The 72,089-nt window shown below is 46.0% G+C and overlaps 1 protein-coding gene and 1 long non-coding RNA gene across 2 annotated transcripts; both read left to right on the top strand.

Annotated features, from left to right (window-relative positions):
* The first annotated feature begins 37,572 nt into the window (after positions 1–37,572).
* LOC140066163 (uncharacterized) lies at positions 37,573–38,466 on the top strand. Its single transcript, XR_011848138.1, has 4 exons — positions 37,573–37,776; positions 37,901–37,948; positions 38,171–38,221; positions 38,415–38,466. It is a non-coding gene; the product is annotated as an uncharacterized lncRNA (long non-coding RNA).
* A 25,645-nt stretch (positions 38,467–64,111) lies between these two features.
* On the top strand, positions 64,112–65,794 carry LOC140066162 (uncharacterized). The gene is made up of 4 exons (XM_072113699.1): positions 64,112–64,845; positions 64,958–65,005; positions 65,221–65,271; positions 65,465–65,794. The coding sequence occupies exons 1-4, from the start codon at positions 64,139–64,141 to the stop codon at positions 65,511–65,513; spliced, it is 855 nt and encodes a 284-aa protein (XP_071969800.1). The 5' UTR covers positions 64,112–64,138; the 3' UTR covers positions 65,514–65,794.
* The last annotated feature ends 6,295 nt before the right edge of the window (positions 65,795–72,089 follow it).

The raw sequence follows: 72,089 nt of genomic DNA, 5'->3' as shown, positions 1-72,089 counted from the left end.
ACCTGTCCCCAGTCTCGGCAGAGTAGGGCTGATCTTTACAGAAAGATGGTGAGGGAGTACGTAGCTGACCATACCATCGTCCTAAATGATCACACAGCTCCCTACAACTACTGGGTTTCAAAGCTGGACATGTGGCACGAACTGGCGCTGTACGCCTTGGAGGTTCTTGCCTGCCCTGCCGCTAGCGTCTTGTCCGAGCGGGTTTTCAGTGCAGCTGGTGGCATCATCACCGATAAGCGTACACGCCTGTCGACTGACAGCGCTGACAGGCTGACGCTTATTAAGATGAATAAAGCCTGGATTTCTCATAATTTCCAATCTCCACCAGGTGAAGGAAGCTCAACCTGAATAATTTATCCACTCCTCCTCCTCCTCATTTTCCTCCTTCTCCTCCTCTTTGTACAGTAAAGCAGAGGAAACTGGCTATTTTTTGACAGGGCCCACTGGCTCTAGCTATAGTACTTTATGCATTTAATTTTTCTGGAGGGCCACCGACCCGGTCCTCTGTTTTAAACAATTTTTGGGAGTGCCACATACAGGCACTCAATCTATTAAATTTTTCTGGAGGGCCACCTACCTGCTCCTCTGGTTTGAAAACTTTTTTGGACTGCCACATACAGGCACTCAATCTATTCCATTTTTCTGGAGGGCCACCTACCTGCTCCTCTGGTTTGAAAACTTTTTTGGACTGCCACATACAGGCACTCAATCTATTTCATTTTTCTGGAGGGCCACCTACCTGCTCCTCTGGTTTGAAAACTTTTTTGGACTGCCACATACAGGCACTATCCAAATTAAATTGTCTCCATAGCAGCCTCCACACGTTGTCTCCATTGCTACCTCCAAAAGTCGTCCATATAGCTGCCTCCATACATCGTCCCTTTATCAAACGAGGTGTGTCAGGCAGAAATTTGGGTTGTTTTCATGGATTCCACATCAAAGTTGTTAACTTTGTCGCCACCCAGCTGTGTTATCCACAAAATATACTGGCAAACTTTTATCATTTACCAATATTATTTCAGCGCTTCTTGCGCTTCTGTTTACATTCCCCTCACCCGCCATATCCTAAACTTATAAGAACGCTACTACACTTGATCTTATACAAAAGGTTCTTAGAAGTGCTGTTTGGGGAGTAGCCTAGAGACAGGGGCTTGGATTGGCGAAAGATCGCCTGGCAGCGGAGCGCCAGCTCCATGCGCATCTTGCGCTTCTTGCGCATCTGTTTACATTCCCCTCACCCGCCATATCCCAAACTTATAAGAACGCTACTACACTTGATCTTATACAAAAGGTTCTTAGAAGTGCTGTTTGGGGAGTAGCCTAGAGACAGGGGCTTGGATTGGCGAAAGCTCGCCTGGCAGCGGAGCGCCAGCTCCATGCCAAGATCCAACTAACATAGTTTTAACTGCAGCACCTTTAATCTACTACTAGTTCACTGCCTCCATACATGGTCCCCTTATCAAACGAGCTGTGTCAGGCAGAATTTTGGGTTGTTTTCATGGCTTCCATGTTAACTTTGTCGCCACCCTGCTGTGTAATCCACAAAATATACTGGCAAACTTTTATCATGTACCAATATTATTTGAGCGCTTCTTGCTCACCTCCTTTGGTTCCTCTCTGCCACCCATTGGTTTGAAGCCTGAGTCCATTTAGGGTATGTCGCCATGCCACTCTCTAGCCTGCCGCTGCTGCCGCTGCCTCTGCATGCCGTCCCCTATAGTGTCAGGGTCAATTATTGGATGTTTTAGATGCTATCTAGCTTCATTCTGTCACTCTGTCATGGCCATGCTGTTGCCCATAGTTTTGGCATAATGGTGCGATTAAGCAGCCTCAGAGGCATCCATGCATGCTGCCCCTGCTGTTTCCTGTCCATTTCTGTGGTGTTTCCATCCTTTTCTGAGGTTCCCAGGTGTTTGGCCAAGCTTCCCTGTGCAGAGCCTTGGTCCCCTTGAAAAATGCTCGAGTCTCCCATTGACTTCAATGGGGCTCGTTACTCGAAACGAGCACTCGAGCATCGGGAAAAGTTCGTCTCGAATAACGAGTACCCGAGCATTTTAGTGCTCGCTCATCTCTAGTATGGACATTATGCTTGCACTTTTATGCTTTTTCCTTTCCAGGAAAAGAGACATTTTATCCTGCTACCCTGAGTAGCCTACCTCTGTAACATTTGTAACGTTTAAGATGTGTACCCATTGGGCTCCTAAGCCAATGTGAGTTTACAAAATGTTTGCACGCTGTCAATTTATGCCAGTAGTTTGCATTAACCTTTTATAGGCTTTGCAGATTGTAGTGTGGCTGTGTCGGACCGTCCAATATGTAAACCCTGACCGCTATCTTACGCCTCAAACTGTAGTTTGTAAGTGGGGGTAGTCCGTAAACTGCGGGTCCTTAGGGGACCGGGGGTGTTACAGAGTTAGCACCTGGATGCCACTCATACAAGGGTAAGAATGTCAGTCGGCAGGTACTTATACATTTGTATAATGTCTTATTGTGTCACATATGCCAATGTAATGCATATACACACACTATACATTTGTCGCTAGGGAAGAAGCGTTTATATAACAAATATACAGGCCCTGGTGCAAGGAGTGGATTACAGTACATGACACCACACCTTTCCTACTGTACAGTTTGGTTTAATGGCGTTAGCGACCAACTGTCATACTTCGCATTTACATGTCCTTGTCTTAGTCTGACACCAACCCAGGTGCCTGTCTCCAGGACCATGGGCGGTTTGTTCCTACAGATCATATAGCCTGCACTTCACAGAAGTGCCCTTATCTACCTCTGTGCCCCAATCAGTCTGTAGTCGAGCCGAGGGCGGCTCTTTCAATTGCCCCGGGGGTATGCAACACCCTCGCCGATGCAAGGCAGAGGAGTGGTTGCGAATACGTCCCACCATGTAGCTTGCAGCCTGTGTAGGGTCTAGTCAGCCCCACAGCATGTCACTACATCACACTACATAGTCCTTATAGGACACAGGGGAACATTGCAGTGGTAGATCCTGCCTGGTAAGGCAGGAGTTAAGTGTTTTGTCTGATGTCATATGTGTCAGCCAATCACAGGTGTTATACTTTGTCTCTGTGAGCTGAGATGTAAGCTGAGATGTAATTGGAGGAGTAGCCACCACCTGACCAGTGGGAGTAACAAAACCCCTGGCCAGAAACTTCTAGAGAGTAGTTCCAGTCAGACCAGAGAGTTCTCTCAGAAGAGAGTAGAGAGCAGTCAGACCTAGGAGTCTGGAGAAGCAGACTGGAGTTACTCCAGTACAGACTCTGTACAGCTAGCATACCAGACCAGAGCAGGAAGAGCCTAGCCCCTGCCTGAAGAGTGGAACTAATAGCTAGTTTAGTGAGGAAAGGGGTTTCATCCTACCTTCAAGGGTGATACCTGAAGCAACCCAGGACAAGCTGAAGCATCCTTTTAGGACACAGCTACCTCCCAGCCTGCCCTCTGCATCCAGGCTGGTGCTCTACATCCTGTGGCTCCCTCCAACTACATCTCATCAATCCACTACTCTGTTAAAGGCACGTTGCTGCGGTTCCTGTCGGTTCCAATAAAGAACTGTAAGTTGTTTTTGTTCAACCTCTGCCTCCGTCTGATCCCTGCTACTACGGCTGCCATCATCACAGGCACCCTGTCCACTACACAGAGACTTATACTCTAGACACCAAAGGGTTGCCCCAGGGAGAACCGCTATAGCAGCCTCTCCCTCATCATTTTTTGCCAACACCACCCTGCTGGAGACCTGCCAGGCTGTAGGACAGCCCTCCGGTTCCCATACCAAGCACCGTGACACTAGCGTGCCTAGGCCGCAACCGCCAGCCACTCAGGTACTGCGGGCCCCGGCTGTCTCCAGGCCCCGAGAAAAGGCTAGGCCCCGGTGGGGGATGTTGTACATGTCTCCTCAGGAGTCTGCTCCCAGATATCTTATACCCTGCAGCGATGTTCAATTTGTTCAATTTGGACATGAAAGTGTTACTGAGTGCAGACAGATTGTTATGTCTATGGGAACGTTTTTTCAGTCTTGTGAGTGCTGTATCTACCCCCGGCCACCTCACACACCACATACATGGCTGATATGTGAGCTTATTGCTTGGTACACTGGATATATGGCTGGATATATGGCTGACTCACACTTACCTCACACTCCGGACATGTCCCTGATTGTTCATATCACTGCTTTGTATTAAAGGTAGAGATCTCATTATCACTGATATATGTGCGGAGGTAGTTACCTCATACGCTGTCTTCATACACGCTACATATATTAGGGGTAGTTACCTCACAGACTGTACATATCACTGATATTATCACTGACATATATGAGGGTGTACTTGCCTCATACACTGTACATATCACTGATATATATGAGGGTGTACTTGCCTCATACACTGTACATATCACTGATATATATGAGTAGTTACATAACACACTATCAATCGCTGATATATATGACGGTGTATCTACCTCATACGCTGTACATTCATTGTTTACTTCACACGTGGTATGTGTTGCTGTTTTATGAGGGGTAGTTTCCTCACGCACAGTACACAGCACTGATCTACATGAGGATATTTACCTGACACTGGACATGCCGCTGACGCTGTATATGTCGCTGATATATATGAGGATGTAGTTACCCCATACACTGTACATATCACTGGTATATATGAGGGTGTAGTTACCTCATACACTGTACATCTCACTGATATATATGAGGATGTAGTTACCTCATACACTGTACATATCACTGATATATATGAGGGTGTAGTTACCTCATACACTGTACATATCACTGATATATATGAGGGTGTAGTTACCTCATACGCTGTACATATCACTGATATATATGAGGATGTAGTTGCCTCATACACTGTACATATCACTGATATATATGAGGGTGTAGTTACCTCATACACTGTACATATCACTGATATATATGAGGATGTAGTTACCCCATACACTGTAGATATCACTGGTATATATGAGGATGTAGTTACCTCATACACTGTACATATCACTGATATATATGAGGATGTAGTTACCTCATACACTGTACATATCACTGATATATATGAGGGTGTAGTTACCTCATACACTGTACATATCACTGGTATATATGAGGATGTATTTACCTCATACACTGTACATATCACTGATATATATGAGGGTGTAGTTACCTCATACACTGTACATATCACTGGTATATATGAGGAGGTACTTACCTCATACACTGTACATATCACTGGTATATATGAGGAGGTATTTACCTCACACACTGTACATATCACTGGTGACTGTAGGGACCTGTAGACCAGCACCATCAAAACCGATGCTCTTGACCCGGGGATTTGCCAACCTCCAAAACAAATCTTTATTGAATGACAGGGACCATTAAATTGTTGTGGGTATGTGGGTAGGCCACAGCATTTATTTTTGGAAAAAACCTTAGTTAATAAGTAACAAAACATTTAAAGTGCAAAAAGTTGAAAAAACAAGAAAAAACAATTCTTCGTAGAAAAAACCTTTGCCCGAAATGTCGGCTTCTGGACGGCAGACATCATGTGGGGGCCTTCCTTCTGCCTACGGGCATGTGAAAACTCCGCCACAGGAGCAGCCGCTTTAAAAATTTATTAACGCCGGCTGCGACCCCCCACACATGCCAAAGCCATAGCTTTCTCCGCCAACTCCTGAAGGCCCAACAAAAAAATATCCATACCGATAGCATTCAGATGAACTCCGTCCCCAATTAACAAATGCCGGTTGTCCCCTTCCAAGTCTTTATGCCGAAAAGACACTCCTCCTAGAGAAGCTACATGTTTTGAAATCCTAATATTTAGGATTTTCCTAGCCCTTTCAATTCCTTCGTGATCCCTGGCTCCTCTCCAGTGGCATCGGGGTATAACCTCAGACCATGCCAAAGACATTGACCTAAATAGCGAAGGGAAGCGAGAGAGGTCCTGCTTCATAAGGGAGATCAGTTCCCCTACTTTTACCCGGCCGAGGTCATTACCTCCAGCATGCAAAATGACGACCGCCTGTTCCTGACAGTTTCTACTGATCTCTGCTACCTCAGCCAGGACCTGGGACCACATCATGCCGCGAGTGCCGCGCCAGTGCACCTTTGCGTTAGATAGGCCTAAGTTCCGTCCGCATGGCCGCACCGCATCTCTCCGCTCCGCCCAATGAATATATGAGTGGCCCACTATCCAAACATGCCTGACAGCACCTGAAAAGAGGAAGGCTAATTAAAACAAGGGGTTGAGGTCTGGCCGAATGTAGGATTTAAAGCAATCGGATTTCCAATGGCCGAGTGATTTTATGGCATCGGCACTCATTCCACAGGAGTGGGCGGTAGTCGCCGCACCAATGTGGAATGAGTGGGTTCCGAATTCTTTTGGGTCCAGGCCTAACAGGGTGAGAGTTTTTTTGAAAACCGAATAGAATTGAAAACGCGTAAGAGGGGCACCCGATTCGTGTACTAGGAAATTTTTGGAACCCGCTGGGCGAAGCTGCGCAAAATTCCATACATGGAAGACGGGGCAGGGGTCAGAACCCAAAGGCAAGATGTACCAAGTGCCTCTGCCAAATATGTCTGTTTTGGAGTAGCGAATGCGTATTTTAACGGAGGATGGGGAGGGAATAACGTCCGACTGCAGTAACCCACCCTGTTTAGTGCTGCTAAAGGGGACTAACTCACCGATACGAAGGGCCCCGAAAAAAGACATGGAGAAAGCCGCTTTGAATAAGGAAGCCTCAAAGGCTGAGCTGCAAACCCCATCCAAAGCCCCGATGATCCGATTTATCAGGGGAAGTGATACCAGTCTACGGGAATCTTGTGTTGACCCCATCCGTTTCCATCCTTTTAACAATTGTTTTAACAGGAATGATTTTGTAATATCTGGGCAGTCATGCAAATTTAACATGAACGCTAACCCCGCTAAACTAACTTTTGCCTTGATTTTTTAAAGAGGCTAGCCAATCAAGCGTGTAATTGAGGAGGAGGGATTTCTCCACGGGTATGGTACCGCCAGAGAAGATTAACCACTGGTTCCAAGCTGCTGAATATTTTTGCCACGTTGCTTCCTATAATGACTTCCTCATCAGTTGTACAAGTTGTTCCCGACCAGCTTCCATAAGTGCTGCGGGCAATCCGTCCCTACCTCGTTTGGTGACCCGTGGAGCTCCCTGAATAACTGCAATTGGGAACACGACAGGGCATTAGCCATGTCGTTCGCCGCATCAGAGACATGCCTTGCTCTGAGCCAAATATTCGTTTGTAGGCATCTAAGGACTAAGTGACGGAGCAACGCAAGCACCGGATAAGAGGGTGAGGAAAGGCTGTTAAGGGCCTGTACTACCGCCTTATTACCAGACCACAGACGAATCCGATTGTTTGCCAAGAGAGGGGCCCAAAGATCTAAGGCTACCAATACTGGGAAAAGCTGCAGGAGAGTTAAGTTATTCGTACCTCCTAATTGTAACCATTCTGTGGGCCAAGAACCCCTACACCATTTTTTACCATAGATGGCAGCAAAACCGTGGGAGGGGCAAGAAGAGACAAAAAGGCCTAGGGAAGGGCTATCGACCTCTATTTCTTGAAGGATGCCAAAACTGTTAAAATCTTGAAGGAACACCTGCCAAACTGAGAGATCCTCCTTCAGGGGTTTGGTAACTCTAATAAAATGATTAGGGTTTTGGGTGCCTTTTGTGGCTAGGGACAGCCTCCGGGAGAAGGCGCGGCCCATGGGTATGACTTTGCAAGCAAAGTTCAGCAGGCCCAGAAGGACCTGAAACTGGTGCAAGGTTGCTTTCTTTTTACATACAATTGATTCAATCTCCATACGGAGACGGGATACTTTCTCCTCAGGTAATTTAAACGTCATTTCTAAGGTATTTAATTCAATGCCCAAGAAAGACAAAGTGGTTACTGGGCCGACTGTCTTGTCAGGTGACAAGGGGACACCAATAAACTTAGTCAGGGATGTAAAAGTCTCGAGTAAAAGAGAGCAAGTATTGGAGTCCCGTTGACCAACAAACAAAAAATCGTCCAAGTAGTGCGTTGTGGAGTAAATTCCTGTTTCATATCCCAAGAGCCATTCCAATAACGTGCTAAAAAGTTCGAAATAATAGCACGAAATGGAGCAGCCCATGGGGAGGCACATATCGTAATAGAATTTTGCTTCTAGGCAGCAGCCCAGCAGATGGAAACAATCGGGGTGTACTGGGAGCAATCTAAATGCGGACTCGATATCCGATTTTGCCAGTAAGGCTCCTGGGCCAGCCTGTCTAACCAAGTTAACCGCCCTATCAAAGGAAACATACGAGACCGCTGCATCCTCCTTTGATATAGCGTCGTTAACTGATGATCCCTTTGGGGAATGAAAGGTGATGGATCAGTCTAAATTTGCCTGGTTCCTTTTTGGGTACGAGGCCAAGGGGTGAAATACGTAAATTGTGATATGGGGGTTCTGAAAAAGGGCCTGCCATTCTACCTAAATTAACTTCCTTGTGAACTTTTTCCAATGCTAACTCGGGATTTTCACAAACTGAAATTAAATTGCCGCATTTGAAGACCGCTGAAGAAGGCTGATGGGGGATGTAAAACCCGTAGAGAAAACCATCCTCAAGAAGCTTTGCTTCCTGTCTCTTTGGGTAGAGCTTTAGCCAGGGGCCTAGCAACAGGGTGTTCACCGGCGTTCTCGGGTTGGGAGGGGGCGGTATTACCTTTGTTACGTCTGAAGCAACGCATGGCTGAATGATTTCCCCCACAGATAGAACATTCGTGCCTAAATTTGCACGAGGAGTAGTATCTGCAGTGGCCCTCATTGTAGAGCCAGCATGCACCGGTAGGTTTTTGTGACGCAGGGGCAAGCTGTTGCGATGACCCTGCGGAGGGCCCGAGAAAGGGGCGTTGCATGCGCTGCGCTAGTATGAGCTGAAGCCACACGTCAGTGGCTCTGGAAGCCCATCCTATGCTAGGGTTGAGTGGGAGGCTACGACGAAATTCTTCATCGTAGCGCCAAAAGGCCGATCCACCGTGAAGTTTAAAACCACTGATTATTGTGTTTAAGTACACAAACAGGTCAGGTGCGGTGGCTGGGGATTTTTGGGTTATGATGTAACCTAAGATTGAAAACGCCTGGAGCCAATTGTTTAGGGTTCTAGACGCTTTGAGCTTTTTGTCAGACCCCTTTTCAAATGAACGTTCTTTGTCGACCGTGATATGATCGACATTTAACAGGGACCATATGTCCACGTAATCGCCCTTCCTAATTTTTTCTTTTAACTCCTCCGGTACATAGGTACCTAAGGGGGAAACTGCGCAGAACATAGTGTCCTTAAAAGTAATCCCTGACCCTGGATTAGCGCTAACCTGAGGTGCATCCCCTCCCCCTGAATTGGCGCTAACCTGACCTGCGTCTCCTCCCCCCAGGTTAGCCTGGCTACCCTCTAACTGTGCTAGGAAGGACTTGACAGAAGTGATCATGTTAGCTGTGTCTTTGTGAGAGGTAATGGTCGACCATGAAGGAAGACCACTGAACTCACCGGATGCTGTCGTCTGCGCTGGTTGCGCTGATGGGTTGAGCTGCGGTGATCGAGTGGCTGAGGCAGCAGGTGAAGACCTTCGTTCTCCTTCCGTTGTCTTCAGTGAGGCCGTTGCTGAAGGTCTCTGGTCGTGGGTGTTGGACTGGAGATCGGTGGCTAGAAGCTCTTCTGGAACGCTTGGGCTGGTAGCGAGACGATCCATGCCGGCGATGTGCATCCCGGGAATGATGGGTCTGCTCGTGAAAGCGCGCCGCATAGCGGCCGCTTGAACCTGACGAGGAGGAGCTCTGGTACCCGTCATAGCGGTAACGGTGACGTCTTCTGCTGCTGTGACCTGCGGAGGAGAGCTCAGAGCCAGTATCGCCCCTATGACTGTGGTATGGCCTCTGAGGGGTAAAGGAGCTGCCGTGACGGTCCCTAGGGGATGTACGCCTGGAATCCCTGTGAACTGCAGCCGGGAGAGGTGTAGCATCAACATAATGGTGGGTGGCATGAAATGAGTTAGGGAGCTGGGGGGAGGGGGACCTGCTTAGGGATGGAGAACCGTGCGGGTGGGTAGGCCGTAGGGCCTGGACTAGGGGAGGTTCAGGTTGAGGACCATGCTGCCTGCTCTGAGTGAGGGCCCAGGATGCCTCTTGGATTGGGAGAGGGGGGTGTGAGACCGGGACCTGCTGAGGGGGGGGGGGGTGCAAGCTTGTGGCCTGCCCTTGGGGGAGGGGGGGGGAGCTGGGGGCCTGTTGGAGGCCTGAGGCCTGCTCTGGGCCTCAGGCCTGCACCTGGGGGATGGGGGGGGAGATTTGAGACCTGTTCCAGGCCTGAGGCCTGGCCGAGGCCGGGGTGTGGAATTTGGCCTGGGGCCTGGCCGGGGGCCTGGTCAGGGGTGGGTGGTAAATTGAGGCCAAGGCTTGAGGCCTGCCTGAGGCCTACCCGAGGCCTCAGGCCTGCCCGAGACCGGGGCATGGCCCGTGGCCTGGGGCACTGCCGGGAGCATGGCCGGGGTCGGGGGATTGCTCCAGGCCGGGGGCCTGGTCGGGGCCGGAAAATAAATTGAGGCCGAGGCCTGAGGCCTACCCGAGGCCTCAGGCCTGGCCGGGGCATAACGTGTTGCCTGGGGCCCGGCCGGGAGCATCGCGGGGTGCAGGGAATTGCTACAGGCCGTAGGCCTGGTCGGGGCCGGTAAATTAATTGAGACCGGGGCCTGAGGCCTACCCGAGGCCTCAGGCCTGGCCGCGATCGGGGCCTGGCGCGTGTCCTTAGGCCCGGCCGGGATCATCGTCGGTGGCGTGGGAGGGCTGTTGCACAAGGCCGGAGGCCTGGTCGGGGCCGGGGGCCTGGACGGAGCTGTGGGCTTGGTCGGGGCTGGAGAATTACTATAGGCCAAGGCCTGAGGCCTAGCCGAGGTCTTAGGCCTCCGGAGGTGGTATGGTCCATCTTGAGGGTAGGCAAAAAGAGCGTACTGCTAGGAGGGTCCTGACTTCTCGGCTCTTGGTCCAGGCAGAAGGAAAGAGGACCCCCCCCACGTGGCCCCAATGCTTTTAAAACCATGGGGCGGGCTCTGCAAGCCGGCCCCCCACCTCCTTTAGTTACTGCCAAAAAAAGAGGGGCTAATCGCCTCCTTCTGCATCCATTAAAATTAAATAAAATCCTCCTACAGTCCCCCGCCCCTTCTCTATTTGATTTGGGGCTAGTGAATATATGAGGATGTAGTTACCTCATACACTGTACATATCACTGGTATATATGAGGGTGTAGTTACCTCATACACTGTACATATCACTGATATATATGAGGGTGTAGTTACCTCATACACTGTACATATCACTGATATATATGAGGGTGTAGTTACCTCATACACTGTACATATCACTGGTATATATGAGGATGTAGTTACCTCATACACTGTACATATCACTGGTATATATGAGGATGTAGTTACCTCATACACTGTACATATCACTGGTATATATGAGGATGTAGTTACCTCATACACTGTACATATCACTGATATATATGAGGATGTAGTTACCTCATACACTGTGCATATCACTGATATATATGAGGGTGTAGTTACCATACACTGTACATATCACTGATATATATGAGGGTGTAGTTACCATACACTGTACATATCACTGGTATATATCAGGGTGTAGTTACCTCCTACACTGTGCATATCACTGGTATATATGAGGGTGTAGTTACCTCATACACTGTACATATCACTGATATATATGAGGGTGTAGTTACCTCATACACTGTACATATCACTGGTATATATGAGGGTGTAGTTACCTCATACACTGTACATATCACTGATATATATGAGGATGTAGTTACCCCATACACTGTACATATCACTGGTATATATGAGGGTGTAGTTACCTCCTACACTGTACATATCACTGGTATATATGAGGATGTAGTTACCTCACACACTGTACATATCACTGGTATATATGAGGGTGTAGTTACCTCATACACTGTACATATCACTGGTATATATGAGGGTGTAGTTTCCTCACGCTGTACATGGCACTGATCTACATGAGCGTGTTCACCTCAGACACTGGACCTCAGACGCTGGATATGTTGCTGTTTTACATGTGGGTACTTACCTCATGTATACTATGTAATGTTACATAGGTTATTTGTACCTTCCAATCACATGTGCACATGGCTACGGTATTACTAGTCCTAATGGCGCTAACATGGTGACAATCACGAGCCTCGGAATGGAGCTTCTTTGGAAGGGGGTAGACATCCTCCATTACTCTGCTTGTTATGGGGAGGTCACATGTATTTTACACTATGTAGAGGGGCTGCCTGGAGAGAGCACATGTAATAGTGCGGCCTCCATCTGTGATACTGTACGAGTCTATTATTATCTCATTATTATTATCTCATCCAGTTCTCCGTAATCATGGTGTCCTACACTTTATGGCTATCGATTGACCATGATAGGTGCAGGTCCCCGACATTCTATGTGGTCCAGCATTGACCTGTACAGAGTAAATTGGGGGGCTGGTTATGGGGAGTTTTTGGTGCTCTGAAAGTAACCTCCATATCACTACCTTTTGCTATATGTTCACCACATGCCGCATTTAGATGCTTGTTGTATTTGTGCATTTGTACGTGGCTTTGTCTAACTGATTTTTGTAGTTATTGGCGCAAACTGTATGTTGTGCGTAGATATAGATATATAGATGTATATGGCCTTTAGTTGTGTCTTATGTATTAGGGAATGCCCATGTATACTTCTGCACACTCATATATAATGTGTGTTACATGAGTGTTGCAATTTATTACATGGGACGTTTGCACTTTAAATAGGGGTGGTATTTGCTTCCTTTCTCCTCCCTGCTGCTGCTCTGCCCCTCCCATAGCTGAGCCTTTATAGGGCAGGCACTGGGCCTGCACTTCCTCTTGCCCGCGCCATCTTCAAGCTGTCCCTCCCTCCCTCCCTACTGTTACTTGGTTTTTGTTTTTTGATGTTTTCAGTGATCATCTCAAGTCACAACTGAAGAAAAATGAGAATTGATGTGGATTTTGCCCGGAAGTCGAAGTGCTGATTCGGGAGTCCGGTTGAGCAAACCGCTTCGGGCAGCTATGGTTTACAAAGAGATGGATGAAAATTGTGGTTAATTTTTTTAAAAGTATTAAGTAATAATTGTTTTCAGAGATCATCTCAAGTCACAGCTGAAGGAATATGAGAATTGATGTGGAATTTGCCAAGAAGTCGAAGTGCTAATTCGGGAGACCGGTTGAGCAAACCGCTTCGGGCAGCTATGGTTTACAAAGAGACGGACGGAGATTGTGGTTATTTTTGAGTATTAAAGTAATAATGGTTTTCGGTGATCATCTCAAGTCACAGCTGGCGGAAAAGAGAATTGATGTGGATTTTTTCGGAAGTCGAAGTGGGGGTTCGGTTTCCAAAGAAACGAACAGAGATTGCGGTTGATTTTGAGAATATTAAAATAATAATAATTGTGTTTATCAGCAATAAATAGCTGTGACCTTTTCTGCCCAACAGGAAGCATCGTGTCATCATTTCTTAGTTATGTTTAGTTATAAATGGTTTATGGGGTTAATGTTACGGGTAGGATTATGTATCTTTACTAAAGTGCCTTAATGTGGAGTTAAATGGGTAATGTTTACTACCTCCCAGTCTTTCAGTACTTTATAAAACTTAATTTCACATTACCCGGCTCCCTGCCAGCAGTGTGTAGTGAGTTCTGGGAAGAACGGAGGGCAGCTGCAGCCAGCGTGTGCCTGTGTCAGTCTTCTCTCCGCACTGCCTGTCATGTGCACTGAGCAGGCAGGGGAGGCAGGGGGATGGTGTGGAGTAACTACTGGCAGGGAAATAGGGAGGGGTGATGCTTGCAGGGAGCCAGGAATGGGAATTAAACTAATATAAACTACTTAAATTATTCAGAATGCTGACAGAGCCCTTTATAAAATCAGCAGAGCATAGGCTGTTAGAACCTGTCACCAGCTAAACATGACATTCCTGGTGACAGGTTCCCTATAACTGCTGTGGTATAAACAGCATTTTCTTTTCCTTTTATTTTTTTGTTTATTCACTTTTATATGTTATGTTGTATTTTAAGTACTTTTCATTGCACATTTTAGGCAGGAAAACTGCCCTGTTATTCCCACCATTTTTCAGCCCTGTAACCCTTACTACACCCATTCCTGGTATTCGGACAGACTCATGGTACCCAATTTTCACCCAACCTGCTCATCACTATCCATGATATTATACTCTGTTCCCCAATAACAGTCCCTGGTTTCAAGCTGGAGCACACGACCCCCGACTTATCTCTCTGGATTCGCTCCTCTGGGTTGGGATTAGAGGCTGCACTGGATGTGGAGGAGGATTCCTCAATCCTATCACTATCACTTTGTTACGGTATAACTTTCCATGATGTATCACATTATTACTTTCTATATGTCACATACACAAGTAGCAGAAAAGTGCTGGGAGATTGGTCATAAAGAAGACAAATGTCCTGGTCACACTGATACATCTCCTACTGATCCCAATACATAATAAGGTAAAAAATATCCAGGTCACTAAGGAGTTAACTTGACTGATCTGCATGAGTTCACGGAATCTGTGATGTCATAGAATGTTGTGCTTGGCCCCTCCCCCTCCATTATGACATCACACAGGTATATAAGGAGCTGCGGAACCTACATGCCTCAGTGTGTTGTTGTAGGAGCTGGAGGTAAGTCCTTTATTCCGCGTTCTCCTCCATTCTCTTCTATCACGTCTCCTCCTCTTCAGTAATGGAAACTTCTTTCCTTTTCATCTTTTGCAGATTGTTGGCCATTGATTTGGTGATTTGGATTGTGATAGAGATTGAGATTGTTATATTGAGGTAAGTCCATCTTTCCTATAACTGTATAATGTGTGATGGTGGGAGATGAGTATCTACTATAGAGGGAGATATGATTATCGGGTCCCAAAGTCACCTCCGCCTGGACCATATGAGACACTATATGCCCCAGTGACTGCACAACAACACCCAATTGCCCAAATAATCATCAATTTCCATTACTGGGTGGCCACCCTGCTGGATCCACACTACAAGGAAAGAATAACATACCTATTTCCATAAGCCCAAATTGCTGATTTTTAGTGGGTGACAGGTTTCAAAATTAAAAATGCGTTTGTCAGCATTGAGGGTAGTTTCAGTACTTAATAAAACTTAATTTTACATTACGCAGCTCCCTGCCAGCAGTGTGTAGTGAGTTCTGGGAAGGATAGGCGCCAGCTGCAGTCAGCGTGTGCCTGTGTCAGTCTTCTCTCTCCACTGCCTGTCATGTGCACTGAGCAGTCAGGGGAGGGAGGGGGATGGTGTGGAGTAACTGTTGGCAGAAAAATGGGGAGGGGTGATACTTGCAGGGAGCCAGGAATGGGAATTAAACTATTATAAACTACTTACATTATTCAGAATGCTGACACAGCCCTTTATAAAATCAGCAGAGCATAGGCTGATAGAACCTGTCACCAGCTAAACATGACATTCCTGGTGACAGGTTCCCTTTAACTGCTGTGGCATAAACAGCATTTTCTTTTCCTTTTATTTCTTTGTTTATTCATTTTTATGTGTTATGTTTTATTTTAAGTACTTTTCATTGCACATTTTAGGCAGGAAAACTGCCCTGTTATTCCCACTATTTTTCAGCCCTGTAACCCTTACTACACCCATTCCTGGTATTTGGACAGACTCATCGTACCCAATTTTCGCCCAACCTGCTCATCACTATCCATGATATTATACTCTGTTCCCCAATAACAGTCCCTGGTTTCCAGCTGGAGCACACGACCCCCGACTTATCTCTCTGGATCCGCTCCTCTGGGTTGGGATTGGAGGCTGCACTGGATGGAGAGGAGGATTCCTCAATCCTATCACTATCACTTTGTTACTGTATAACTTTCCATGATGTATCACACTATTACTTTCTATATGTCACATACACAAGTAGCAGAAAAGTGCTGGGAGATTGGTCATAAAGAAGACAAATGTCCTGGTCACACTGATACATCTCCTACTGATCCCAATACATTATAAGTAGAAATGAGGGAGCACAAAAATGCTCGAGTGCTCGTTACTCGAGTCGAATTTTTCCCGATGCTCGTTTCGAATAACGAACCCCATTGAAGTCAATGGGAGACTTGAGCATTTTTCAAGGGGACCAATAAAATGTGTAATTTTATTGAGAAATAAGGAAGTCAGTCCTGTTTATTCATTTTTTTAATTCAATGGAATATTCGTGGACATTCAAAAAGGAGAATGACCCGTGTTAAACATCTGCAATGTGTTCTTCACACATATTGTTCTTCACATACTATCGTAAAGAACACCTTTCTGTACTCAGGTCTTCTGATAAGTTAGCAGATGTAAGGAAACATCTGCAATGTGTTCTTCACTGAAGCTCGGACGAGTATGCTCGCTCATCTCTAATTATACGGTAAAAAATATGCTGTTCACTAAGGAGTTAACACGACTGATCTGCATGAGGTCATGGAATCTGTGATGTCATGGAATGTTGTGTTTGGTTCCTCCCCCTACATTATGACATCACACTGGTATATAAGGAGCTGCGGAACCTACATGCCTCAGTGTGTTGTTGTAGGAGCTGGAGGTAAGTCCTTTATTCCGCATTCTCCTCCATTCTCTTCTATCACGTCTCCTCCTCTTCAGTAATGGAAACTTCTTTCCTCTTCATCTACTATAAAGGGGGATATGATTATTGGGCCCCATGGTCACCTCTGCCTGGACCACATGAGACACTATATGCCCCAGTGACTACACAACAACACCAAATTGCCCGGATAATCCCCAGTTTCCATTACTGGGTGACTACCCTGCTGGATCCACACTACAAGGAAAGAATAACATTCCTATTTCCATGAGAGCAAATTGCTGTTATTTAAAGGGTGAAAGGTTCCAATATTAAAAATGCATTCGTCAGCATTGTGAATCATTTCAGTACTTAATTTCACATTACCCGGCTCCCTGCCAGCAGTGTATAGTGATGAAAATGGAAACAAATGTCCTGGTCACACTGATACATCTCCTACTGATCCCAATACATAATAAGGTAAAAAATATTGGGGCAGATTTACTTACCCGGTCCATTCGCGATCCAGCGGCGCGTACTGTGTGGAGGATTCGGGTCTTCCGGCGATTCACTAAGGCAGTTCCTCCGACGTCCACCAGATGTCGCTGCTGCACTGAAGTTTCTTGGAATGCACTGAACTTCACCAAGCCAGGCCGGGTGCAGGTAAGCGCGTGTCCAGCGAGCCGGTTTTTCCGAATCCATCGGGTTTACGTACGGCCACGTCCCCCGATTTCCGTTGCGTGCACATCGGCGCCGATGCGCCACAATCCAATCGCGTGCACCAAAATCCCGGGGCAATTCAGGGAAAATCGGCGCAAAATGGAAAAATTTGCGAAACCCGCCGGAAAAACTTGATTCGGGACCTTAGTAAATGACCCTCATAGTGATCGCTAAGGAGTTAACATGATTGATCTGCATGAGGTGACGAAATCTGTATTGTCAGGGAATGCTGTGTTTGGCTCCTCCCCCTCCATTATGACATCACATGGGTATATAAGGAGCTGCGGAACCTACATGCCTCAGTGTGTTGTTGTAGGAGCTGGAGATAGGTCCTTTATTCTGCATTCTCCTCCATTCTCTTCTTTCACGTCTCCTCCTCTTCAGTAATGGAAACTTCTTTCCTCTTCATCTACTATAAAGGGGGATATGATTATTGGGCCCCATGGTCACCTCTGCCTGGACCACATGAGACACTATATGCCCCAGTGACTACACAACAACACCAAATTGCCCGGATAATCCCCAGTTTCCATTACTGGGTGACTACCCTGCTGGATCCACACTACAAGGAAAGAATAACATTCCTATTTCCATGAGAGCAAATTGCTGTTATTTAAAGGGTGAAAGGTTCCAATATTAAAAATGCATTCGTCAGCATTGTGAATCATTTCAGTACTTAATTTCACATTACCCGGCTCCCTGCCAGCAGTGTATAGTGAGTTCTGGGAAGGACGGAGGTTGGCTCAATACATAATAAGGTAAAAAATATCCTGGTCACTAAGGAGTTAGCATGACTGATCTGCAGGAGGTCACGGCATAGGTGATGTCATGGAATGTTGTGTTTGGCTCCTCCCCCTCCATTATGACATCACACTGGTATATAAGGAGCTGCGGAACCTACATGCCTCAGTGTGTTGTTGTAGGAGCTGGAGGTAAGTCCTTCTTTCCGCATTCTCCTCCATTCTCTTCTATGACGTCTCCTCCTCTTCAGTAATGGAAACTTTTTTCCTTTTCTTCTTTTGCAGATTGTTGGCCATTGATTTGGTGATTTGGATTGTGATAGAGATTGAGATTGTTATATTGAGGTAAGTCCTTCTTTCCTATAAATGTACAATGTGTGATGGTGGGAGCTGAGTATCTACTATAGAGGGAGATATGATGATGGGGCCCCATGGTCACCTCTGTCAGGTGCAGCACATCTTCTCTACAATATTCCTGTGTTGGGACACAATTATATGTATTTTTCAGGCAGATTTGTCTTAGTGTAGATGAGGTGTATAATAACTTCATGTCCTGAGCTTGCTGATGGCAGTTAGAGTAGGACATGATGGTGACCTGCGCAGCCCTTGTCTGTGGGATTCCTACAAGCTTTAATCATTGAGTTAGGAGGAGGCCTATGGTCTGTACATAAGATTTTACAATAGATGATAGAGTTGGATTCCAGTGTTGGGGTTTATGTGGAGGTAAAGCTTCTTGGGTTTGTCCATTATTTCTTGTACACTAATCTCTAATGTTCATCTTCTGCATTTCTGAAAGTCATAAAACATGTCTGTAACACTCATTTTCTCTTTTACTTCTAGTTACGAGGAAGGTGACATCATGGTGGAAAGGATGGAATTGGAGGTGTTGGAGCGAACAGTGGAAGATGTCATCGGAGCGGAGGAGGAGGTGGTGGTGGAGCGCATAGTAGACAGAGCCATCAGAGCGGAGGAGGTGTCTGTGGACCGGATAGTGGACAGTGTCATCAGAGCGGAGGAGGAGGAGGTGATGGAGCGGACAGCGGAGGATTTCATCAGAGAGCCGCAGGAAAATGAGGAGGTCCTGAAGCAGATATTGGAGGATGCCATCAGAGTCGCAGAAGAAGAGGGTGTGGAGGTTGACCAGATATTAGAAGAAGTCATCAGAGCCGCAGAGGAGGAGGAGGTGGTGAAACAGAAAGAGGAGGATGTCATCAGAGTGGAGGAGGAGGTGTCGCTGAGGCAGATATTGGAGGATGTCGTCAGAGTGGCGGAGGAGGAGGGGGAGGATGTGGAGCGGATACTGGAAGACATCATCAGGGCTGCAGAGGAGGAGGATGTGGTGGACCCAAGAATGGAGGATGACAGATCTCTGGAAGAGGAGGAGAAAGTGCAGGAGCACATAGTTGACGATATCATCAGACTGGAGAAGGAGGAGAATGTGCAGGAGCACATAGTTGAGGTTATCATTAGAGCGGAGGAGGAGGAGATGGAGCCAAGAATGGTGGTGGAGCCAAGCAGAGCGGCGGAGGAAGTGAACAACCTAGAAGTCAAAGGAGCAGAAGTTGACATAAGGAGGAGGTAAGTGCAGACTCCAAAGGTTACATTATGGATATATATTTAACAATGTCAACACAATGTCTGTGGGACAAGGCACAGGACAAAATTTTTGTACAGTATCTTATCTTCTTATAACAAGGAACTGATTTGTTTTCTTTTTTATTTCTCATTAGGAACAGACGTCGCTGGTGGATCCCCAAATGCCTCAGGAGATGTAACAAGTGAGTAATACTTTGCTTTTAATCTTGAACTGTCACTAGGGGGAGCTCACTGCATTATGATTTCTAGGGATATCAGTCTGCAGAGAGCTCCCCCTAGTGGTGGCAGGGATATGGAAACAAGCAGTGTTCCAGGGGTTAAGGAGTATATAGGCATTGGCATCCTATAATCCTATACATTGTTTCCAATGTAGTAAATGTATTGATTATAAATTCTGTCTTTTTACAGCAGCAAACAAGAAAAGAGAGGCAGCAGCGAGGAGAGCAGAAGACCCTCCAGGTAAGTACAAGACTGTGGATGACCTCCTATACTCCAGCTCTGTAATGCCTAATAGAGATAATGGTAGAAGTGACCCAACCAGGAGCCCCCTGTAACCTCAGCCTCCTCCTGCCAGTCTAGGTCTCTTCATGTGTCACTGCTTTCAGAACAGTCACATTTACCCTTCTCTTCTTCTCTTATCCTTCTCCTACAGATTCCTCCGATTTTTCTGCTGTGGTGTCAGTGAAGATGCAATGGAATAGAGTAAAAATGAGAATGCCATTTTTTTTACCGTGGGTAAGAGCACTCCATCCTGATGGCACCCCACGGGCTGACCGACCAAAGCCCATGGACATTTCCCAATATACTGACATACCTCTTCAAGAGACCCCGAGGCGATCTCACTGTCTGGATCACCCATGGCAGCTGCGGTTCCATCTCAGGCAGCTGGAGTACCTCATGTGGCTTCCAGCGCTCCTTCACCAAATGAACCACCTGCTGCAGTCTTGCCTCGAGTGTGCGTCGAGTTCCCGTATGCAATGATGTTGGGCGGTTCTGCTGCCTATGTCTACTTACCACCGCATGGAAGAGCTGCTGCCCTTCAGGAACTCATCCTCCGCTGCATACAAGGGCAGCGGGAGAAAGAACTAGAGGATGCCAAGTTCCTCCCCCCCAAGTCAACTACTCATGGCTGGGTGATGGAGAACCACTCCTCCAGCATTGTAAACCTTCTTTGACAAACACCGATGGTTCAGCTCCATCCGCTATGATGGTACTGGCTGGGGAGTGTTTGTGTCCCACCAGTCCGTGAAGAGGTTTGACCTGCCGGACATGTTGCATGATCTTCTCCTCATCCTCCTCCTTATCCTCCAAAAGGCTCCCCTGTTTCATCCTGCAAGTCATGTGTGGACTAGACTGACACCTGTTCCTCATATTCTCCCTCCTGTGCCACCATTAAATCCTCTGACATGACCAGAAGAGTTTTTTCAATTTTGAACTCTTTTGGGCTGCTTGAGTGGAATGCACCCACGTCGCCTGGAACTACGAGCCATGCCAGGACGACAAGACACCAGAGGTCGTCCATGAAGCAGTAATTCCCTAGAGAGGTCCTGCGTCACCTGAGAACCTGGTGGTGACTGTGTCCAGCAACAGCGGGTCTCCTATCACCATTGCTGGAGTACAGTCCTCAGCCGCAGTCTCTATCACCACGATTTTAGCAGTGCACCTGACTCCTAGTGTTCGAGTTACCACCGGCGAGTCCTTATCTGGAGCTGATCTAACCCGGGTTCCAGCGACATCTATTCCTGCTGCCCCTCCTGTGCCAGCCACTGCAGAGGATCCTCCGGCTGCTGCAGCCAAGGTTCCTGGAACCTGTATTCAGATGGCACCAGACAACGTTAAGAAGGTAGTGCAAGCCTGCAGTATTCTTAACAACCTTGTTCTGATCCGCAGTGGTGCTTCAGAGACCTGGAGGGACAACATCCAACAGTGTCTATCGCCCTGGACAACATTTTCCATTGACGACCAGGGACAACTGGACTTTGTCCATGAGAAGTTTGCCTCCCACGGAGGGTGTCGTTCTCTGGCAGATGGATGCTATTAGTGGATGTTAAGTCTCTCGACTATTAGATTAGCTTTTTTATTATTTTCTTATTTTTTGTTTTGGATAGTTTAGTGTAGGGACTCGCAATCGATGGGGCCCCTTGACGAGGGTTGCGAGCTTAAAACTTCTTTGACCCATTTTTAATTGTAGAATTTTGGCCAACAAGATAAAATGAGTCAAAGGAGTTAACCAAGACCTCATCATTTTTATTTTTCTGACATTAATAAAATTTATGTATACATTAATTTGTCTTGTGTGATTTTTGCAAGTTTAATAATACACAAAAGGTTTTGACCACCCACCGCTTCATATGTGATGTACCAAGTAGGTGGAATCCTACTTTTCCTATGATGCAAAGGGTGTGTGAGCAGCAGCAGCTGGCTATTGTGGATATCCAGCTACAGTGAGATGAAGTTGTGACCGGCAGCACTTCTCCACCAACAGCTGGGCCACCATGAGGAACCTGTGCTCATTGCTGCACTGCTTCCAATATACCACCAATATGGTCAGCGCTGATGACGCCATCATCAGCGCTACTATCCCCACCTGTAACTTTTTATGAAAAAACTCTTCTGGCCATGTCAGAGGATTGTATGGTGGCACAGGAGGGAGAAAAACAGGAACAGGTGTCAGTCTAGTCCACACATGGCTTGCAGGATGGGCTGCAGTACCAGTGGTCAGCTACTGCACTGTCCAGCCCGGGGAAACTTTAGGAGGATAAGGAGTAGTAGAAGTTTTCCTCAAATCAGGGTGACACCCAGAGCAGCTAACGGGAGCCAATATATTGTGGCTGTGGAGATGCAGAGGAGGAGGAGACAATCCCACCGAGGACAGCTTGTCTTTGCCTCTGGGCAGCCTGGACCACATGAGACACTATATGCCCCAGTGCCGGCACAACAACACCCAATTGCCCGAATAATCACCAGCTCCCATTACTAGGTGGCCACCCTGCTGGGTCTACACTACAAGGAAAGAATAGCATACCTATTTCCATAAGCCCGATTTTTAGTGGTTGACAGTTTCCAATATTAAAATGCGTCTAACTTTATAACTGTATAACTTTCTATAATGCTTTCATTATTACTTTCTATATGTCATATACATAAGTAGCAGAAAAGTGCTGGGAGATTGGTCATAGAGAAGACAAATGTCCTGGTCACACTGATACATCTCCTACTGATTCCAATACATAATAAGGTAAAAAAATATTGTGATCACTAAGGAGTTAAAATGACTGATCTGCAGGAGGTCACGGAACCTGTGATGTCACGGAATGTTGTGTTTTGCTCCTCCCCCTCCATCATGACATCACACAGGTATATAAGGAGCTGCGGAACCTACATGCCTCAGTGTGTTGTTGTAGGAGCTGGAGGTAAGTCCTTTATTCCGCATTCTCCTCCATTCTCTTCTATCACGTCTCCTCCTCTTCAGTAATGGAAACTTCTTTCCTCTTCATCTACTATAGAGGGAGATATGATTATTGGGCCCCATGGTCAGAGGTGCCATAAACACATAGGACACTATATGCCCCAGTGACTACAAAACAACACCCAACTGCACGGATAATCCCCAGTTTCCATTACTGGGTGGCCACCCTTGTATTCTACAAGGAAAGAATAACATATCTATTTCCATAAGCGCAAATTGCTGTAAATTAGTGGGTGACAGGTTCCAATATTAAAAATGCGTTTGTTTAACATTGTGAATCATTTCAGTACTTTATAAAACTTAATTTCACATTACCCGGCTCCCTGCCAGCAGTTTGTAGTGAGTTCTGGGAAGGACGGGGGTGGCTGCAGCCAGCGTGTGCCTGTGTCAGTCTTCTCTCCCCACTGCCTGGCATATGCACTGAGCAGGCAGGGGAGGCAGGGGGATGGTGTGGAGGAACTGCTGGCAGGGAAATGGGGAGGGGTGATGCTTGCAGGGTGCCAGGAATGTGAATTAAACTTACCATATATTCCGGCGTATAATACGACCCCCCTACTTTCCTGTTTAAAATAAAGAGTTTAACCCGTTCACGACCCGTGAAGTAATAGCACGTCACGGGTCGGCCGCGGGTGCATGGAGAGGGCTCACGCGCTGAGCCCTCTCCATAGCCGGTAAGTCTTTGCTGCATATTGCTAGCACCGATCGCGGGTTTTTTCACCTCGATCGCCGCCGGCAATGCTGCTGGCGGCTTCAAAAGGATGGCGGCGCGTGGGCGGAGCCATCTTTTCGAGGATCGCCGCTCCCGTGACGTCATCGGGGAGCGGCGATCCATCGCCATGGTAACCTCGGGTCTCACGAAGACCCGAGGCTACTTCGGGTTAACCCATGCAGCACATTGTAATGTATGAGTAGTAAAATCCCCATATACTGCCATACTGTAGTATGGCAGTATATGATGGGATCGTGCAGACACCCTAGGGTTAAAGTACCCTAGGGAGTCTGAAAAGTACTAAAAATAAAAAAAAGTTAAAAAAAAAAAAAATTATAATAAAAAACCTTAAGAACTCAAATCACCCCCCCCTTTCCCTAGAACTGATATAAATATAAATAAACAGTAAAAATCATAAACAAATTAGGTATCGCCGCGTCCAAAAATGCCCGATCTATCAAAATATGATAACGGTTTTTCACTGCGTTTAATCCCGTAACGGAAAATCGCGCCCAAAGTCAAAAATGGCACTTTTTTTGTCATTTAAAAAAATTAAAAAATTCTATAAAGAGTGATCTTAAGGTCGAACAGTCCTAAAATTGATAACATTGTAAACGTCATTAAAATCCGCAAAAAACGACACCACCCACAGCTCAGTAGACCAAAGTATAAAAAAGTTATTAGCGCCAGAAGATGGCAAAATCCCCCCAAAAATTTTTGTACAGGAGGTTTTAATTTTTTTGAATGAATGAAAACATTATAAAACCTATACAAATTTGGTATCCCCGTAATCGCACAGACCCAAAGAATAAAGTAGACATGTCATTTGGGGCGCACAGTGAAATCCGTAAGATCCAAGCCCACAAGAAGACGGCACAAATGCGGTTTTTTAACAATTTCACTGCATTTGGAATTTTTTTCCCGCTTCCTAGTACACGGCATGGAATATTCAATACCATCTCTATGAAGTGCAATTTGTTACGCAGAAAATAAGCTGTCACACAGCTCTGTACATGGAAAAATAAAAAAGTTATGGATTTTTGATCATGGGGAGTTAAAAATGAAAATGAAAAAACAAAAAAGGGCCAGGTCCTGAAAGGGTTAAGATATATTCGCCGTATAAGACTACCACTTTTCCAACGCATACAAAACACCGGTAAAAATTTAAAAAAAAACTGATTTGAATTTAACATGGTCCTTTTTTTAATTTAAATTCTTATGACATGCAGGTATATAGCAGGAAAACTGTCGCTCATAAACATAAGGCATACAACAACAACATTACCATCGCCCATTTTACTGTAAATGTTACCATACTGTACCTTAAATTTTTATTTTATTAAATATTCCATGCCATGTACTCAGAAGCGGGAAAAAAATTCCAAATATAATGAAAATGGTGAAAAAACGCATTTGCGCCATTTTCTTGTGGGCTTGGATATTTCGTCTTTCACTGAGCGCCCCAAATGACATGTCTACTTTATTCGTTGGGTCAGTACGATTAAGGGGATACCAAATCTGTATAGGTTTTATAATGTTTTCATACATTTACAAAAATTAAAACCTCCTGTACAAAAATTATTTTTTTGATTTTGCCAACTTCTGGCGCTAATAACTTTTTTATACTTTGTTGTACGGAGCTGTGGGTGGTGTCATTTTTTGCAAAATTTGATAATATTTTCAATGATATAATTTTTAGACTGTACGACCTTTTGATCACTTTTTATAGATTTTTTTATATTTTTCAAAATGGCAAAAAAGTGCCATTTTCGAATTTGGGCGCTATTTTCCGTTACGGGGTTAAACGCATTGAAAAACCGTTATCATATTTTGATAGATCGGGCATTTCCAGACGTGTCGATACCTGATGTGTTTATGATTTTTACTGTTTATTTATATTTATGTCAGTTCTAGGGAAAGGGGGGTGATTTGAAATTTTAGGGTTTTTTATTATAATTTTTTTTTTTTAACTTTTTTTTATTTTTATTTATACTATTTTTCAGACTCCCTAGGGTACTTTAACCATAGGTTGTCTGATCGATCCTACCATATACTGCCATACTACAGTATGGCAGTATATGGGGATTTTCCTCATTCATTACAATGTGCTATCACACGGCAGCTAAACATGACATTCCTGGTGACAGGTTCCCTTTAACTGCTGGGGCATAAACAGCATTTTCTTTTCCTTTTATTTCTTTGTTTATTCATTTTTATATGTTATGTTGTATTTTAAGTACTTTTCATAGCACATTTTAGGCAGGAAAACTGCCCTGTTATTCCCAACATTTTTCAGCCCTGTAACCCTTACTACATCCATTCCTAGTATTGGGACAGACTCATCGTACCCAATTTTCACCCAACCTGCTCATCACTATCCATGATATTATACTCTGTCCCCCAATAACAGTCCCTGGTTTCCATCTGGAGCACACGACCCCCGACTTATCTCTCTGGATCCGCTCCTCTGGGTTGGGATTAGAGGCTGCACTGGATGGAGAGGAGGATTCCTCAATCCTATCATTATCACTTTGTTACTGTATAACTTTCCATGATGTATCACATTATTACTTTCTATATGTCACATACACAAGTAGCAGAAAAGTGCTGGTAGATTGGTCATAAAGAAGACAAATGTCCTGGTCACACTGATACATCTCCTGCTGATCCCAATACATTATAAGGTAAAAAATATCCTGGTCACTAAGGAGTTAACATGACTGATCTGCATGAGGTCACGGAATGTTGTGTTTGGCTCCTCCCCCTCCATTATGACATCACACGGGTATATAAGGAGCTGCGGAACCTACATGCCTCAGTGTGTTGTTGTAGGAGCTGGAGGTAAGTCCTTTATTCCGCGTTCTCCTCCATTCTCTTCTATCACGTCTCCTACTCTTCAGTAATGGAAACTTCTTTCCTTTTCATCTTTTGCAGATTGTTGGCCATTGATTTGGTGATTTGGATTGTGATAGAGATTGAGATTGTTATATTGAGGTAAGTCCATCTTACCTATAAATGTACAATGTGTGATGGTGGGAGATGAATATCTACTATAGAGGGAGATATGATTATGGGGCCCCACGGTCACTCCCGCCTGGACCAAATAATACACTATATGCCCCAGTGACTGCATAACGACACCCAATTGCCCGGATAATCACCAGTTTCCATTACTGGGCGGCCACCCTGCTAGATCCACACTACAAGGAAAGAATAGCATACCTATTTCCATAAGCCCAAATTGCTGATTTTTAATGGGTGACAGGTTCCAATAGTAAAAATGTGTTTGTCAGCATTGTGAATCATTTCAGTACTTTATGAAACTTAATTTCACATTACCCGGCTCCCTGCCAGCAGTGTGTAGTGAGTTCTGGGAAGGACACACTAAGGAGTTAACATGACTGATCTGCATGAGGTCATGGAATCTGTGATGTCATGGAATGTTGTGTTTGGCTCCTCCCCCTACATTATGACATCACACTGGTATATAAGGAGCTGCGGAACCTACATGCCTCAGTATGTTGTTGTAGGAGCTGGAGGTAAGTCCTTTATTCCGCATTCTCCTCCATTCTCTTCTATCACGTCTCCTCCTCTTCAGTAATGGAAACAAATGTCCTGGTCACGCTGATACATCTCCTACTGATCCCAATACATAATAAGGTAAAAAATATTGGGGCAGATTTACTTACCCGGTCCATTCGCGATCCTGCGGCACTTTCTGTGTGGAGGATTCGGGTCTTCCGGCGATTCACTAAGGCAGTTCCTCCGACGTTCACCAGATGTCGCTGCTGCACTGAAGTTTCTTGGAATGCACAGAACTTCAACAAGTCGGGCTGGGTGCAGGTAAGCGTGTGTCCAGCGACGCGGTTTTTCCGAATCCATGAGGTTTTCGTACAGCCACGTCCTCCGATTTCCGTTGCGTGCACGCCGGTGCCGATGCGCCACAATCCGATTGCTTGCACCAAAATCCGGGGGCAATTCAGGGAAAATCGGCGCATAAGGGAAAATTTCACGTAACCCGCCGGAAAAACTCGATTCGGGACGTTTGTAAATGACACTCATAGTGATCACTAAGGAGTTAACATGAATGATTTGCATGAGGTGACGAAATCTGTGTTGTCACGGAATGTTGTGTTTGGCTCCTCCCCCTCCATTATGCCATCATACGGGTATATAAGGAGCTGCGGAACCTACATGCCTTAGTGTGTTGTTGTAGGAGCTGGAGGTAAGTCCTTTATTCCGCATTCTCCTCCATTCTCTTCTATCACGTCTCCTCCTCTTCAGTAATGGAAACTTCTTTCCTCTTCATCTACTATAGAGGGAGATATGATTATTGGGCCCCATGGTCACCTCCGCCTGGACCACATGAGACACTATATGCCCCAGTGACTACACAACAACACCCAACTGCCCGGATAATCACCAGTTTCCATTACTGGGTGGCCACCCTGCTGGATCCACACTACAAGGAAAGAATAGCATATCTATGTCCATAAGCGCAAATTGCTGTTATTTAGTGGGTGAAAGGTTCCAATATTAAAAATGCATTCGTCAGCATTGTGAATCATTTCAGTACTTAATTTCACATTACCCGGCTCCCTGCCAGCAGTGTATAGTGAGTTCTGGGAAGGAGGGAGGTTGGCTCAATACATAATAAGGTAAAAAATATCCTGGTCACTAAGGAGTTAACATGACTGATCTGCAGGAGGTCACAGCATCCGTGATGTCATAGAATGTTGTGTTTGGCTCCTCCCCCTCCATTATGACATCACACGGGTATATAAGGAGCTGCGGAACCTACATGCCTCAGTGTGTTGTTGTAGGAGCTGGAGGTAAGTCCTTTATTACGCATTCTCCTCCATTCTCTTCTATCATGTCTCCTTTTCTTCAGTAATGGAAACTTCTTTCCTCTTCATCTACTATAGAGGGAGATTTGATTATGGGGCCCCATGGTCACCTCCGCCTGGACCATATATTACACTATATGCCTCAGTGACTGCACAACAACACCCAATTGCCCGGATAATCAGCAGTTTCCATTACTGGGTGGCCACCCTGCTAGATCCACACTACAAGGAAAGAATAGCATACCTATTTCCATAAGCGCAAATTGCTGATTTTTAGTGGGTGACAGGTTCCAAAATTAATAATGCGTTTGTCAGCATTGTGAATCGTTTCAATACTTAATGAAACTTAATTTAGCTCCCTGCCAGCAGTGTGTAGTGAGTTCTGGGAAGGACAGGGGCCCCCAGTGCATGCCATGTGCACTGAGCAGGCAGGGGAGGCAGGGGGATGGTGTGGAGTAACTGCTGGCAGGGAAATGGGGAGGGGTGATGCATGCAGGGAGCCAGGAATGTGATTTATACTAATATAAACTACTTACATTATTCAGAATGCTGACAGAGCCCCTTATAAAATCAGCGGAGCATAGGCTGTTAGAACCTGTCACCAGCTAAACATGACATTCCCGGTGACAGGTTCCCTTTAACTGCTGTGGCATAAACATTTTCTTTTCCTTTTATTTCTTTGTTTATTCACTTTTATATGTTATGTTGTATTTTAAGTACTTTTCATAGCACATTTTAGGCAGGAAAACTGCCCTGTTATTCCCACCATTTTTCAGCCCTCTAACCCTTACTACATCCATTCCTGGTATTCAGACAGACTCATCGTACCCAATTTTCACCCAACCTGCTCATCACTATCCCTGATATTATACTCTGTCCCCCAATAACAGTCCCTGGTTTCCAGCTGGAGCACACGACCCCCGACTTATCTCTCTGGATCCGCTCCTCTGGGTTGGGATTAGAGGCTGCACTGGATGGAGAGGAGGATTCCTCAATCCTATCACTATCACTTTGTTACTGTATAACTTTCCATGATGTATCACATTATTACTTTCTATATGTCACATACACAAGTAGCAGAAAAGTGCTGGGAGATTGGTCATAAAGAAGACAAATGTCCTGGTCACACTCATACATCTCCTACTGATCCCAATACATAATAAGGTAAAAAATATCCTGGTCACTAAGGAGTTAACATGATTGATCTGAGGTCACAGAATCTGTGATGTCACAGAATGTTGTGTTTGGCTCCTCCCCCTCCATTATGACATCACACAGGTATATAAGGAGCTGCGGAACCTACATGCCTCAGTGTGTTGTTGTAGGAGCTGGAGGTAAGTCCTTTATTCAGCATTCTCCTCCATTCTCTTCTATGACGTCTCCTCCTCTTCAGTAATGGAAACTTCTTTCCTTTTCTTCTTTTGCAGATTGTTGGCCATTGATTTGGTGATTTCGATTGTGATAGAGATTGAGATTGTTATATTGAGGTAAGTCCATCTTTCCTATAAATGTACAATGTGTGATGGTGGGCCACATGAGACACTATATGCCCCAGTGACTGCACAACAACACCCAATTGTCCGAATAATCACCAGTTTCCATTACTGGGTGGCCACCCTGCTGGATCCACACTACAAGGAAAGAATAGCATACCTATTTCCAAAAGCGCAAATTGCGGATTTTTAGTGGGTGACAGGTTCCAATATTAAAAATGCGTTTGTCAGCATTGTGAATCGTTTCATTACTTAATGAATCTTAATTTCACATTACCCGGCTCCCTGCCAGCAGTGTGTAGTGAGTTCTGGGATGGACAAGGGCCGGCTGCAGCCAGCGGGTGCCTGAGTCAGTCTTCTCTCCCCACTGCCTGTCATGTGCACTGAGCAGGCAGGGGAGGCAGGGGGATGGTGTGGAGGAACTGCTGGCAGGGAAATGGGAAGGGGTGATGCTTGCAGGGAGCCCAGAATGTGAATTATACTAATATAAACTACTTACATTATTCAGAATGCTGACAGAGCCCTTTATAAAATCAGCAGAGCATAGGCTGTTAGAACCTGTCACCAGCTAAACATGACATTCCTGGTGACAGGTTCCCTTTAACTGCTGTGGTATAAACAGCATTTTCTTTATCTTTTATTTCTTTGTTTATTCATTTTTATATGTTATGTTGTATCTTAAGTACTTTTCATTGCACATTTTAGGCAGGAAAACTGCCCTGTAATTCCCAACATTTTTCAGCTCTCTAACCCTACACTACACCATTCCTGGTATTCGGACAGACTTATTGTTACCAATTTTCACCCAACCTGCTCATCACTATCCCTGATATTATACTCTGTTCCCCAATAACAGTCCCTGGTTTCCATCTGGAGCACACGACCCCCGACTTATCTCTCTGGATCCGCTCCTCTGGGTTGGGATTAGAGGCTGCACTGGATGGGGAGGAGGATTCCTCAATCCTATCACTATCACTTTGTTACTGTATAACTTTCCATGATGTATCACATTATTACTTTCTATATGTCACATACACAAGTAGCAGAAAAGTGCTGGGAGATTGGTCATAAAGAAGACAAATGTCCTGGTCACACTGATACATCTCCTACTGATCCCAATGCATAATAAGGTAAAAAATATCCTGGTCACTAAGGAGTTAACATGATTGATCTGCATGAGGTCACGGAATCTGTGTTGTCACGGAATGCTGTGTTTGGCTCCTCCCCCTCCATTATGACATCACACTGGTATATAAGGAGCTGCAGAACCTACATGCCTCAGTGTATTGTTGTAGGAGCTGGAGGTAAGTCCTTTATTCCGCATTCTCCTCCATTCTCTTCTATCACGTCTCCTCCTCTTCAGTAATGGAAACTTCTTTCCTTTTCTTCTTTTGCAGATTATTGGCCATTGATTTGGTGATTTGGATTGTGATAGAGATTGAGATTGTTATATTGAGGTAAGTCCTTCTTTCCTATAAATGTACAATGTGTGATGGTGGGAGCTGAGTATCTACTATAGAGGGAGATATGATTATGGGGCCCCTTGGTCACCTCTGTCAGGTGCATCACATCTTCTCTACAATGTTCCTGTGTTGGGACACAATTATATGTATTTTTCAGGCAGAGTTGTCTTAGTGTAGATGAGATGTATAATAACTTCATGTCCTGAGCTTGCTGATGGCAGTTAGAGTAGGACATGATGGTGACCTGCGCAGCCCTTGTCTGTGGGATTCCTACAAGCTTTAATCATTGAGTTAGGAGGAGGCCTATGATCTGTACATAAGATTTTACAATAGATGCAGGGCCGGTTCTAGACAAAGTGGGGCCCTGGGCAAGACTAAAAGTGGGGCCCCAAAATAAAAAATTTTATGAGTAGTCTCAGTCAGCAAGAGGCTCCCTTTAATATGGTAAAATAAACTGTAATTTTGGAGAATTTTATAGGAGATAGATGATAGGGAGATTGATGGGCAGCACGGTAGCTCAGTGGTTAGCACTACAGCCTTGCAGCGCTTGTTAACATCTGCAAAGAGTTTGTATGTTCTCTCTGTGTTCCTCCGGTTCCTCCGGTTTGCTCCCACACTCCAAAAAATTACTGGTAGGTGGATTAGACTGTGAGGCCCATTGGGGACAGGGACCGATATTTTCTGAAAGCAGACACTTGCCCCTTTTTCAGCTACACATTTTAAGACAGTCACAACCTGCAAAATATATCAATAAAACAGAATAAAAAGTAAAGGTGCCATAAAACCTATATAATTTTGAAATCAGACAACCAAGCACTGCATTTGGCAATTAACATTCAAAATTTCCTCTAAAATATGTACAAATCCAGATACTTATATAAAGAAAATATACTTTCCTAAAACAGTAAGATGTGAGGAGAGCATACATACCCCACACCAATATACTGTATTCACCAAAATATGCAGCAAATGGAACTGCAGAAAATTGCACTGAGCCTCACACAGATGTATCATTGTTTGCTCCTTACTAGAGATGAGCGAGTATACTCGTCCGAGCTTGATGCTCGTTCGAGTATTAAGGTACTCGAAACGGCTCGTTGCTCGGACGAGTATTTCCCCTGCTCGAGATCGAGCATTTAATTAAAAAAACACAGTGAAGAACAATGAAGAATAGAATAAAAACAGTGAACACAGTGAACACAGGATCATTTAAAGGAAACCTACCACCACAAATCTACCTATAAAGGTAGATCGGGTGGTAGGTGAATCAATGGGACGTGAGGATAGCCCTTTTAAGGGCTAATCCTCACGTCCCCGCACTGTTTTATAAACTTTTATTACATCAATATGTTAATTTACTTATGCGGCTACTGGGGCGTGGAGTAGCCGCATCTGAGGTTACACGAGGCGGCTACTCCACGCCCCGGTAGCCACATTACCCCTCCTACTCACAATGTTCGGCGCGCAGCTGCTCGTAGCTGCGCGCCCTCGTCCGCCGATCCTGACGTCTGCGCATGCGCAGAACAGCAGGCCCGCGCCTGCGCGGTCACTGCTCTGAAGCCGGGGCTGCGCAGGCGCGGGCCTGCTGTTCTGCGCATGCGCAGACGGCAGGATCGGCGGACGAGGGCGCGCAGCTACGAGCAGCTGCGCGCCGAACATGGTGAGTAGGAGGGGTAATGTGGCTACCGGGGCGTGGAGTAGCCGCCTCGTGTAACCTCAGATGCGGCTACTCCACGCCCCAGTAGCCGCATAAGTAAATTAACATATTAATGTAATAAAAGTTTATAAAACAGTGCGGGGACGTGAGGATTAGCCCTTAAAAGGGCTATCCTCACGTCCCATTGATCCACCTACCACCCGATCTACCTTTATAGGTAGATTTGTGGTGGTAGGTGCCCTTTAAGTGAAAAACACGGTGAAAAACACAGTGAAGAATAGATTACAGATGTTCGGCACATCTGCTTACTTGTCGGGAGATACGCGCGGAACGGTGCGAACAAAATAGTATGTGAAGAACAATATATATGTGTGAAGAACACATTGCAGAACACGGTGAGCAGGACAGAGACAACGAGGAGCAGCACAGAGACACCGGGGAGCAGCACAAAGACACCGGGGAGCAGCACGGAGACATGGGGCAGCGGCAGCACGAAGACATGGGGCAGCGGCAGCACGGAGACATGGGGCAGCGGCACGCAGCGGCACGGAGACATCGGGGCACGGAGACATCGGGGCACGGAGACATCGGGGAGCGGCGGGGAGCCGCACGGAGACATCGTTGCACGGAGACATCGGGGAGCGGCACGGAGACATCGGGGCACGGAGACAGCGGGGCACGGAGACAGCGGGGCACGGAGACAGCGTATCTCCCGACAAGTAAGCAGATGTGCCGAACATCTGCAATCTATTCTTCACTGTGTTCTTCACTGTGTTTTTCACTTAAATGATCCTGTGTTCACTGTTTTTATTCTATTCTTCACTGTTCTTCACATCTGCTAACTTGTCGGGAGATAATATACGCGCGGAACAGTGAAGAATAGATTGTAGATGTTTGCATACATCTGCTAACTTATCAGAAGACATTCTTTTTCAATTAATTAACACATTTTATTCCCGAACCATGGTCCCTTTGAAAAATGCTCGAGTCTCCCATTGACTTCAATGGGGCTCGTTATTCGAGACGAGCACTCGAGCATCTGGAAAAGTTCGTCTCGAATAACGAGCACTCGAGCATTTTAGTGCTCGCTCATCTCTACTCCTTACACAATGGTCACCCAAATAAATAACTATATATCCATAACCCAAGCTAATAAGATAATAAAGTCACTTTTAGATGTGCGCCATTGTATTAGCAGCACAATAACAGAACCCTCCACGCTTCATAAGAATTTGAGTGAGAACGTCATAACATAGATGTAAATAATGGAGGATGGTGTGAAATAAAAACTTTATTCCAGAACATGTGAGTGTTTTTGGTGTTACATATAACTTTATGGACACGTTCTGGGTCGCAGTGTTAATATGTAGTCACATTAGGCGAAGCGGATCGAATGTTCATCGTATTAGTCAAATTTACCAATAAAAAAAACTATCACAAAATAAAAGGTAATAAGAGAGAAAGTGGGGGTAATTTACTAAGGGCCCGAATCGCGTTTTCCCGACGTGTTACCCGAATATTTCCGATTTGCGCCGATTGTACCTGAATTGCCCCGGGATTGTGTCGCACGCGATCGGATTGTGGCGCATCGGCGCCGGCATGCACGCGACGGAAACCGGGGGGCGTGGCCGAACGAAAACCCTACGTATTCGGAAAAACCGCCGCATTTAAAAACCGAAAAAGTGTCGCTTGGGGAGCGCTTACCTTCACCTGGTCCGAGGTGGTGCATTCCGGCGCGTTGAGATGATTTTCAGCGCAGCAGCGCCACCTGGTGGACGGCGGAGGAACTGCCTTCATGAATCCCGGCCGGACCCGAATCCAGAGCAGAGAACGCGCCGCTGGATCGCGAATGGGCCGGGTAAGTAAATCTGCCCCAGTGTGTTCTTAGATAGTTCTGCATAGAGAAGGGTTAAAAACATAAATATTAGTTGATATTATCCCTTCTCAAAATGTAGTAACATATAAAGTGCAGCAGCTCCTGTGTGCAGCAAATTCTCCCTGTATCCTGATGGCTAAGAATCTGGAGGGGGGGGGGGACACTTCAGGGGGCTGTATCTCTGGCTCTGTGACACATAGAACCTCACTTTTTTTTCCTATGAAAGTAGAGAGTCTCCTCTTTAAATTAATCTAAATTTGTGTTTCTAAGTGTTAGGAAAATGGACATATTAACTGTTAAACTGCCGTTGGGATTGATTTTTTTATATATAAAAATGGCACCTGATATTCTCACTTTAACCGGTTAAGGACCGGGCCCTTTCCCGTTTTTTCATTTCCATTTTTCACTCCCCACCTTCAAAAATCTATAACTTTTTTATTTTTACACGTAAAAAGCTGTGTGACGGCTCGTTTTTTGCGTAACAAATTGCACTTCACAGTGATGGTATTAAATATTCCATGCCATGTACTGGGAAGCTGGAAAAAAATTCCAAATGCAGTGAAAATGGTGAAAAAACGCATTTGTGTCGTATTCTTGTGGGCTTGGATATTACGGCTTTCACTTCACGTTATTCTTTGGGTCAGTACGATTACAGGGATACCAAATTTGTATAGGTTTTATAATGTTTTCATACATTTACAAAAATTAAAACCTCATGAGCAAAAATTTTTTTTTTATTTTCCCGTCTTCTTGTGCTTATAACTTTTCCATACTTCGTTGTATGCAGTTGAGGGTGGTGTCATCTTTTGCGACTTTTGTTGATGTTTTCAATGATATTATTTTTAGGACTGTACGACCTTTTGATCACTTTTTATAGAATTTTAAATTTTTTTTTAAATGGCAAAAAAGTGCCAGTTTTGACTTTGGATGCGATTTTCAGTTACGGGGTTAAACGCAGTGAAAAATCGTTATTATATTTTGATAGATCAGGCATTTTCGGACGCGGGGATACCTAATGTGTTTATGATTTTTACTGTTTAATTATATTTATATCAGTTCTAGGGAAAGGGGGGTGATTTGAATTTTTAGGTTTTTTTATTATAATTTTTTTTTTAACTTTTTTTTAATTTTAATTTTTACTATTTTTCAGACTCCATAGGGTACTTTAACCCTAGGTTGTCTGATCGATCCTACCATATACTGCCATACTACAGTATGGCAGTATATGGGGATTTCACTCCTCATACTTTACAATGTGCTGATAGCACATTGTAATGAATGGGTTAACCCGAAGTAGCTTCGGGTCTTCGTGAGACCCGAAGCTACCATGGCAACGGATCGCCGCTCCCCGATGACGTCACGGGGAGCGGCGATCCTCGGAAAGATGGCGGCGCCCATGCGCCGCCACCTGTTTGAAGCCGCCGGCAGCTTTGCCGGTGGCGTTCTGCAAGAAAACACCCGCGATCGGTGCCGGCACAGCAGAGACTTACCAGCTATGGAGAGGGCTCGGCCCGCGAGCCTTCTCCATGCATCGGAACGCGACCGCCCGCCGTGTATTCACCGGTTAAACCTGAATATCTCTGGATCCATGGCACCTAGAAACAAAATTCAAGATTCATTTGAAAGAAGAGATTCTCCATTTTCTGGGCAATTGCCAGATTTGCCTACCCATAGCGCCGGCCCTGAATAGATGATAGAGTTGGATTCCAGTGTTGGGGTAATGTGGGGGTAAAGCTTCTTGGGTTTGTCCTTTATCTCTTGTACACTAATGTCTAATGTTCATCTTCTACATTTCTGGAAGTCATAAAACATGTCTGTAACACTCATTTTCTCTTTTACTTCTAGTTACGAGGAAGTTGACATCATGGTGGAAAGGATGGAATTGGAGGTGTTGGAGCGAACAGTGGAAGATGTCATCGGAGCAGAGGAGGAGGTGGTGGTGGAGCGCATAGTAGACAGAGCCATCAGAGCGGAGGAGGTGCCGGTGGAGCGGATAGTGGACAGTGTCATCAGAGCGAAGGAGGAGGAGGTGATGGACCGGACAGCGGAGGATTTCATCAGAGAGCCGCAGGAAAATGAGGAGGTCCTGAAGCAGATATTGGAGGATGCCATCAGAGTCGCAGAAGAGGAGGGTGTGGAAGTTGATCAGATATTAGAAGAAGTCATCAGAGCCGCAGAGGAGGAGGAGGTGGTGAAACAGAAAGAGGAGGATGTCATCAGAGTGGAAGAGGAGGTGTCGCTGAGGCAGATATTGGAGGATGTCATCAGAGTGGCGGAGGAGGAGGGGGAGGATGTGGAGCGGATACTGGAAGACATCCTCAGAGCGGCAGAGGAGGAGGAGGTGGTGGACCCAAGAGTGGAGGATGACAGAGCGGTGGAGGAGGAGAATGTGCTGGAGCACGGAGTAGAGGATGTCATCAGAGTAGAGGAGGAGGTGGAACCAAGAATGGTGGTTGCCAGCAGAGCGGCGAAGGAAGTGAGAGACCTAGAAGTAAAAGGAGCAGAAGTTGACATGAGGAGGAGGTGAGTGCAGACTCCAAAGGTTACATTATAAATGTCAATACAATGTCTGTGGTACAATTTTTGTGCAGAAACTTATCCTCCTATTACACGGAACTGATTTGTTTTCTTTTTTATTTCTCATTAGGAACAGACGTCGCTGGTGGATACCCAAATGCCTCAGGAGACGTAACAAGTGAGTAATACTTAACTTTTAATCTACCTGCAATTGTCACTAGGTGGCGCTCACTGCATTATGATTTCTAGGGATATCAGTCTGCAGAGAGCTCCCCCTAGGGGTGGCAGGGATGTGGAAACATGCCATATTCAAGGGGTTAAGGACTATATAGGCAGTAGTATCCTAAATATTGTTTCCAATTTAGTAAATGTATTAATAATAATTTCTGTCTTTTCACAGCAGCAAACAAGAAAAGAGAGGCAGCAGCGAGGAGAGCAGAAGACCCTCCAGGTAAGTACAAGTCTGTGGATGACCTCCTATACTCCAGCTCTGTAATGCCTAATAGAGATAATGGTAGAAATGACCCAACCAGGAGCCCCCTGTAACCTCAGCCTCCTCCTGCCAGTCTAGGCCTCTTCACGAGTCCCTGCTGTCAGCACAGTCACATTTACCCTTCTCTTCTTCTCTTACCCTTCTCCTACAGATTCCTCCAATTTTTCTGCTGTGGTGTCAGTGATGATGCAATGGAATAAAGTAAAAATGAAAATGTCAGCACGGGCTGACCGACCAGAGCTCTTTCATCATCAGGGACATTGTACGCCATGTGGACATTTCCCAATATGCTGACATACCTCTTCAAGAGACCTCGAGGCGATCTCACTGTTTGGATCACCCATGGCAGCCGCGGTTCCATCTCAGACAGCTGCCGTACCTGATGTAGCTACCAGCGCTCCTTCACCAAATGAACCACCCGCTGCAGTCTTGCCTCAAGTGTGCGTCGAGTTCACATCTGCAATGATGTTCGGCGGTCCTGCTGCCTATGTCTGCTCACCACCGCAGGGAAGAGCTGCTGCCCTTCAGAAACTCATCCTCCGCTGCATACAAGGGCAGCGGGAGAAAGAACTAGAGGATGCCAAGTTCCTCGCCTCCAAGTCAACTACTGGTGGCTGGGTGATGGAGAACCACTCATCCAGCATTGTAAACCTTCTTTGACAAACACCGAGGGATTAGCTCCATCCGCAAAGATGGCACTGGCTGGGGAGTGTTTGTGTCCCACCAGTTCGTGAAGAGGTTTGACCTGCCGGACATGTTGCACGATCTTCTCCTCATCCTCCTCCTTATCCTCCTTCCTGCAAGCCATGTGTGGACTAGACTGTCACCTGTTCCTTTTATTCTCCCTCCTGTGCCACCATTAAATCCTCTGACATGACCAGAAGAGTTTTTTCAATTTTGAACTCTTTTGGGCTTCTGGAGTGGAATGCACCCACGTCGCCTGGAACTACGAGCCATGCCAGGACGACAAGACACCAGAGGTCGTCCATGAAGCAGTAATTCCCTGGAGAGGTCCTGCATCACCTGAGAACCTGGTGGTGACCGTGTACAGTAACAGATGGAGATGCTCCAACCCGGGTTCGATTCCTGCTACCCCTCCTGTGCCAGCCACTGCAGAGGATCCTCCGGCTGCTGCAGCTAAGGTTCCTGGAACCTGTATTCAGATGGCACCAGACAACGTTAAGAAGGTAGTGCAAGCCTGCAGTATTCTTAACAACCTTGTTCTGAACCGCAATGGTGCTTCAGATGGAGAACTGGAGGGACAACATCCAACAGTGTCTATCGCCCTGGACAACATTCTCCATTGACGACCAGGGGCAACTGGACTTTGTCCATGAGAAGTTTGCCTCCCACGGAGGGTGCCGTTCTCTGGCAGATGGATGCTATTAGTGGGTGTTAAGTCTCTCAACTATTAGATTAGCTTTTTTATTATTTTCTTATTTTTTGTTTTGGATAGTTTAGTGTAGGGACTCGCAATCGATGGGGCCCCTTGACGAGGGTTGCGAGCTTGAAACTTCTTTGACCCATTTTTAATTGTACAATTTTGGCCAACAAGATAAAATGAGTCAAAGGAGTTAACCAAGACCTCATCATTTTTATTTTTCCGACTTTAATAAAATGTATGTATACATTAATTTTATCTTGTGTGATTTTTGCAAGTTTAATATTACACAAAATGTTTTGACCATCCACCTCTTCATATGTGATGTACCAACTAGGTGGAATCCTACTTTTCCTATGCTGGAAAGGGTGTGTGAGCAGCAGAACTCTTATTTAAGAGTAAACTCCCGGACACACTTTATAAAACTATCATGTTTCGTTTAGACGGTGTTTCAGCATTCTCCTCATGTGCATTACCAGATAAACTGCCAGCAAGCAATAGAAATAATGTCCCTTGTCAGATATTAAGTGTTGAGTATTTGTAATGGTTATATTTCCCATTGGTGTTTTTACTAAGGTTTTAGGATTAGACCCCGCCTCTTCCCCCACACATGTCTGGCGGATCGCCGGAGGTGGAGAGACTGTGGAGCTATATATCCATTACACATTTGTATACAGCCATGAGTAAGGGCGTCATGTACGCCTGAAACGCGTAGGTCTATTATCACCATTCCAACCATCCCGTGGTTATCGGGCTGCAAAGCTATAGACAACGAATGTAAAGAAAAAACTAATTTTCCCTTGGATTTTATTGTATGAAGATGACAAATTAAAGTTTTGATGTTTTAACCTTCATCTGGTGCGGTGTGCAAATCCTTCTTTTCCTGTGTGAGCAGCAGAAGCTATTATGGATTTCCAGCTACAGAACGCCCGGGTGAGATGAAGTTGTGACCGGCAGCCAGGGGCGGACTGGGAATTTAAAGTGGCCCTGGAAAAAAACTGTAAAAGTGGCCCCATTCTGTGGACGGGGTCAAAACAAGTAGGTGTGGCCTTGTGATGTGAGTTACAAAACTCCATACAAACTATTAATAGATGGTCTAAATCAACATGTACACCGCAGAGAAAGAGACTCATACTGCCTCCTTGTAAAGGAATAACACTTCTATTTTAAGAGCACACAACTTAATACTGCCATATATGTACACTAAAAACATACTACAATACCTTCTCCAATAAACAAGAATGTAACTACTATAATACTACTGCCCCTAAGTAAAATATATTGGAATACTGCCCCCTATGTACAAGAATATATCTACTATAATACTGTTCCCTATGTACAAGAATATAACTACTATAATACTGCCCCCTATGTACAAGGATATAGCTACTATAATACTGCCCCCTATGTACAAGAATATAACTACTATAATACTGCCCCCTATGTACAGGGATATAACTACTATAATACTGCCCCCTATGTACAGGAATATAACTACTATAATACTGCCCCCAATGTACAAGAATATAACTACTATAATACTGCCCCCTATGTACAAGAATATAACTACTATAATACTGCCCCCTGTGTACAGGAATATAACTACTATAATACTGCCTCCTATGTCAAGAATATAACTACTATAATACTGCCCCTATGTACAAGAATATAACTACTATAATACTGCTCCCTATGTACAAGAATATAACTACTATAATGAAGACTGAAGAAAACGAAATTGGTGGGCTCCAGCAACATGGAAGTGTGTAAGACTCCGTTGAATGTATAAAAATCCAAAAGGTTTATTTCGACAATATAAAAAGCTTGCACAGTGCAAGGGAGACAGGCATGGATACACTAAAGACGTGACACATAGACAGAGCTTGCGGTAACGCGTTTCGGACTGTAGCCAACTAGTCCTTACTCATACCTAGCTCAGGTAATCTGTGACAGGTTTAAATAACACCATGTGGTGAACCTGAAACAGGTTTCCGGTGATGTCACAGCCAACGCCCCTAACACAAACACGGGATAGACCTATGAGGTAAGCAAGGGGAGGGAATGGAAAAAAGGGGGAAGGGAGGGGGAAGAGGGGAAAAGAGAGGAAAGAGGAAAAGCGAGGGGGGGGAGGGAAGGAGGGAAAGGGGAGGGGGGAGAAATGATATGATAATTACAGTCTGATATACGGTGAACTGTACATTAGTAAAAATACATGAGATCCTGTTTGGAGTTCAAACCTTTGGGAATACGGGTGTCTAGATTCAGAATCCAAAAGGCTTCCCTAAGAAACAACGCTTTTTTCCAATCGCCTCCTCTTCTTGGTTTTGAAACTTGTTCTATGGCTGTTACACGCATACCATGCATAGATCCAGAGTGGACCTCCTTGTAGTGTTTGGAGATGCCTGACAAGTTACGTGTGCTGGCTATGGTGCGGGGGTTGGCTCCTGTAATATGTTCACTTATACGGTCTTTAAGTTTTCTGGCAGTACAGCCAACGTATTGCAAGGAGCATAGTGAGCAATGTATAAGATAAATGACATTGGTGGTTTCGCAATTCATGTACGATTGTATATTGTAGTGGCAGCCTGTACTGGCTGAAGTAAAAGAAGTGGTTTTGTGTATATATTTACATAAATTGCATCGGCTGCCCCCGCAACAGTAGCTGCCTTTGGTTTGGAGCCAGTGCTGTTGGAAAGGTTTATCTGAAAAGGTGTTGGGAGATAAGAGATTACCCAGTGTTTGGGCTTTGGTAGATACAAAAGAAACACCATGCTGCAAAATGCTTCTCAGAGTGGGCTCATGTTCCAAAATGGGAAGGTGTTTTTTGATAATATCCGTAATTTTGTGAAACTGATTGTTGTATTTGGTGCTAAAGGTAACTGTGGATTTGGTATGGGTGTTATTCTTCTGTTTAGGTGTGAGATAAAAGTTACGTGTTTTACTCTCTACTATCCTGCGTGCTCTTTTGCATGATCTACGGGTATAGCCTCTTTGTGTGAGTCTTTGTTCTACTGTACGGCTCTCCTGGACATAATCTAGATCAAGTGTGCATGATCGTTTAGCCCTCAGGAATTCCCCAATTGGGAGGTTCCTAACTGTATGGCTAGGGTGACAGCTAGTAGCATGCAATAGAGTGTTACCCGCAGTGGGTTTGCGGAAGAGTTTGGTTTGTACTGTGTTAGTGTAGCTGTCGCCAGTAAGCATAATGTCCAAGAAGGGCATATGAACAGGATGATGTGAAAATGTGAACTGTAAGTTGAGGGAATTACAGTTTAGATAAGTAACAAAATTGTTGACTGTCTCCTGGTCGGAATTCCAGACCAGGAGACAGTCATCAATGTAACGGCCGTACCATGCGATAGACGCATGAAAAGGGTTGTCAAGCGAGAAGAGATATGTTTCCTCCCAATATGCCATGTATAAATTTGCTAGTGACGGGGAAAATGCGGCCCCCATGGGGCAGCCGAGTTTTTGGATGTAGTAGATGTTGTTGAAAGTAAAAAAGTTGTTAGATAGCAGAAAGGAGAGTACCATGATGATGTAGTCTTGTAAGATGTCACTGTAGTTACTGTATTTCTGCAGATGGTATTTTAGTGCTGTATATGCCTTGCTGTGTGGAATAGACGTGTAGAGAGCGGTTACATCACAGGTGAGCCAGCTGTGAGAAGAATGCCATGAGAAATGATTCATAATGTTGAGGACAGCTTTCGAGTCTTGAAGGAAGCCAGGAAGACGGGACACTAGAGGCTGAAGTAATTTGTCAAGCCAAGCACTGAGTCGTTCGGTTAATGAATCAGTGCTGGACACGATGGGTCTAAAAGGTGGAGGGAACTTATCTTTGTGTGTTTTAGGTAGGGCATAAAAGGATGGGGTAACAGGATTGGGAGGGAGCAAGTACTGGGCCATATGACTATCAAAGATGCCCAAGTGGACACCCTCTTGTAACAGAGGTTTAAGTTTGGTGATAATGTTTCCTGTTGGGTCTGAACTCAGCCTATTATATACATTCGGGTCATTTAACATTTTTTCAATTTCGTTTTTGTATAGTCCTTTGTCAAGGACCACTACGGAACCCCCCTTATCTGACGGTCGTATATATATATGTGGATTGTTCCGCAGTTGGGTAATGGCTTTTCGTTCTCTTGTGGTCAGATTTGAATTATTTGCTGATAAAGAGGATAAGTCCTGCAATGCTTTAAGTTCTCGTTCAACCTGATCTTGAAAGATGTCCATCTCAGTGGATCTGGCATGGATGGGGTAGAAGGTGGGGTTTTTTGTGTTCAAGATTTTGGAGGTGTCTGAAAAAGGAAAAGGATTGTCCAGGGTGTCTTGGGTGTCATCCGATATTAAGTTGAGTAGAAGAGCTTGTTCTTCAAATGGGAGTCCTTGATCAAAAAATTCTTTGCCAGTGTTATTGGTCATGGCAGGAGGGTTATGAGGAGTAGAATCCTGCTTCTCAGTTTCACCAAAAAAAAAAAAAAAAAACTCGGCTGCCCCATGGGGGCCGCATTTTCCCCGTCACTAGCAAATTTATACATGGCATATTGGGAGGAAACATATCTCTTCTCGCTTGACAACCCTTTTCATGCGTCTATCGCATGGTACGGCCGTTACATTGATGACTGTCTCCTGGTCTGGAATTCCGACCAGGAGACAGTCAACAATTTTGTTACTTATCTAAACTGTAATTCCCTCAACTTACAGTTCACATTTTCACATCATCCTGTTCATATGCCCTTCTTGGACATTATGCTTACTGGCGACAGCTACACTAACACAGTACAAACCAAACTCTTCCGCAAACCCACTGCGGGTAACACTCTATTGCATGCTACTAGCTGTCACCCTAGCCATACAGTTAGGAACCTCCCAATTGGGGAATTCCTGAGGGCTAAACGATCATGCACACTTGATCTAGATTATGTCCAGGAGAGCCGTACAGTAGAACAAAGACTCACACAAAGAGGCTATACCCGTAGATCATGCAAAAGAGCACGCAGGATAGTAGAGAGTAAAACACGTAACTTTTATCTCACACCTAAACAGAAGAATAACACCCATACCAAATCCACAGTTACCTTTAGCACCAAATACAACAATCAGTTTCACAAAATTACGGATATTATCAAAAAACACCTTCCCATTTTGGAACATGAGCCCACTCTGAGAAGCATTTTGCAGCATGGTGTTTCTTTTGTATCTACCAAAGCCCAAACACTGGGTAATCTCTTATCTCCCAACACCTTTTCAGATAAACCTTTCCAACAGCACTGGCTCCAAACCAAAGGCAGCTACTGTTGCGGGGGCAGCCGATGCAATTTATGTAAATATATACACAAAACCACTTCTTTTACTTCAGCCAGTACAGGCTGCCACTACAATATACAATCGTACATGAATTGCGAAACCACCAATGTCATTTATCTTATACATTGCTCACTATGCTCCTTGCAATACGTTGGCTGTACTGCCAGAAAACTTAAAGACCGTATAAGTGAACATATTACAGGAGCCAACCCCCGCACCATAGCCAGCACACGTAACTTGTCAGGCATCTCCAAACACTACAAGGAGGTCCACTCTGGATCTATGCATGGTATGCGTGTAACAGCCATAGAACAAGTTTCAAAACCAAGAAGAGGAGGCGATTGGAAAAAAGCGTTGTTTCTTAGGGAAGCCTTTTGGATTCTGAATCTAGACACCCGTATTCCCAAAGGTTTGAACTCCAAACAGGATCTCATGTATTTTTACTAATGTACAGTTCACCGTATATCAGACTGTAATTATCATATCATTTCTCCCCCCTCCCCTTTCCCTCCTTCCCTCCCCCCCCTCGCTTTTCCTCTTTCCTCTCTTCTCCCCTCTTCCCCCTCCCTTCCCCCTTTTTTCCATTCCCTCCCCTTGCTTACCTCATAGGTCTATCCCGTGTTTGTGTTAGGGGCGTTGGCTGTGACATCACCGGAAACCTGTTTCAGGTTCACCACATGGTGTTATTTAAACCTGTCACAGATTACCTGAGCTAGGTATGAGTAAGGACTAGTTGGCTACAGTCCGAAACGCGTTACCGCAAGCTCTGTCTATGTGTCACGTCTTTAGTGTATCCATGCCTGTCTCCCTTGCACTGTGCAAGCTTTTTATATTGTCGAAATAAACCTTTTGGATTTTTATACATTCAACGGAGTCTTACACACTTCCATGTTGCTGGAGCCCACCAATTTCGTTTTCTTCAGTCTTCATTTTGCCCGAGTGGCGGTCCTAAGTCCGGACTGGACCCAGGCTCCCGTGCAACCTGTCGTTCCCTGGCCAAACGAGGACTACCAGAGGGGTGAGCTGATTTTCAAATATTTTTTCTTGTGCTACATAATAACTACTATAATACTGCCCCCTATGTACAGGAATATAACTACTATAATACTGCCCCCTATGTACAAGAATATAACTACTATAATACTGCCCCCTATGTACAAGAATATAACTACTATAATACTGCCTCCTATGTACAAGAATATAACTACTATAATACTGCCCCCTGTGTACAAGAATATATCTACTATAATACTGCCCCCTGTGTAGCCAGCACCCCCCCCCCCCAGTATATAGCCAGCCAACCCCCCGACCCCCGGTATACAGTCAGCGCGCTGTAATATATATATATATATATCCAGCCCCCCAGTATACAGCTAGCCAGCCAGTCAGCCCATATCCCCAGTATACAGCCTGCCAGCCCATAGCCCCAGTATACAATCTGCCAGCCCATAGCCCCAGTATACAGCCCCGGCCCCAGTATACAGCCAGACAGTCCATAGCCCCAGTATACAACCTGCCGCGGAGACAGCTCCGTACGCGCCGGCGTCGCATAAACAATGACGTCAGCCACTTGCCGACGTCATGGTCTGTGCGACGCCGACCTGTACGGAGCTGTCACCGCGGCCGGACTGAATCAAGCAGGGGAGCAACGTCGGGGCATCGGAGAGGGGAGTTCCATGTGTTTTTACTTTTCCACCGGCCCCACCAGTCCCAGACTGGCCCCAAACCAATCGGCCCACCGGGATTTCTCCCGGTGGGTCTTATGGCCAGTCCGCCCCTGCCGGCAGCACTTCTCCACCAACAGCTGGGCCACCATGAGGAACCTGTGCTCATTGCTGCACTGCATCCAATATACCACCAATATGGTCAACACTGATGACGCCATCATCAGCGCTACTATCCCCACCTTTAACTTTCTTGAAAAAACTCTTCTGGCCATGTCAGAGGATTTTATGGTGGCACAGAAGGGAGAAAAACAGGAACAGGTGTCAGTCTAGTCCACACATGGCTTGCAGGATGGGCTGCAGTACCAGTGGTCAGCTACTGCACTGTCCAGCTAGGGGAAACTTTTGGAGGATAAGGAGGAGGAGAAGTTTTCCTCAGATCAGGGTAACATTCAGAGCAGCTAACGGGAGCCAATATATCGTGGTTGTGGAGATACAGAGGAGGAGGAGACAATCCCACCGAGGACAGCTTGTCGTTGCCCTCTGGGCAGCCTGGACCACATGAGACACTATATGCCCCAGTGACTGCACAACAACACCCAATTGCCCGGATAATCACCAGTTTCCATTACTGGGTGGCCACCCTGCTGGATCCACACTACAAGGAAAGAATAGCATACCTATTTCCATACGTGCAAATTGCCGATTTTTAATGGGTGACAGGTTCCAATTTTAAAAATGCGTCTAACTTTATAACTGTATAACTTTCTATAATGCTTTCATTATTACTTTCTATATGTCACATACACAAGTAGCAGAAAAGTGCTGGGAGATTGGTCATAGAGAAAACAAATGTCCTGGTCACACTGATACATCTCCTACTGATCCCAATACATAATAAGGTAAAAAATATCCTGGTCACTAAGGAGTTAACATAAATGATCTGCATTAGGTCACATTATCTGTGATGTCACGGAATGTTGTGTTTGGCTCCTCCCCCTCCATTATGACATCACACTGGTATATAGGGAGCTGCAGAACCTACATGCCTCAGTGTGTTGTTGTAGGAGCTGGAGGTAAGTCCTTTATTCCGCATTCTCCTCCATTCTCTTCTATCACGTCTCCTCCTCTTCAGTAATGGAAACTTCTTTCCTCTTCATCTACTATAGAGGGAGATATGATTATGGGGCCCCATGGTCACCTTCACCTGGACCACATAATATACTATATGCCTCAGTGACTGCACAACAACACCCAATTGCCTGGATAATCACCAGTTTCCATTACTGGGTGGCCACCCTGCTGGATCCACACTACAAGGAAAGAATAACATACCTATTTCCAAAAGCGCAAATTGCTGATTTTTAGTGGGTGACAGGTTCCAATATTAAAAATGCGTTTGTCAGCATTGTGAATTGTTTCATTACTTAATGAAACTTAATTTCACATTAACCGGCTCCCTGCCAGCAGTATGTAGTGAGTTCTGGGATGGACAGGGGCCGGCTGCAGTCAGCATGTGCCTGTGTTAGTTGTCACGGGTGCTCCCGCGATCCCTGTCTCGGATCGCGGGCGCATCCGTGCACCCCCGTTTGCCCCCGCTGCAGGTCCGTCGCTGGACTCACCTCTCCCGGCTCCAGCTCTTCCCCGGACTGCTGTGCGCGCGCGTCCCCGCCTCCTAGGGCGCGCGCGCGGCTCCTGCCGAAAATTTAAAGGGCCAGCGCACCGCTAATTGGTGCAGTGGCTGAACCTCACCTTTAAGAATCCTGCCTCTTCCTGTGTCCCCTGCCGGATCTTTGTGCCTCATAGCCTTAGAGAAAGCTTCCAAGCGAGTATTCCTGCGTTCCTGTGTATTCCTGCGTTCCTGTGTATTCCTGCGTTCCTGTGTATCCCTGCGTTCCTGTGTATTCCTGTGTTCCCGCTCCTGAGTCCTGTGTTACCTGAGTTCCTCCGTGTTGCTGTGTTCCGTGTGCCTGTGTTCCCGTTCCCACCTGCCTGGACCTCCCGTTGCAGACCCCGGACTTGGACCTGACGTTGCATCTCTGCCGCCTGCCCTGACCCTGTGCCTGGACCCGACTACGAGTTGTCATCCGCTAAGGTACCTCGACCTCGGCTGCCACCGTGGGCTAGTCACACCTGGGAACGACCTAGTGGTATCCTGCCGCAGCAAGTCCAACCCGCTTTGCGGCGGGCTCTGGTGAATACCAGGTGCCGCTGGGCTCCGGTTCCGGGTGTTGGCTAGTTACATCTCCCGCGGTGGTCCAGAGGATCCACTGATCCTAACAGTAAGATCCGGCCATGGATCCCGCCGAGGTTCCGCTTCCCACTCGACCAAACTTTGCCGCCATAGTGGTCCAGCAATCCCGGGAGATTGCCGCTCAACGCGAACAGCTGGATCAAGTTACCACTATGCTGCAACAACTACTAGCCGCCCAGCAACAGCAACAGGTTCCCGTGTCTGCTCCCGTGGCTCCTGCAACCCCGGTCTGCCTTCCTGTTGCTGAACCACGACTACGGCTGTCTATGCCCAGCAAATTTGACGGAGACCCCAAACAGTGCAGGGGTTTTATTACTCAGTGCTCCCTACAAATAGAACTTATGCCTTCGCAATTTGTCACGGAGCGTTCCAAGGTGGCATTTTTCGTCAGTCTTCTCTCTGGGAAGGCCCTGGCCTGGGCCACTCCTCTTTGGGACAGAGGCGACCCGGTCACGACTACTCTTGCGGCTTTTCTGGCGGAGTTCCGGGCCGTTTTTGAGGAACCAGCACGGGCTTCTTCTGCCGAGACTGCGTTGTTGAATCTGCGCCAAGGCAACTCATCTGTGGGAGAGTATGCTGTTCAGTTCCGCACCCTGGCCTCTGAACTTGCCTGGAACGATGCAGCTCTCATCGCCACCTTTAAAAAAGGACTCTCGCCGCAGGTCAAAGATGCGCTGGCGGCTCGGGATCTACCGTCAACTCTGGGTGGTCTCATCTCACTGGCCACTCGGATAGATGTCCGGTTTAAGGAACACGCCGAGGAACTTCGCTCTGAGCATCCTCAAGCTCAGGTAAGACGTTTTCCTCGCCTCGCACCTGCCTTCCAAAGACCGCTCCAGCCTCCGCCTGTGTCGTCTGCTGAGGAACCCATGCAGGTGGACAGAATCCGGCTCTCTCTGCAAGAGCGTTCCAGAAGACGACAGGAGAACCTTTGTCTGTATTGTGCCAGTCCAGGGCACTTCATCGGGACTTGTCCTGTTCGTCCCCCACGTCCGGGAAACGCCAGCACCTAGGGCTCTTGGGAGAAGCGTCCCTAGGTGTGTGCAAAGCTTCTCCACGTCTGATTATTCCTGTGCTCCTCAGCGTAGACACCGGCACCCAGATTCAAGTTTCTGCTTTCCTGGATTCAGGCTCTACAGCGAACTTTATGGACGCAGCCCTGGTCTCCCGGCATCACTTCCCAGTGGTTCGTCTTGAGAAACCATTGTCCATTGCCTCAGTCAGTGGCCAGATCCTTTCCGTGCCCATCCGGTTTCGCACGGAACCCCTGCTTCTGCAAGTTGGAGCCTTGCATAAAGAAAGACTTTCTTTTTTTGTACTGCCCCAAAGCACTTCCACCCTCCTGTTGGGTCTCCCCTGGTTGCAGCAACATGCCCCTGTGCTGGACTGGTCCTCTGGGGAGATTCTCCGTTGGGGCCCGGCTTGTTCTTCTCATTGTATGGATGTCCCTCGTCCGCTCTCTGTCTGGACTTCCACCTTGCCTCCCAAGCCCCTGGAGGGGCTTCCCGCTCCATACTTGGATTTCGCAGATGTGTTCTCCAAGAAACAGGCAGAGACTCTTCCTCCACATCGTCCCTATGATTGCCCCATCGACTTGCTGCCCGGCTCTTCTCCTCCACGGGGTCGGGTGTACCCGCTCTCGGTACCCGAAACAGCCGCCATGTCTGAATATATTAAGGAAAATCTGCAAAGAGGTTTCATACGTAAATCCTCCTCTCCAGCTGGCGCAGGTTTCTTTTTTGTCACCAAGAAAGATGGCTCTCTTCGCCCCTGTATAGACTATCGCGGTCTTAACAAAGTCACCGTTAAGAATCGCTACCCCTTGCCGCTGATCACGGAGTTGTTTGATCGTCTACGGGGCGCGAGAGTCTTTACCAAGTTGGATCTTCGTGGTGCCTACAATCTCATTCGCATCAGGAAGGGTGACGAGTGGAAGACTGCCTTTAACACCCGTGATGGGCATTTTGAATATTTAGTTATGCCCTTTGGACTTTGCAATGCACCAGCCGTTTTCCAGGAATTCGTTAATGATATCTTCAGGGACTTATTGTACAGCTGTGTTGTGGTTTACCTGGATGACATCCTCGTGTTTTCTGCTGATCTCGAGTCCCATCAGTCCCATGTACGGCAAGTGCTCGGTCGCCTCAGGACTAACCATCTCTATGCCAAACTGGAAAAATGCCACTTTCATCAAAGGAGCCTTCCATTTCTTGGCTACATTATTTCCGACAGAGGCCTGCAGATGGATCCTGCTAAACTATCTGCAGTTCTTCAGTGGCCACGCCCAGTGGGACTGCGTGCTATCCAAAGATTCCTGGGCTTTGCCAATTATTATAGGCAATTCATTCCACATTTTTCTTCCCTGGTAGCTCCACTGGTGGCGCTAACAAAGAAAGGTGTCAATTCTCGTCTCTGGCCCCCTGCGGCTGAGGAGGCCTTCACGAGATTAAAGACGGCGTTTTCCTCTGCATCTGTTCTTACCAGACCTGATACCGAGAAGCCATTCTTTCTGGAAGTCGATGCCTCTTCCGTAGGAGCTGGAGCGGTTCTTACCCAGAAGGGGCCTAGGGGCCGAACTCTCTCCTGTGGCTTCTTCTCCAAAACATTTTCCTCCGCAGAGAGAAATTATTCTATAGGGGATCGTGAGCTTCTGGCTATCAAGCTTGCCTTGGAGGAATGGCGTCATCTACTGGAGGGAGCTCGATTTCCAGTCAGTATTTTCACGGACCACAAGAACCTTCAGTACCTGCAGACAGCTCAACGGTTGAACCCACGTCAAGCCCGGTGGTCCCTATTCTTTTCCCGTTTTGACTTCCAGATCCATTTTCGCCCAGCCGAGAAAAACATCAAGGCTGACGCCCTGTCACGTGCTTCCGATGTTATGGGGGAGGACTATGCTCCGAGACACATCATTCCTCCAGAGCGGCTTGTGCTGGCAGCGCCGGTGGACCTTCGGCAGTTACCTCCCGGCAAGACTTATGTACGACCTGGACTTCGAAAGAGGATCCTGACCTGGGGACATTCTTCTCGAGTGGCTGGGCACCCTGGGGTGCAGCGCTCTGTGGCCCTGATTTCCCGTTTCTATTGGTGGCCTGATTTGGTCAAGGATGTTCGGGATTTTGTGCGGTCTTGTGCCTCTTGTGCTCGCAATAAGCCCTCACGACAAAAACCAGCTGGTCTTCTGTTGCCGTTACCCGTGCCTACCTGCCCGTGGTCTCACGTGGCTATGGACTTCATTACTGATCTGCCGCCATCATCTGGCAATACCGTTATCTGGGTGGTAACAGACCGCTTCTCTAAGATGTCCCATTTTGTCCCTCTACCAGGTTTGCCTTCTGCCCCACGTCTTGCCAGTCTCTTCTTCCAGCACATCTTCCGGCTTCATGGTCTTCCCCGGCACATCGTTTCTGATCGAGGTGTTCAGTTCGTGTCCAAGTTCTGGAGATCTCTGTGCAATCAGCTGCAAGTGAAATTGGACTTTTCCTCTGCCTATCATCCTCAGTCCAATGGCCAAGTAGAGAGGGTGAATCAGACTTTAGGATGCTATCTCCGCCACTTTGTGTCCGCTCGTCAGGATGACTGGGCTTCTCTCTTACCATGGGCGGAGTTTTCCTACAATTCCCTGGACTCCACTTCTGCTGGTTCTGCTCCCTTCTTTATTAATTACGGACTGCACCCACGGCCTCCTCTTCCGTTACCTGTGTCTGCAGATGTTCCTGCTGTGGAGGACTTGGTACAGGATCTAAAAGCCATCTGGGAACAAGTCCGTACCTCATTGCTCCAAACCTCTGCCAAGACCAAGCATCAAGCGGACAAGAAACGTCGGCCTTTTCCTGTCTTAGCTCCTGGTGACAGGGTCTGGTTATCCTCAAGGTACGTCCGACTGAAGATCCCTGGCTACAAATTGGGACCCCGGTTCTTGGGTCCATTTGAAATCCTCAGTCGCATCAACCCGGTAGCCTACAAATTGCGTCTACCTCCTAGCATGCGCATACCCAACTCCTTCCACGTTTCCCTCCTCAAGCCAGTCATCTTAAACCGCTTCACCCAACAAGTTCCTCTCCCTCCGGCCCCACAAGCAGACTCTACTGATGTCTTCGAGGTGAAGGAGATCCTGGATACTAAGACAGTGAGAGGTAGGCGGTTGTTTCTGGTAGACTGGAAGGGATTTGGTCCTGAGGAGAGATCTTGGGAGCCAGAGGATAACATCTTGGACAAGAGCCTGCTCCAACGTTTTCTCAGGCCCAAGAAGAGAGGGAGGCCGAAGGGGGGGGGTACTGTCACGGGTGCTCCCGCGATCCCTGTCTCGGATCGCGGGCGCATCCGTGCACCCCCGTTTGCCCCCGCTGCAGGTCCGTCGCTGGACTCACCTCTCCCGGCTCCAGCTCTTCCCCGGACTGCTGTGCGCGCGCGTCCCCGCCTCCTAGGGCGCGCGCGCGGCTCCTGCCGAAAATTTAAAGGGCCAGCGCACCGCTAATTGGTGCACTGGCTGAACCTCACCTTTAAGAATCCTGCCTCTTCCTGTGTCCCCTGCCGGATCTTTGTGCCTCATAGCCTTAGAGAAAGCTTCCAAGCGAGTATTCCTGCGTTCCTGTGTATTCCTGCGTTCCTGTGTATTCCTGCGTTCCTGTGTATCCCTGCGTTCCTGTGTATTCCTGTGTTCCCGCTCCTGAGTCCTGTGTTACCTGAGTTCCTCCGTGTTGCTGTGTTCCGTGTGCCTGTGTTCCCGTTCCCACCTGCCTGGACCTCCCGTTGCAGACCCCGGACTTGGACCTGACGTTGCATCTCTGCCGCCTGCCCTGACCCTGTGCCTGGACCCGACTACGAGTTGTCATCCGCTAAGGTACCTCGACCTCGGCTGCCACCGTGGGCTAGTCACACCTGGGAACGACCTAGTGGTATCCTGCCGCAGCAAGTCCAACCCGCTTTGCGGCGGGCTCTGGTGAATACCAGGTGCCGCTGGGCTCCGGTTCCGGGTGTTGGCTAGTTACATCTCCCGCGGTGGTCCAGAGGATCCACTGATCCTAACATTAGTCTTCTCTTCCCACTGCCTGTCATGTGCACTGAGCAGGCAGGGGAGGGAGGGGGATGGTGTGGAGTAACTGCTGGCAGGGAAATGGGGAGGGGTGATGCTTGCAGGGAGCCAGGAATGGGAATTAAACTATTATAAACTACTTACATTATTCAGAATGCTGACAGAGCCCTTTATAAAATCAGCAGAGCATAGGCTGTTAGAACCTGTCACCAGCTAAACATGACATTCCTGGTGACAGGTTCCCTTTAACTGCTGTGATATAAACAGCATTTTATTTTCCTTTTATTTCTTAGTTTATTCATTTTTATATGTTATGTTTTATTTTAAGTACTTTTCATAGCACATTTTAGGCAGGAAAACTGCCCTGTTATTCCCACCATTTTTCAGCCCTCTAACCCTTACTACACCCATTCCTGGTATTCGGACAGAATTATTGTTACCAATTTTCACCCAACCTGCTCATCACTATCCCTGATATTATACTCTGTCCCCCAATAACAGTCCCTGGTTTCCAGCTGGAGCACACGACCCCCCGACTTATCTCTCTGGATCCGCTCCTCTGGGTTGGGATTAGAGGCTGCACTGGATGGAGAGGAGGATTCCTCAATCCTATCACTATCACTTTGTTACTGTATAACTTTCCATGATGTATCACATTATTACTTTCTATATGTCACATACACAAGTAGCAGAAAAGTGCTGGGAGATTGGTCATAAAGAAGACAAATGTCCTGGTCACACTGATACATCTACTACTGATCCCAATACATTGTAAGTAGAGATGAGCGAGCACAAAAATGCGAGAGTGCTCGTTACTCGTGTCAAATTTTTCCCGATGCTCGTTTCGGATAACGAACCCCATTGAAGTCAATGGAAGACTTAATCATTTTTAAAGGGGACCAATAAAATGTGTCATTTTATTGAGAAATAAGGAAGTCAGTCCTTTTTCTTTGTTTTTTTAATTCAATGGAATATTCGTGGAACTTCAAAAAGGAGAATGACCCGTGTTAAACATCTGCAATGTGTTCTTCACACATATTGGGGCACATTTACTTACCCGGTCTGTTCGCGATCCAGCGGCGCGTTCTCTGCGCTGGATTCGGGTCCGGCCGGGATTCATCAAGGCAGTTCCTCCGACGTCCACCAGGTAGCGCTGCTGCGCTGCAGTCCGCTGGAATGCCTCGAAATACACCGGCCTATCCAGGATGAAGGTGAGTGAAATTTTCGCGACACAATTTTTTTTTTAAATGCGGCGGTTTTTCCGAATACGTCGGGTTTTCGTTCGGCCACGCCCCCCGATTTCCGTCGCGTGCATGCCGGCGCCGATGCGCCACAATCCGATCGCGTGCGCCAAAAACCCGGGGCAATTCAGGTACAATCGGCGCAAATCGGAAATATTCGGGTAACACGTCGGGAAAACGCGAATCGGGCCCTTAGTAAATGACCCCCATTGTTCTTCACATACTATCGTAAAGAACACCTTTCTGTACTCAGGTCTTCTGATAAGTTAGCAGATGTACGGAAACATCTGCAATGTGTTCTTCACTGAAGCTCGGACGAGTATGCTGGCTCATCTCTAATTATACGGTAAAAAATATCCTGTTCACTAATGAGTTAACATGATTGATCTGCAGGAGGTCACGGCATCTGTGATGTCACGGAATGTTGTGTTTGGCTCCTCCCCCTCCATTATGACATCACACTGGTATATAAGGAGCTGCGGAACCTACATGCCTCAGTGTGTTGTTGTAGGAGCTGGAGGTAAGTCCTTTATTCCGCATTCTCCTCCATTCTCTTCTATCATGTCTCCTCCTCTTCAGTAATTGAAACTTCTTTCCTTTTCATCTACTATAGAGGGAGATATGATTATTGGGCCCAATGGTCAGAGGTGCCTGGACCACATGAGACACTATATGTCCCAGTGTCTGCACATCAAAACCCAATTGCTCGGATAATCACAGTTTCCATTACTGGGTGGCCACCCTGCTGGATCCACACTACAAGGAAAGAATAGCATACCTATTTCCATAAGCGCAAATGGCTGGTATTTAGTGGGTGAAAGGTTCCAATATTAAAAATGCATTTGTCAGCATTGTGAATCATTTCAGTACTTAATTTCACATTACCCGGCTCCCTGCCAGCAGTGTATAGTGAGTTCTGGGAAGGACGGAGGGCGGCTCTATACATAATAAGGTAAAAAATATCCTGGTCTCAAAGGAGTTAACATGACTGATCAGCATGAGGTCACGGAATCTGTGGTGTCACGGAATGCGGTGTTTGGCTCCTCCCCCTCCATTATGACATCACACGGGTATATAGGGAGCTGCGGAACCTACATGCCTCAATGTGTTGTTGTAGGAGCTGGAGGTAAGTCCTTTATTACACATTCTCCTCCATTCTCTTCTATCATGTCTCCTCCTCTTCAGTAATGGAAACTTCATTCCTCTTCATCTACTATAGAGGGAGATATGATTATGTGGTCCCTTGGTCACTTCCGCCTGGACCATATATTACACTATATGCCTCAGTGACTGCACATCAACACCCAATTGCCCGGATAATCCCCAGTTTCCATTACTGGGTGGCCACCCTGCTGGATCCACACTACAAGGAAAGAATAACATTCCTATTTCCATAAGCCCAAATTGCTGATTTTTAGTGGGTGACGGGTTCCAATATTAATAATGCGTTTGTCAGCATTGTGAATCATTTCAATACTTAATGAAACTTAATTTAGCTCCCTGCCAGCAGTGTGTAGTGAGTTCTGGGAAGGATAGGCGCCGGCTGCAGCCAGCGTGTGCTTGTGTCAGTCTCCTCTCCCCACTGCCTGTCATGTGCACTGAGCAGGCAGGGGAGGCAGGGGGATGGTGTGGAGTAACTGCTGGCAGGGAAATGGGGAGGGGTGATGCATGCAGGGAGCCCGGAATGTGATTTATACTAATATAAACTACTTACATTATTCAGAATGCTGACAGAGCCCTTTATAAAATCAGCAGAGCATAGGCTGTTAGAACCTGTCACCAGCTAAAAATGACATTCCCGGTGACAGGTTCCCTTTAACTGCTGTGGCATAAACAGCATTTTCTTTTCCTTTTATTTCTTTGTTTATTCATTTTTATATGTTATGTTGTATTTTAAGTACTTTTCATAGCACATTTTAGGCTGGAAAACTGCCCTGTGATTCCCACCATTTTTCAGCCCTGTAACCCTTACTACACCCATTCCTGGTATTCAGACAGACTCATCGTTACCAATTTTCACCCAACCTGCTCATCACTATCCCTGATATTATACTCTGTCCCCTAATAACAGTCCCTGGTTTCCAGCTGGAGCACTCGACCCCCGACTTATCTCTCTGGATCCGCTCCTCTGGGTTGGGATTAGAGGCTGCACTGGATGGAGAGGAGGAATTCTCAATCCTATCATTATCACTTTGTTACTGTATAACTTTCCATGATGTATCACATTATTACTTTCTATATGTCACATACACAAGTGGCAGAAAAGTGCTGGGAGATTGGTCATAAAGAAGACAAATGTCCTGGTCACACTGATACATCTCCTACTGATCCCAATGCATAATAAGGTAAAAAATATCCTGGTCTCAAAGGAGTTAACATGACTGATCAGCATGAGGTCACGGAATCTATGGTGTCATGGAATGCTGTGTTTGGCTCCTCCCCCTCCATTATGACATCACACAGGTATATAAGGAGCTGCGGAACCTACATGCCTCAGTGTGTTGTTGTAGGAGCTGGAGGTAAGTCCTTTATTCCGCATTCTCCTCCATTCTCTTCTATCACGTCTCCTCCTCTTCAGTAATGGAAACTTCTTTCCTCTTCATCTACTATAGAGGGGGATATGATTATTGAGCCCCATGGTCAGAGGTGCCTGGACGACATGAGACACTACATGCCCCAGTGTCTGCACAACAAAACCCAATTGCCCGGATAATCACCAGTTTCCATTACTGGGTGGCCACCCTGCTGGATCCACACTACAAGGAAAGAATAGCATACCTATTTCCATAAGCGCAAATTGCTGTTATTTAGTGGGTGAAAGGTTCCAATATTAAAAATGCATTCATCAGCATTGTGAATCATTTCCGTACTTAATGAAACTTAATTTAGCTCCCTGCCAGCAGTATGTAGTGAGTTCTGGGAAGGACAGGGCCGGCTCCCTGCCAGCAGTGTGTAGTGAGTTCTGGGAAGGACGGAGGTCGGCTCAATACATAATAAGGTAAAAAATATCCTGTTCACTAATGAGTTAACATGATTGATCTGCATGAGGTCACGGAATGCTGTGTTTGGCTCCTCCCCCTCCATTATGACATCACAATGGTATATAAGGAGCTGCGGAACCTACATGCCTCAGTGTGTTGTTGTAGGAGCTGGAGGTAAGTCCTTTATTCCGCATTCTCCTCCATTCTCTTCTATCACGTCTCCTCCTCTTCAGTAATGGAAACTTCTTTCCTTTTCTTCATTTGCAGATTGTTGGCCAATAATTTGGTGATTAGGATTGTGATAGAGATTGAGATATTGTTATATTGAGGTAAGTCCATCTTTCCTATAAATGTACAATGTGTGATGTTGGGAGCTGAGTATCCACTGTATCCACTATAGAGGGAGATATGTTTATGGGGCCGTATGGTCACCTCCGCCTGGATCATATAATACACTATTTGCCCCAGTGACTGCACAGCAACACCTAATTGCCCGGATAATCACCAGTTTCCATTACTGGGTGGCCACCCTGCTGGATCCACACTACAAGGAAAGAATAACATACCTATTTCCATGAGAGCAAATTGCTGATTTTTAGTGGGTGACAGGTTCCAATATTATAATGCATTTAACTTTATAACTGTATAACTTTCCATGATGTATCACATTATTACTTTCTATATGTCACATACACAAGTAGCAGAAAAGTGCTGGGAGATTGGTCATAGAGAAAACAAATGTCCTGGTCACACCGATACATCTCCTACTGATCCCAATACATAATAAGGTAAAAAATATCCTGGTCACTATGGGGCCCCATGGTCACCTCTGCCTGGACCACATAATACACTATATGCCTCAGTGACTGCACAACAACACCCAATTGCCCGGATAATCACCAGTTTCCATTACTGGGTGGCCACCCTGCTGGATCCACACTACAAGGAAAGAATAGCATACCTATTTCCAAAAGCGCAAATTGCGGATTTTTAGTGGGTGACAGGTTCCAATATTAAAAATGCGTTTGTCAGCATTGTGAATTGTTTCATTACTTAATGAAACTTAATTTCACATTAACCGGCTCCCTGCCAGCAGTATGTAGTGAGTTCTGGGATGGACAGGGGCCGGCTGCAGCCAGCGTGTGCCTGTGTTAGTCTTCTCTCCCCACAGCCTGTCATGTGCACTGAGCAGGCAGGGGAGGGAGGGGGATGGTGTGGAGTAACTGCAGGTATGGAAATAGGGAGGGGTGATGCTTGCAGGGAGCCAGGAATGTGATTTATACTAATATAAACTACTTACATTATTCAGAATGCTGACAGAGCCCTTTATAAAATCAGCAGAGCATAGGCTGTTAGAACCTGTCACCAGCTAAACATGACATTCCTGGTGACAGGTTCCCTTTAACTGCTGTGGCATAAACAGCATTTTCTTTTCCTTTTATTTCTTAGTTTATTCATTTTTATATGTTATGTTTTATTTTAAGTACTTTTCATAGCACATTTTAGGCAGGAAAACTGCCCTGTTATTCCCACCATTTTTCAGCCCACTAACCCTTACTCCACCCATTCCTTTTATTCGGACAGACTTATTGTTACCAATTTTCACCCAACCTGCTCATCACTATCCCTGATATTATACTCTGTCCCCCAATAACAGTCCCTGGTTTCCAGCTGGAGCACACGACCCCCGACTTATCTCTCTGGATCCGCTCCTCTGGGTTGGGATTAGAGGCTGCACTGGATGGGGAGGAGGATTCCTCAATCCTATCATTATCACTTTGTTACTGTATAACTTTCCATGATTTATCACATTACTACATTCTATATGTCACATACACAAGTAGCAGAAAAGTTCTGGGAGATTGGTCATAAAGAAGACAAATGTCCTGGTCACACTGATACATCTCCTAATGATCCCAATACATAATAAGGTAAAAATATATCCTGGACTCAAAGGAGTTAACATGACCGATCTGCATGAGGTCACGGAATCTGTGGTGTCACGGAATGTTGTGTTTGGCTCCTCCCCCTCCATTATGACATCACACTGGTATATAGGGAGCTGCAGAACCTACATGCCTCAGTGTGTTGTTGTAGGAGCTGGAGGTAAGTCCTTTATTCCGCATTCTCCTCCATTCTCTTCTATCACGTCTCCTCCTCTTCAGTAATGGAAACTTCTTTCCTTTTCATCTACTATAGAGGGGGATATGATTATTGGGCCCCATGGTCAGAGGTGCCTGGACCACATGAGACACTATATGCCCCAGTGACTACACAACAACACCCAATTGCCCGGATAATCACTAGTTTCCATTACTGGGTGGCCACCCTGCTGGATCCACACTACAAGGAAAGAATAGCATACCTATTTCCATAAGTGCAAATTGCTGGTATTTAGTGGGTGAAAGGTTCCAATATTAAAAATGCATTTGTCAGCATTGTGAATCATTTCAGTACTTAATTTCACATTACCCGGCTCCCTGCCAGCAGTGTATAGTGAGTTCTGGGAAGGACGGAGGGCGGCTCTATACATAATAAGGTAACAAATATCCTGGTCACTAAGGAGTTAGCATGACTGATCTGCAGGAGGTCACGGCATCTGTGATGTCATGGAATGTTGTGTTTGGCTCCTCCCTCTCCATTATGACATCACACGGGTATATAAGGAGCTGCGGAACCTACATGCCTCAGTGTGTTGTTGTAGGAGCTGGAGGTAAGTCCTTTATTGCGCATTCTCCTTCATTCTCTTCTATCATGTCTCCTCCTCTTCAGTAATGGAAACTTCATTCCTCTTCATCTACTATAGAGGGAGATATGATTATGTGGTCCCTTGGTCACCTCCGCCTGGACCATATATTACACTATATGCCTCAGTGACTGCACATCACCACCCAATTGCCCGGATAATCCCCAGTTTCCATTACTGGGTGGCCACCCTGCTGGATCCACACTACAAGGAAAGAATAGCATACCTATTTCCATAAGCGCAAATTGCTGATTTTTAGTGGGTGACGGGTTCCAATATTAATAATGCGTTTGTCAGCATTGTGAATCATTTCAATACTTAATGAAACTTAATTTAGCTCCCTGCCAGCAGTGTGTAGTGTGTTCTGGGAAGGATAGGGGCCGGCTGCAGCCAGCGTGTGCCTGTGTCAGTCTTCTCTCCCCAGTGCCTGTCATGTGCACTGAGCAGGCAGGGGAGGGAGGGGGATGGTGTGGAGTAACTGCAGGTATGGAAGTGGGGAGGGGTGATGCTTGCAGGGAGCCCGGAATGTGATTTATACTAATATAAACTACTTACATTATTCAGAATGCTGACAGAGCCCTTTATAAAATCAGCAGAGCATAGGCTGTTAGAACCTGTCACCAGCTAAACATGACATTCCTGGTGACAGGTTCCCTTTAACTGCTGTGGCATAAACAGCATTTTCTTTTCCTTTTATTTCTTTGTTTATTCATTTTTATATATTTTGTTGTATTTTAAGTACTTTTCATAGCACATTTTAGGCAGGAAAACTCCCCTGTTATTCCCACTATTTTTCAGCTCTCTAACCCTTACTACACCCATTCCTGGTATTCGGACAGACTCATCGTTACCAATTTTCACCCAACCTGCTCATCACTATCCCTGATATTAAACTCTGTTCCCCAATAACAGTCCCTGGTTTCCAGTTGGAGCACACGACCCCCGACTTATCTCTCTGGATCCGCTCCTCTGGGTTGGGATTAGAGGCTGCACTGGATGGGGAGGAGGATTCCTCAATCCTATCACTATCACTTTGTTACGGTATAACTTTCCATGATGTATCACATTATTACTTTCTATATGTCACATACACAAGTAGCAGAAAAGTGCTGGGAGATAAAGAAGACAAATGTCCTGGTCACACTGATACATCTCCTACTGATCCCAATACATAATAAGGTAAAAAATATCCTGGTCACAAGGGAGTTAACATGACTGATCAGCATGAGGTGACGAAATCTGTGTTGTCACGGAATGTTGTGCTTGGCTCCTCCCCCTCCATTATGACATCACACTGGTATATAAGGAGCTGCGGAACCTACATGCCTCAGTGTGTTGTTGTAGGAGCTGGAGGTAAGTCCTTTATTCCGCATTCTCCTCCATTCTCTTCTATCACGTCTCCTCCTCTTCAGTAATGGAAACTTCTTTGCTCTTCATCTACTATAGAGGGGGATATGATTATTGGGCCCCATGGTCAGAGGTGCCTGGACCACATGAGACACTACATACCCCAGTGTCTGCACAACAACACCCAATTGCCTAGATAATCACCAGTTTCCATTACTGGGTGGCCACCCTGCTGGATCCACACTACAAGGAAAGAATAGCATACCTATTTCCATAAGCCCAAATTGCTGTTATTTAGTGGGTGAAAGGTTCCAATATTAAAAATGCATTCGTCAGCATTGTGAATCATTTCAGTACTTAATGAAACTTAATTTAGCTCCCTGCCAGCAGTGTGTAGTGAGTTCTGGGAAGGACGGAGGTCGTCTCAATACATAATAAGGTAAAAAATATCCTGTTCACTAATGAGTTAACATGACTGATCTGCAGGAGGTCATGGAATCTGTGATGTCATGGAATGTTGTGTTTGGCTCCTCACCCTCCATTATGACATCACAATGGTATATAAGGAGCTGCAGAACCTACATGCCTCAGTGTGTTGTTGTAGGAGCTGGAGGTAAGTCCTTCATTCCGCATTCTCCTCCATTCTCTTCTATCACGTCTCCTCCTCTTCAGTAATGGAAACTTCTTTCCTTTTCATCTTTTGCAGATTGTTTGCCATTGATTTGGTGATTTGGATTGTGATAGAGATTGAGATTGTTATATTGAGGTAAGTCCATCTTTCCTATAAATGTACAATGTGTGATGGTGGGAGCTGAGTATCTACTATACAGGGAGATAAGATTATGGGGCCCAAGGGTCACCTCCGCCTGGACCACATAATACACTATATGCCCCAGTGACTGCACAACAACACCCAATTGCCCGGATAATCACCAGTTTCCATTACTGGGTGGCCACCCTGCTGGATCCACAATACAAGGAAAGAATAACATACCTATTTCCATGAGAGCAAATTGCTGATTTTTAGTGGGTGACAGGTTCCAATATTAAAATGCATCTAAATTTATAACTGTATAACTTTCCATGATGTATCACATTATTACTTTCTATATGTCACATACACAAGTAGCAGGAAAAAGTGCTGGGAGATTGGTCATAAAGAAGACAAATGTCCTGGTCACACTGATACATCTCCTACTGATTCCAATACATAATAAGGTAAAAAATATTGGGGCTGATTTACTTACCCGGTCCATTCGCGATCCAGCGGCGCATTCTGTGTGGAGGATTCGGGTCTTCCAGCGATTCACTCATTCAGTTCCTCCGACGTCCACCAGGTGTCGCTGCTGCGCTGAAGTTTCTCGGAATGCACTGAAGCTGGGCCGGGTGCAGGTAAGCGCATGTCCAGCGATGCGGTTTTTCCGAATCCGTCGGGTTTTTGTACGGCCACGCCCCCCGATTTCCGTTGCGTGCACGCCGGCGCCGATGCGCCACAATCCGATCGCGTGCGCGAAAATCCCAGGGCAATTCAGGGAAAATCGGCGCAAAACGGAAAAATTTGCGCAACCCTCCGGAAAAACGCGATTCGGGCCCTTAGTAAATGACCGCCATAGTGATCACTAAGCAGTTAACATGAATGATCTGCATGAGGTGATGAAATCTGTGATGTCACGGAATGTTGTGTTTGCACCACAACATATGCCCCAGTGACTGCATAACGACACCCAATTGCCCAAATAATCACCAGTTTCAATTACTGGATCCACACTACAAGGAAAGAATAGCATACCTAGTTCCATAAGCGCCAATTTTTCATGTCTAATGTTCATCTTCTACATTTGTGGAGGTCATAAAACATGTCTGTAACACTCATTTTCTTTTTAACTTTTAGTATCGAGGAAGTTGAGAAAAATAACATCATGGTGGAAAGGATGGAATTGGAGGTGTTGGAGCGAACAGTGGAAGATGTCATCGGAGCGGAGGAGGAGGTGGTGGTGGAGCGCATAGTAGACAGAGCCATCAGAGCGGAGGAGGTGCCGGTGGAGCGGATAGTGGACAGTGTCATCAGAGCGGAGGAGGAGGTGATGGAACGGACAGCAGAGGATTTCATCAGGGAGCCTGAGGAAAATGAGGAGGTCCTGAAGCAGATATTGGAGGATGCCATCAGAGTCGCAGAAGAGGAGGGTGTGGAGGTTGACCAGATATTAGAAGAAGTCATCAGAGCCGCAGAGGAGGAGGAGGTGGTGGAGAAGAAAGAGGAGGATGTCATCAGAGTGGAAGAGGAGGTGTCACTGAGGCAGATATTGGAGGATGTCATCAGAGTGGCGGAGGAGGAGGGGGAGGATGTGGAGCAGTTACTGGAAGATATCATCAGAGCGGCAGAGGAGGAGGAGGTGGTGGATCCAAGAGTGGAGGATGACAGAGCGGTGGAGGAGGAGAATGTGCTGGAGCACGGAGTAGAGGATGTCATCAGAGTAGAGGAGGAGGAGAGTGTGCTGGAGCACGGAGTAGAGAATGTCATCAGAGTAGAGGAGGAGGTGGAACCAAGAATGGAGGTTGCCAGCAGAGCGGCGAAGGAAGTGAGAGACCTAGAAGTAAAAGGAGCAGAAGTTGACATGAGGAGGAGGTAAGTGCAGACTCCAAAGGTTACATTATAAATGTCAACACAATGTCTGTGGGAAAATTTTTGTACAGAAACTTATCCTCCTGATTTGTGTTCTTTTTTTATTTCTCATTAGGAACAGACGTCGCTGGTGGATACCCAAATGCCTCAGGAGACGTAACAAGTGAGTAATACTTAACTTTTAATCTACCTGCAATTGTCACTAGGTGGCGCTCACTGCATTATGATTTCTAGGGATATCAGAGAGCTCCCCCTAGGGGTGGCAGGGATATGGAAACATGCCATATTCAAGGGGTTAAGGACTATATAGGCAGTAGTATCCTAAATATTGTTTCCAATTTAGTAAATGTATTAATAATAATTTCTGTCTTTTCACAGCAGCAAACAAGAAAAGAGAGGCAGCAGCGAGGAGAGCAGAAGACCCTCCAGGTAAGTACAAGTCTTCGGATGACCTCCTATACTCCAGCTCTGTAATGCCTAATAGAGATAATGGTAGAAATGACCCAACCAGGAGCCCCCTGTAACCTCAGCCTCCTCCTGCCAGTCTAGGTCTCTTCATGTGTCCCTGCTGTCAGCACAGTCACATTTACCTTTCTCTTCTTATCTTACCCTTCTCTAGCAGATTCCTCCGATTTTTCTGCTGTGGTGTCAGTGAAGATGCAATTGAATAAAGTAAAAATGAGAATGTCAGCACGGGCTGACCGACCAGAGCTCTTTCATCATCAGGGACATTGTACGCCATGTGGACATTTCCCAATATGCTGACATACCTCTTCAAGAGACCTCGAGGCGATCTCACTGTTTGGATCACCCATGGAAGCCGCGGTTCCATCTCTGTCAGCTGCCGTACCTGATGTAGCTACCAGCGCTCCTTCACCAAAGGAACCACCTGCTGCAGTCTTGCCTCGAGTGTGCGTCGAGTTCCCGTCTGCAATGATGTTGGGCGGTTCTGCTGCCTATGTCTGCTTACCACCGCAGGGAAGAGCTGCTGCCCTTCAGAAACTCATCCTCTGCTGCATACAAGCGCAGCGGGAGAAAGAACTAGAGGATGCCAAGTTCCTCGCCTCCAAGTCAACTACTGGTGGCTGGGTGATGGAGAACCACTCCTCCAGCATTGTAAACCTTCTTTGACAAACACCGAGGGTTTAGCTCCATCCGCTATGATGGTACTGGCTGGGGAGTGTTTGTGTCCCACCAGTCCGTGAAGAGGTTTGACCTGCCGGACATGTTGCACGATCTTCTCCTCATCCTCCTCCTTATTCTCCAAAGGTTTCCCCTGTTTCATCCTGCAAGCCATGTGTGGACTAGACTGACACCTCTTCCTCTTATTCTCCCTCCTGTGCCACCATTAAATCCTTTGACATGACCAGAAGAGTTTTTTTGAACTCTTTTTGGTTGCTGGAGTGGAATGCACCCACGTCGCCTGGAACTACGAGCCATGCCAGGACGACAAGACACCAGAGGTCGTCCATGAAGCAGTAATTCCCTGGAGAGGTCCTGCATCACCTGAGAACCTGGTGGTGACCGTGTCCAGCAACAGCGGGTCTCCTATCACCATTACTGGAGTACAGTCCTCAGCCGCAGTCACTATCATCACGATTTTAGCAGTGCACCTGACTCCTAGTGTTCGAGTTACCACCGGCGAGTCCTTATCTGGAGATGCTCCAACCAGGGTTCTATTCCTGCTACCCCTCCTGTGCCAGCCACTGCAGAGGATCCTCCGGCTGCTGCAGCCAAGGTTCCTGGAACCTGTATTCAGATAGCACCAGAAATTTTAAGATGGTAGTGGAAGCCTGCAGTATTCTTAACAACCTTGTTCTGATCCGCAATGGTGCTTCAGATGGAGACCTGGAGGGACAACATCCAACAGTGTCTATCGCCCTGGACAACATTCTCCATTGACGACCAGGGACAACTGGACTTTGTCCATGAGAAGTTTGCCTCCCAAGGAGGGTGTCGTTCTCTTGCAGATGGATGCTATTAGTGGATGTTAAGTCTCTCGACTATTAGATTAGCTTTTTTATTATTTTCTTATTTTTTGTTTTGGATAGTTTAGTGTAGGGACTCGCAATCGATGGGGCCCCTTGACGAGGGTTGTGAGCTTAAAACTTATTTGACCCATTTTTAATTGTACAATTTTGGCCAACAAGATAAAATGAGTCAAAGGAGTTAACCAAGACCTCATCATTTTTATTTTTCCGACTTTAATAAAATTTATGTATACATTAATTTTATCTTGTGTGATTTTTGCAAGTTTAATATTACACAAAAGGTTTTGACCACCCACCGCTTCATATGTGATGTACCATATAGGTGGAATCCTACTTTTCCTATGCTGGAAAGGGTGTGTGAGCAGCAGCAGCTGGCTATTGTGGATATCCAGCTACAGTGAGATGAAGTTGTGACCGGCAGCACTTCTCCACCAACAGCTGGGCCACCATGAGGAACCTGTGCTCATTGCTGCACTGCTTCCAATATACCACCAATATGGTCAGCACTGATGACGCCATCATCAGCGCTACTATACCCACCTTTAACTTTCTTAAAAAACTCTTATGGCCATGTCAGAGGATTTAATAGTGGCACAGAAGGGAGAAAAACAGGAACAGGTGTCAGTCTGGTCCACACATGGCTTGCAGGATGGGCTGCAGTACCAGTGGTCAGCTACTGCACTGTCCAGCTAGGGGAAACTTTAGGAGGATAAGTAGGAGGAGGAGTAGAAGTTTTCCTCAGATCAGGGTGACACCCAGAGCAGCTCACGGGAGCCAATGTATCGTGGCTGTGGAGATGCAGAGGAGGAGGAGACAATCCCACCGAGGACAACTTGTCTTTGCCTCTGGGCAGCCTGGACCACATGAGACACTATATGCCCCAGTAACTGCACAACAACACCCAATTGCCCGGATAATCACCAGTTTCCATTACTGGGTGGCCACCCTGCTGGATCCACACTACAAGGAAAGAATAGCATATCTATGTCCATAATCCCAAATTGCCGATTTTTAGTGGTTGACAGTTTCCAATATTAAAATGCGTCTAACTTTATAACTCTATAACTTTCCATGATGCTTTCATTATTACATTCTATATGTCATATACACAAGTAGCAGAAAAGTGCTGGGAGATTGGTCATAAAGAAGACAAATGTCCTGGTCACACTGATACATCTCCTACTGATCCCAATACATAATAAGGTAAAAAAAATATATCCTGGTCACTAAGGAGTTAACATGACTGATCTGCATGAGGTCACAGAATCTGTGATGTCATAGAATGTTGTGTTTGGCCCCTCCCCCTCCATTATGACATCACACGGGTATATAAGGAGCTGCGGAACCTACATGCCTCAGTGTGTTGTTGTAGGAGCTGGAGGTAAGTCCTTTATTCCGCATTCTCCTCCATTCTCTTCTATCACGTCTCCTCCTCTTCAGTAATGGAAACTTCTTTCCTTTTCATCTTTTGCAGATTGTTGGCCATTGATTTGGTGATTTGGATTGTGATAGAGATTGAGATTGTTATATTGAGGTAAGTCCATCTTTCCTAAAAATGTACAATGTGTGATGGTGGGAGCGGAGTATCTACTATAGAGGGACATATGATTATGGTCACCTCCGCCTGGACCATATAATACACTATATGCCCCAGTGACTGCACAACGACACCCAATTGCCCAAATAATCATCAGTTTCCATTACTGGGTGGCCACCCTGCTGGATCCACACTACAAGGAAAGAATAACATACCTATTTCCATTAGCCCAAATTGCTGATTTTTAGTGGGTGACAGGTTCCAAAATTAAAAATGTGTTTGTCAGCATTGAGAATCGTTTCAGTACTTTATAAAACTTAATTTTACATTACGCAGCTCCCTGCCAGCAGTGTGTAGTAAGTTCTGGGAAGGATAGGCGCCGGCTGCAGTCAGCATGTGCCTGTGTCAGTCTTCTCTCCCCACTGCCTGTCATGTGCACTGAGCAGGCAGGGGATGCAGGGGGATGGTGTGGAGTAACTGCAGGTATGGAAGTGGGGAGGGGTGATGCTTGCAGGGAGCCAGGAATGGGAATTATACTAATATAAACTACTTACATTATTCAGAATGCTGACAGAGCCCTTTATAAAATCAGCAGAGCATAGGCTGTTAGAACCTGTCACCAGCTAAACATGACATTCCTGGTGACAGGTTCCCTTTAACTGCTGTGGCATAAACAGCATTTTCTTTTCCTTTTATTTCTTTGTTTATTCATTTTTATATGTTATGTTTTATTTTAAGTACTTTTCATAGCACATTTTAGGCAGGAAAACTGTGTAACAGCCACACACGCCAGACCACGATGGGCTAGCAGGGGCGAGTTCTTTTAGGATTCTGAGGGTGTGTAGTTTAGGGGATATAAGGCCCCATAGATAAGCACATGTTCCACAGTCTCTTTGAACCGTTTATTCTCAGCAGTGTTAACACTTCAGTCACTAATCACAGTAATAATAATCCAAGACAAGTTCTAGGGGCCGGGGCAGTGACTTCAGTACCTGATGTATGAGGCTGAGGGGTCTCTGTGCTCCAGTGTCCTCCCTCTGCACATGTCTCTGGATCCTCTGTAGCTTCTGCAGTTACATATATTCTCTCTCTGTCCTGTACAGAAATATATTGTGCTTCCAGATCTTTCTAATGTACAACTAATGTGCAATCTCTTCCCAGCTTTACTGAGGTGTTTCTGCTGCAGGTTCCTGCACTACACCCCAGACACAGACCTTCTCTGCACTACAACAACTCAGACACTGGGCCTGGTCTGCACTGGTCTCTGCAAAATGTAACAATATTGTGTGATGTCACTACAGCAGCTTTGTTTTGTTAACTCTATAGTTGCTGTGTAGTAGTGTGATACACATGTGTATGTGCACAGTTTAGCTGTGTTTGTGAGGCAGGGATCTAGAGATGATGATACCCCTGTTTTCACTGGGCTACACTCTTCCCCTCTGAATTTAATGTCGTCCTCGACATCAGTGAGTTACACTGGTGAAGATAGGGTTGGTTGGAACTAGTCCTCCCAGTTTTGTTCCTGGTATAGGGTTGTTACCCCCGGTAAGGTTCCCTCTGAGTAGTGGACGTCTACACTTCCAGTGGTCCAGTTGGTAAACTGGTTTAAGGCATGTGACCCAGGTTTCCACCGTGGAAGGTGTATATTGCTTGACCTGTCCTTTTTGTGAGGTGACAAGGGAGGTGATGACCTGACATATTGGGGGTCATTTACTAAGGGCCCGAATCGCGTTTTCCCGACGTGTTACCCGAATATTTCCGATTTGCGCCGATTGTACCTGAATTGCCCCGGGATTGTGGCGCACGCGATCGGATTGTGGCGCATCGGCGCCGGCATGCGCGCGACGGAAATCGGGGGGTGTGGCCGAACGAAAACCCGACGTATTCGGAAAAACCGCCGCATTTAAAAACCGAAAAGTGTCGCTTGGGGAGCGCTTACCTTCACCTGGTCCGAGGTGGTGCATTCCGGCGCGATGAGATGATTTTCAGCGCAGCAGCGCCACCTGGTGGACGGCGGAGGAACTGCCTTCATGAATCCCGGCCGGACCCGAATCCAGAGCAGAGAACGCGCCGCTGGATCGCGAATGGGCCAGGTAAGTAAATCTGCCCCATTATGTAGGTTTAAACAGGTTACAGCAAAAACAATAACATCCTACTTTATAAATTCTAACTAACATTCTCGAAGAATTTCCTGCTTAAAGGAGAAAAAGAATGTTAAAGATGAATTAAACATTGCATGAATATAAACAGTTTCTTGAGGTTTTGTTGGGTTGATCTGTTGTTCCTTGAAGCTTGAAACCTAAGCTAACACTAACTAAGTGATAGAACATTTGTATGTCCTTAGTCCATCAAAAAAATATGAGAGAAAGGATTCAAAAATCAGTGTTCAAAAAGGTGCGGAAAAACAATTGGTTGGTACCACTCAGGTTGTAATTCCTGGGTAACAGGTAATGAAACTTGTTTCAATTGAACAGTTCTTGGCACGGCACTTGGTTTACCCAATGTGTCATAGGTTAAGGTGAGAGGTCTTCTTCTTTCTCTTGTAGAAGATCTGGTTACAGTCTCAGGTATTGGATCATCAGCATCAACTTCCGGAATTGGTTCATGTTCAGGTTCCTGATCTGTTTCAGCTTCTGGTTCAACTGTAGTTGGCTCTGGTACGATTTCAGTACTTCCAGGAGTTTCTTCACAAGATGTTTGTGGTGTAAACTCTGAGGCTTCAGGGTTTAATGTATTCCTGTTTTGAGGATTACTGCTCCTAGTAGGCATTCTCAAGATGTAAGTATTATCTTCTTCATCTGAGCTAAGTAATTTTCTTCAGGTTCTTCAAGTGGTTCTTCAAGTTGAGGTCTTCTTGAAGGTTTAGAAGGTTTAGGTTGATTCCTTAATTCAAGATTGAATTTATCTGGTGGTAGGTAGTCACAAGGCAATAACAGGTTTCGGTGTAGGATTCTTGTTTTATTGTTGTTTCCTGCTTCTTGCTTCACTTCATATACAGGACTATCTTTATTCCTTCTTCTGACAACAACGTAGATTTTGTCTTCCCAGTAAGAACGGAGTTTACCAGGTCCACCTTTTTCAAGTAGATTTCTGACTAACACTCTGTTTCCAGGTAACAATTCAGCTCCATGACATTTTCTATCATAGTGGTCTTTGTTTTTGTGTTGTCCTTCAGTGGCAACTTTAGAAGCTATTTTATAGGCTTCAGTCATGCGTTGTTTCCAAGCACGAACATAGTCAGGGTAGGTCTTGTAAGTGTCTGAAACTGGTGTATCAAACATAATGTCTATTGGAAGACGGGGTGATCTGCCAAATAGAAGATAAAAGGGTGAATATTCTGTGGCTTCACTTTTGGTACAATTGTAGGCATGCACCATCTTAGACAGTGAATTTTTCCAATCTCTTTTCTCTTCTGAGGTAAGAGTTCTCAACATGGATAGGAGAGTTCTGTTGAATTTTTCCACTTGGCCATTTCCTTCTGGATGATATGGGGTGGTATATGATTTCTGAATTCTACAGTATCTTCCAAGGTGATGAAAGAGCTGGTTTTCAAACTCTCTACCTTGATCATGGTGAAGCTTGGTTGGAAAGCCAAACTTGAGGGCAAAATCATTGAAGGTTTTCTCAGCAGCTGTTCTCCCAGACTTATTAGTAGTTGCATAAGCCTGTGCAAACTTAGTGAAATGATCCATGACAACAAGGATGTATTCATAACCTCC

Source organism: Engystomops pustulosus, chromosome 6, assembly GCF_040894005.1.
Source record: "Engystomops pustulosus chromosome 6, aEngPut4.maternal, whole genome shotgun sequence".
Lineage (NCBI taxonomy): Eukaryota > Metazoa > Chordata > Amphibia > Anura > Leptodactylidae > Engystomops > Engystomops pustulosus.
The sequence above is the reverse complement of the archived record's forward strand: the minus strand, read 5'-3'. Positions and strand labels throughout refer to the sequence as shown.

Excerpts from the sequence above, each read along its gene's own strand:
- LOC140066162 (XM_072113699.1), top strand. The coding sequence starts at position 64,139 with ATGGTGGAAAGGATGGAATTGGAGGTGTTGGAGCGAACAGTGGAAGAT. Across the intron at positions 64,846-64,957 it reads GAAGTTGACATGAGGAGGAG|GAACAGACGTCGCTGGTGGA; the intron begins GTAAGTGCAGAC and ends ATTTCTCATTAG. Across the intron at positions 65,272-65,464 it reads GAGAGCAGAAGACCCTCCAG|ATTCCTCCGATTTTTCTGCT; the intron begins GTAAGTACAAGT and ends CTTCTCTAGCAG.